The sequence below is a fragment of the Gracilinanus agilis genome, chromosome 4 (assembly GCF_016433145.1).
Source record: "Gracilinanus agilis isolate LMUSP501 chromosome 4, AgileGrace, whole genome shotgun sequence".
Lineage (NCBI taxonomy): Eukaryota > Metazoa > Chordata > Mammalia > Didelphimorphia > Didelphidae > Gracilinanus > Gracilinanus agilis.
In genome coordinates this window covers 34,845,891-34,911,629 of record NC_058133.1, presented here as the reverse complement: position 1 = coordinate 34,911,629, position 65,739 = coordinate 34,845,891, and the positions used below count along the sequence as shown (strand labels likewise).

Below are 65,739 nucleotides of genomic sequence, written 5' to 3'. Positions count from 1 at the left end.
TCTCTCTCCCTCTCTGTCTCTCCCTCTCCCTCTCTCTCCCTCTCTGTCTCTCTCTGTTTCTCTGTCTGTCTTTCCGTCTCTCCCTCTCCCTCTCTCTCCCTCTCTGTCTCTCTTTCTGTCTCTTTGTCTCTCTCCGCTTCCATCTCTCCCTGGCTTTTGCCTTATCAATTCTTAGATTCAGTGTTAACTAAAACGGAAAGAAAGCGGAAGTCGGGATTTCGGAGAAGTCTTACGGGGTAACAATGGCCTCCGGACCCCAGACGTGCCTTTTACCCTGAGCTGTAGACTCGGAGGGTAAAAATAAGCATCACGAAACCATGGAGAAGAGATGGCAAAGCTTCTGGGCAGTGGTCAGTGGCGAGTTCAAGCCGGGGAGCGCCACCTGGTGGACCGACGTGATCCTGCGGCTCCTCGGGAGGGTGATGGGGCTGAGCACGTGCCCCTTAAAGGTTGGCAAAGAGCTTTATTTGTGTTTTCTCACTTGACCTTCACCATAACCCTGGGACGCAGCTGGCATCAGTGGCTGCCCTCATTTTGTTGTTCAATTGTTTCAGTCACGTCTGATGCTTCGTGACCCCATTCGGGGTTTTCTTGGCAAAGATCCTGGAGTGGTTTTGCCATTTCTTTCTCCGGTTCATTTTATAGATGAAGAAGCTGAGGCCAGCATGGTGAAATGACTTGTCCAAGGTCACCCTGTTAGGACGTGTCTGAAGCTGGATTTGAACTCATGAAGATGAGTCTTCCTGACTCAGGCCCGGCACACTATCCACCGTGCCACGCGACTGCCCCCGCTCAGACAAGGAAACTGAAACAGGGGTCTTTAAGTGGCTTGTTCCAGGTCCCCCAGGGAGGCAGGGTCTGAGCCAGGATTCACACTCGGTTCTCCCTGCCTCCCAGCCCAGCACTCTATTTCCTGTGCCCCTTGTCAGCCTCCATTAGTGCAGTGACACCTTCTGCTGGCCAGTTTGGCCAGAGCATCCCGCGTGGCCCACAGGGATCTCCCGTGGGATGCCCCATCCCGGCCAATTGGATGATTTTCTTTGGCTGGCTGACCTCAGGGATCTCCTGGAGTCACGGAGGCGGGGACGGATGCCTGCCTCAGAATGGGGTTTTTGCTGAATATTGAGCTAAATCATATTTTGAAGGTTTCTGGTATTTTTTTGTTGGTGGGAGGAGAGGAAACTTGTTTTCTTACTGTTTCTCAACCCAATTCTGAAGGGATTTCTCCTTCCTTTGAAGAATTGCTCCTTTGCCTCCAGCCTCAGAGGCATTCTTTGAAATGACCTTTTCTCCGGGCTGGCCGAGGTTCTCGTCTCCGCTGGCTGACCGGCGCTGGGGCCCGCGATCCCAGAATGCCTTGTTCTTGTGGCTGCCAGCAGCTCGCCGGAGCGGCCTCGATGGAACATTGGAAGGGCCCCAGAGGCCAGCTGTTCCCATCCCCAAAGTGCTTCTTCAGATTTTTTTTTTTTTTTTTTTTGCTGCGAACTTGAGAAATGTCAACCAACAGGCCCGCTTCCATATATGAAGAAGAACAGGAAAAGGGAACTGCAGAGGGAACTCTGAATCTCTATCATGAACAGCTGTTGTTGTATAGAATACACATAAACGGGCCATTCCAACACGGCCCTGTTTGGCTCTCTTTCTAATACCTTCTGCTCTCTTCTATGTACCTTGTTTTGTCTTATTATCTTCAAATCCCTCCCTTTCCGTCTTAGAATCAATTCTGTGTATTGGTTCCAAGGCAGAAGAGCAGTAAGGGCTAGGCCATGGGGGTGAAGGGATTGCCCAGGAAGTGTCTGAGGTCAGATTTGAACCCAGGACCTCCCATCTCTAGGCCTGGCTCTCTATCCCTGGAGCCACCCAGCTGCCGCCATTAGTGGAACATTTTGCTTGAGATGTCCAACAGGCAGCTGGAGATTCGAGACTGGAAGTCAGCAGAGAGATTAGAACCAGAGGAGTTGATCTGTGAATCATCAGCCTAGAGATGACCATTAAATCCACAGGAGCTAATGAGAGCAGCAGGTGAGGTAGCAGAGAGGGAGAAGAGATGAGGGTCCGGCACAGGGCCCTGGGGGATGCCCAAAGTTATTGGCCAGGACCTGGATGGGGAGCCAACAAAGGAAGGTGAGAAAGAATAGAGAGAACCAGGAGAGAAGATCACGAAGAAGAGAAGAGGAGAGCAGGGAGAAGAGGGTGACCAACAGTGACAAAAGCTGCAGAGAGAGATCTGCAAAGACAAAGTAAGGGGCAGCTGGATGGCTCAGTGGTTAGAGAGCCAGACATGGAGAGGGGGCTCAAATCTGACCTCAGATACTTCCTAGCTGGGTGACCCTGGGCAAGTCACTTGACCCCCATTGTCTAGCCCTTACCACTCTTCTGCCTTGGAACCAAAACACAGTATTGATCCTAAGACAGAAGGTAAATATTTAAAAAAACACTATATAAATGTTACCTATTATTATGATCAACATATTAATGTGGTTTATTATATTTACAATCTTACTTAAGTTGAAGCAACTCTGTATTCCTGTTACAAACCCAACCTGGTCCTAGTGTATAATTTTTCTAATATGTTATTATAGCCCTCTTGCTAATATTTTATTTTACACATTTGCATATTCATTTGGGATATCAGTCTGTAGTTTTCTTCATTTTCCCTCCCTTTTCTTGCTTCTCCTTTGAGGCCATTTCCATTCTGGGGTTTCTTTTAGGTAGTGACACGCAGATGGCTTCTCTTTTCACTTTGCCCTCACATTCTAATAGCCCTGAGTGCTTTCTCACATACGCCTCTGGGGTCCGGAGCATCTTTACAAAGATGGACCATAGACTGGGGCATAAAGACGTCACTAAAGAGGAAGAAAGGAGAAATGCTAAACACATCATTTACTGATCATGCTGAAATAAAAATGATATTCTGTAAAAGAGCACTTAAAGAAAGAACTGAGAAGCAGTCGGAGGCTAATTAAAATGATTCTAAAGAACTGACATGTCAAAGAACTAATTATAGAAACAAAAGAAAATTTTAACAAAGAAAATTACTATAATGAGACAACATACCAAAACTTATAGGTTTCAGCCAAAGCAATGGTAAGGGGGAAATTTCTCTCTCTAAATGCTTTCATCTACAAAAGTTATTGATGAGACAACTAGCCCTAATTCCAAATGAGTAATATATCAAATGTGCAATTAAAAACACCTTGAATAACAAATCAAATATCCCCAATTAAGTCACAAAGAAGAAATGATGACAGTTAAAGAGATTAATAAAATTAAAAGCAAAAGACTACAGTAGAAGATTATAGTTTTGTTCCCAGTCACCTGGGATGACTAGTTGTCAACCTTTACTCCTCACCCTCCATATCTAATAATGTTTCCAAGGCCCATTGTCAGTTCCATCTTCCCACCTCTCTCATATATGTCCCCTTCTCTCCTCTGACACAGCCACCTCCTAGTACTGGTCTTTGACTCCTCCTGCCTGGACCATGGCAATAGCCTATTGGATGATTTCCCTTATTTAATTCTCTCCCCATTCGAGTCCATCCTCTGCTGAGCTGTCAAAGTGATCTTCCTAAAGGGAGCTCTTCCCATGCCACCCCACTATTCAGTAAACTCCATTAGTTCTTTGTAAACTTTGATAAATAGCATGAGAAATCCAGAGGAAAAAAAAGAAAAAACAGATAATTATAGAAACCATGAATCAGAGAATCAGTTTAAAGAAGTCAGAAAGAAAGGATGGAGAATGAGAGAAATCTTTTTGGAAAAAGGTGCAAGAAAAAGAAACTAACAACTAATGGATAGGACTGGTGAAGAGGGAAGAGAGGAAGGCAGAATTTACTTTGGTGAGAGGGAAAAGGGGGCCGGAGGAAGAATTCTATAACTAGATAAAAGCAGGAAAGAAAAAGGAATCAATTAGTAAAACTCCAAAGGTAAAGGAGTAACAAAAAAAAAAGTAAAAAAAAAAGAAGAGGACCAGGGGTGAGGGAAAAAGAACCAATGGGAAGAGAACCACCGTCAAAAAGATGATGTCAGGGGCAGGATAGGTAGCACAGTGAATAAAAAGCCAGGCCTAGAGTCAGAAGGACTTGTGTTCAAATTTGACTTCAAGTTTTTCCTCACTTTGTGACCCTCAGCAAGTCACTTGACCCCAATTGCCTAGCCCTAGCTAGTCTTCTGACTTAGACCTGATACTAAGACAAAAGATAAAGGTAAATAAAAGATGAAGGCAAAGTAACTGAAGGAACATTGTTCTGTGTTTACAATAAAAGGCAGAGGGTCAAATCCTGAAAAGAAAATTTAGAGACAAATGGAGTAAAATATAAACCTAACTCTCATAACATTAAATATAAATGGATTAAACAATCCAATAAAATGACAAAGAGTGACAGGTTGTATTAAAAAAAACAATCTTACAACCTTTTGATTACAACATATACACAAAAAAATTCACAAAATAAAATTAAAGGAATGGAAAAAATATACTTCATATCACGTGAATCCAAAAAGTAAAAGTTGCAATCATGCTGTCAGACAAAGCAAAAACATTCAAAAAATAAAAAGAAATAAAGAGGGAAACTACACTATGTTGAAAGAAACTACAGACAACAAAGCAATATCAGTAATAAACTTATACGTTCCAAATACCTTATCCAAATTCATAAAGAAACTCCTGAGCTACAAGATGAATAGTAAGATGATAATCACAGAAGAATTCAATATCTATCTTGGTTTTGGATAAGTCTAACAGAAAGATAAATAAAAGGGAAAATATGGAACAGAAAAAATTGCTGGAGAAACTAGAGTTATCTTTTAGCATCTTCTGAATGGGAGAGCAAATGAATGTTTCTTAGCACCACATAGAACTTTTACAAAAATTGGTCCTGCACTAGGGCACAGAGATATTGCAAAAAATGTAAAAAGGTAGAAACAGTTAATACATCCTTTATAGACTATAATGCAAAAAAATAGTAACTTTTTGATGGACCACAAACAAAAGATAGAGATCCAAATGGAATCTTAACAATTAAATCCCAAATAATTAGTGAGTTAGAGAATAACAAATCATAAAAATGATTAATAATTATATAAATCAAAATTATAATCATGAAAAACCTACCAAAATTTCTAGGATACAGCTAAAGCAGTCTTTAGGGGGAAAGTCATATCCTTACAAACATACATTAACAAAAGAGAAAAAGAGAGGATTCATGAACTAAATATGCATTTTAACAGAAAGCCAACAAGTAAACAAGCCTAAAATAAGCACAAAAAGGGATATAGTAAAAACTAGAGGAGAAATGGATAAATTGGGAACAAAAACACAAAAGTGATAAATAAAACTAAAATCTAATTCTTTGAAATGACTAATATAATTGATAATCTCTTATCTAATATGATTAAAAAGAACAGTAGAAAATCCAGTTGATAAAACAGCAGATGAATAGGTGAAAATTATAGGAAAACTAGAAGAAACAAAAAGAATAACAAAAAAATTTTTATAGTTATAGGCTAACAAAATTGAGAACACAAAAGAAATGTAAGAATACCTTTAAAAATGTTATATGTCCAATCTATCAAAAGACTCAGTCTCAGGAAAGGAAGATTTAGCTGAAAAGAAATTATCAAGGAAGTGGGAAAACTCCCAATAATGATGGATTCACAAGAAAATTCTTTCAAAATTTTAAAGAACAGTTAGTGCCCACACTTCATGAATTATTCTCAAAAATTGAGAAAGCACATTTAGAATCCTTTCATAAGACAAATATAGTTCTAATACCTAAACCAAGGAAAAATAAAGCACAGAAAAAAGAACTATAAGCTAATATCATTAATGATCATTAATTCAAAAATTTCAAGCAAAATCGTTTCAAACAAACTACAATTTATCCAGGAAATCATTATGACCAAGTAGGATTTACACCAGAGATGTAAGGATGGTTCAACATTAGGAAAGCAATTAACATAATTAATCACATTAAAAACCAAAACATCCCAAATCACATGATCATCTCAATAAATGCAGAAAAAGCCTTTGATAAAGTACCACAGTCTTTCATGCTAAAAACCCTACAAAGTTCAGGAATAGAGGGGCCTTTTTAATATCATAAAAAGTAGATAGCTAAACCAAAAGCAAGAATTATATACAATGGGAATGCACTAGAATGTTTTCAAATAAATATAGGAGTAAAGCAAAAATGCTTAATTTCCCTACTATTATTTGATATACTTCTTGAAATGCTACCCAGAACAATAAGACAAAAGAAAGAAATTAAAGACCTAAAGAAAGGTAAAGAGAAGATAAAGCTATCCCTAATGCTCAGATGATATGGTTTACTTGGAAAATCCTACAGAATCAGCAAAGATAATGATTACTAGCTTCAGTAAAGTTGCATTCAAAAATCAAGAGCATTTCTATATAATAATAATAATAATAACAAAACACAACAAACAGTAACAGAAAGGAAAATCTCATCCCAAGTTATTACAAAATACTTAAAATATCTAGGGATCAACCTACCAAAACAAACAAAAGACTTGTATAGATTCAATTCAAAATACTCATTAAAGAAAGAAAGAACAACTTAAAATAGATAGAGGAATATTTAGTGCTCATGACTAGATTGTGCCAATATAAAATTAATAAATACTTTTAATACTATACCAATCAAATTACCAAGGGGGTACTTTATAGAACTGGATAAAATAATAACAAAATTCATTTGGAAAAATGAAAAATCTAGGTTATTAAGGGAAATGATGGAAAGAAGTAGAGACAAAAGGGAAGTAGCATTTCCAGATGTCAAACTACTATTAAGCAGCAATCATCAAAATCATCTGATATTAGTTTTAAAAAATAGAAAGACCAATGAAACATACGAGAAAGGGAGAATCAGAAATAATAGAACTCAGTAATACAGCATTCAATAAAGTGGAAAACCTAAATTATGTAGGGAAAAACTCCTTATTGAAAAAAAAAACTGTTGGGAAAACTGGAAAGCAGTCCAGCTGAAATTAGGCTGAGAATAACACTTTACAACATATTTCACAATACATTCTAAATAGACATGGGGTCATCCTTGATATTAAATATCATACTATAAAAAATTAGAAGAGAAGCAGATCCTTTATTTCCTCACTGTTTTGGGTAGGAGATGCATTCTTTTTTTATATTTTTTAAGAATTGAGTTTATTTATTTAATTAATTAATTGAGAATATTTTTGCATGGCTACATGAATCATATTCTTTCTCTCATCTCCTCCCACCCCCCTCCTGTAGCCAACAAGCAATTCCACTGAGTTTTACATGTCATTGATCAAGACCTATTTCCATATTATTAATATTTGCACTAGAGTGATTGTTTAGAGTCTACATCCCCAATCATATCCCCATAAAACAGTTGTTTTTCTTTTGTGTTTCTACTCCCACAGTTCTTTCTCTGGATATGGATAATGTTCTTTCTCATAAATCCCTCAGAATTGTCCTGGATTATTGCATTGCTGCTAGTAGAGAAGTCCATTACATTCAATTGTACCACAGTATATCAGTCTCTGTGTACAACATCCTCCTGGTTCTGCTCCTTTCACTCTGCATCAATTCCTGGAGGTCTTTCCAGTTTACATGGAATTCCTCCAGTTCATTATTCCTTTCAGCACAATAGTATTCCATCACCATCAGATGCCACAATTTGTTCAGCCATTCCCCAATTGAAGGGTATCCCCTCATTTTCTAATTTTTTTGCCACCACAAAGAGCACAGCTATGAATATTTTTGTACAAATACAGCAGTGTATGGCTGGGTCAAAGGACAGACAGTCTTTCATAGCCCTATGAGCATAGTTCCAAATTGCCTTCCAGAATGCTTCGATCAATTCACAACTCCACCAGCAATGCACTAGTGCCCCAATTTTGTCACATCCCCTCCAACATTCATTATTTTCCTTTGCTGTCATGTTAGCCAATCTGCTAGGTGTGAGGTGATACCTCAGAGTTGTTTTGATTTGCATTTCTCTAATTATTAGAGATTTAGACCACTTTCTCATGTGCTTATTGATAGTTTTGACTTCTTTATCTGAAAACTGCCTATTCATGTCTCTTGCCCATTTATCAATTGGGGAATGGCTTGATGTTTTTTGTACAATTTGGAGATGCATTCTTAACCAAATAAGAAATAGAGACAATTACAAAGGATAAGAGATAGATTTGATTACTTGAAACTGAAGAGGGCAGTGATGGGCAAACTATGGCCTGCGGGCCAGATGCAGCCCCCTGAAATGTTCTATACAGCCTCAAGATATTATTCCTAATCTGATGAATACAATGAGTAGGATACAATACAATGAAACTTCAAAAGAGTTGCCTTAGATACAGACTGACAGATGAGCATTTCCTTTCCTTTGGCCCCCTCTTTAAAAAGTTTGCCCATCACTGGAGACAATTACATTAATACATTATTTGTATTATTTCAAATCTGTTGTAAGAAGAGAGGTGATCAGAAGGGAAAAATATTGGTATCAACTTTCTCTGATAAGGGTTTGGTACTCGATATACATCAATGTTGAAGAACAGTGAATTTTGAATACTCATGTTCCTTGTGTGTGCCTCCTCCCCCTTGAAGTTGTAGCAGCCTATGGGAAAATGAGAGAAATCATTCTTGAATATGGATATGACTGAAATCCTTCTTGTCACTTATTTTGCTCTGTTATTTCATTAAATACCTTTGCTATGAAAAAGGCATTTATATATATGGTTAATAAATTTATATAAGACTAATAACCATTCCCCAACTGATAAATGATCAAAGAATATGAACAGTCTCAAAAAAATTGAAAACCACAAGAAAAAAATACTCCAAATTACTAATAATGAGAGAAATGTAAATGAAAACAACCCTTAAATGTTACCTCATACTTTGAAAATGGGCAAAAATGACCCAAAATGGCATACATAACTGTTGTTGGGATTGTGAAAGGGTGAACACAATAATATGTTTTTGATGGAGCTGTAAAATACCAATGATATGACCAAGTGGAAAAGGAATTTGGAATCATGCAAATAAAATGACTAAAATACCTAGTGTAGACTTCCTGAGGAAGACCTGAGTTTAAATCCAGCCTCAGATGTATACTAGCTGGGTGGCCTCAGACAAATCTCTTCCCCTTATTTGCCTCGGTTTCCCCATCTGTAAAATGAGCTGGAGAAGGAAATGGCAAACCAGTCCAGTATCTTTGCCAAGAAAACCCCAAATGGGGTCACAGAAAGTTGGACACAACAAAACAACAACATGAGGATATAATATGTGTCTCCTCTGAAGCCTGTTATCAGGCGTCTGTGGAGTCTAATTAGACAGTAAGCCCAGGAGTGGTTCTGTTATATCCTGATGACATTAAAGCAAAAATAGAAAGCGAAGGGAAGGCAAGTTAGGAGAAATTATCTCCTATATTAGATAGAGTAAAGTCTCTGCAAACAAGAAGGAGAGGGTGAGAATGAGAGACTAGTTAAAGAAGGGAAGAATATACCCAGAGCTGGGTACAGAAATGCATTTTATTCGATAGAGAAATAGGAGGGAAAGGAAAGGAATTAAGAGGGAGAGTAGATTAAAGGATTAAAAGGGACGCTAGGTGGCGCCATGGTGCATAGAGTGCCAGACCTAGAGTTAGGAACCACTTTTTTTCCCCCAATAATCCTTACCTTCCATCTTAGAAGCAAGATCGTGTATAGATTCCAAGGCAGAAGAATGGTAAGGGCTAGGCAAATGGGGATTAGGTGACTTGCCCAGGGTCACACAGCTAGGAAGTATCTGAGACTGAACTTGAACCATCATTCTATCCCAGAAAAATACTTCTTAAGTCCACATCTGACCTTAGACACTAGTTGTCTATACAAGAGCATCTAGGTGGCACAGCAGATGGGCTCAGAGTTAGGAAAATCCAAGTTCTAATCCAGCTGCCAACACTAATTAGGTGACTCAGGAAGAGTCACTTAGCTGTTATTTGCCTTAAAACAACACTATTTATATATATAGTATATAATGGAGTACTGGTATGCTGTCAGAAATCATAAAGGGGTGATGGAATACTATTGTGCTGAAAGGGATGATGAATCAACAAATTTCTGTAAGAACTGGAGAGACATCCATGAACTGATGCAAGGTGAAATGAGCAGAACCAGGAGAACATTGTACGCAGAAGCTGAAACATTGTGGAACAATCAAATGTAATCGACTTTGCTACTAGTAGCAATGCAATGATCCAAGACAATCCTGAGAAAGAACTGTGGGAGTAGAAATCCAGAAGAAAACGTGATTTATCACTTGTTTATATGGGTTTATGATTTGGGGATTTGGTTTTAAAAGATTACTATATTATAAAAATGAATAATAAGAGGGGAGGGATAGAAAATGAATCATGTAAACAGGGAAAATATTTTAAAATAAAATTTTAAATGAATAATAAGGAAATAGGATTTGAGTAATACTATATGTATAACCCAGGGGAATTGCTTGTCAGCTCTGGGATGGGGGAGGGAAAAGGGGAGGGAGAGAACATGAATCATGTAACCATGGGAAAAAATTTAAAAAATAAAACCTAAAAAATGATATGAAAATAAAAGATTCAGGCTGAAAAAAAAATGACAAAGGAATGGTTTTAGAAAAATCTGGGAAAATTTTTAAGACCTGATACAGAGTCAAGGAAATAGAATCAGGAGAACATATATACAGTGATCACAATATGGTAAAGACAAGCTACTCTGAAAGACTTAGAAACTCTGACCAGTGTATTGACTAATCACGACTCTAGAGGACTCATGATGAAGCATGCCATGTAGGGCTTGATAAAGAAGTGAAGGATTCAGAGCCCAGAAGTTCCTATATTTATGTGTGTACATGTATGTACATGGGTGCGTGTTACATATGTGTGCGATCTTTATATACATATATGAAAACACATACATGTGGTCAATGCTAAATGTATTTTGTTTGACTATGTATGTGTGCGATGAGGGACTTTTTCCTCAATGGAGGGCAGTGGGAAAGAAGGTAGATTTTTAATGATTAAAAAAATAAAATTTAATTAAAAAAAAACTAATTCAAATGGATAAGACTAAGAGCCATTCCCCAGTTGGTAAATAGTCAAGGGCTATAAACAGGCAGTTTTGAAAGGAAGAAATCCGCACTATCAACAACCTGGTAACTGCACTGGTCGGTGGCCTCCTTCAGGACCCCTGTGCCTTGTCCAAAGCTGTGGCTCTGGTGAAGGCTCCTGGCTGCTCCCATTCTCCTGCCTCCCTTGGCTTTCCTTGTTATTCAGTCTTGTCTGACTTTTTGTGGCCCCCTTTGGGGTTCTCTTGGCAAAGACAGTGAAGTGGTTGGCCATTTCCTTCTCCAGGTTGCTGGGGGCAGAGCAGCGAGGGGCAGTAATGGGAACAAGATCCTCATACTCTGAAATCTTGCATTTCTCACCAGTTAGCACTGGTTAAACATCAACTGCAAAACCTGGAGTTTAGGCATTAGTCAAGCATGAATTGCAGATTGATCAGTTACCCATTCTGTGTGCTGGATCTGTCATATTCTATCCTGGGCATCTGCTTTGTGCCCTCTCTGTTTTATTAATTGCTCATGTTGTTCTAGATTTACTTTTGTTTAGAACTCTAAGACAGAATTAATTACCTATAGTGGTCCTCCAATGTACTGCGTCCTCGGCCTCCCCATATTCTCATTCCAAAGGGCAATGAGACCCCTTCCACACTGACAAATGATGACAAGGCGGACAATGGGGAACAGGGGACCAACCCATCGGGGGCTCCAGCATTCCAGAAGAAGCCCCCAAAACCTACACATGTTCCTTATTCTCTGTGATGTACGGGTCAAACCCAAATCCTGAATTCGGTCCATTTTCCAGGGTTTTGAGGAGAGGTGAAGATTTCTCTGGAACAGGAGATGACAAGCCCCCCCCCCACACACACACACACACAGCCCCTAATAAATATGCCAACCCTGATCCACAGAGCTTGGAAACTATCACTCTACAGCAGAAGCTGCTACTCTACAGCTGGGGCTGCTACTCCACACAGGAAGCTGCTACTCTATAACTAGAGCCCAGGACTATGAAGCAACTACTTCACACCTGGAGAACTGCTATTCTATTAGCTCCAGGGAGGTTGCTCTGCTATGCTCCCCCTCCCTCCCCATAATGCATCAGCCTTAGGGCTATCTGATTAGCCCCCAGACTATTCCACCAGCTTTTAGACTATTATACCACCTTAAACTTCTTCAAATAAAATTATTTTCTTACTTCTGGATTGAACAGAGTTTGAGTCTCCCATTCTTGAGTCAAGACCTTGCTACAAACTTGGGTGGTTTTTCCACAGCAAGTTCATTTTTCAGATGAGGAAACTGAGGCCAACGGAATTCAGTGACTTGCCCAGTTAGTAAGTGTCTAAGGCTGGATTTGAACTCAGATCTCCTTAACTTCAGGCCCTTAGCTTATCTCCCCTCAAAATGTTCAGAAGCCTTTGGGAGTGTTATTGGGCAGAGGGGCTTTCAGCTATTTCTCTTTGGTTCTCTTTATTCCTCTTTATCCTGGTATATTTTTAGAGCTCTATGGTAGTGTTTGTGAGCAATCCAGGTTTGTCTACATCCTATCATGTGGTGATCTTAACCAGAAGTCTTTGGTAGCCTTTTCTAGGTTCCTTCTGGAAGTGCTATTTGTGGCTAGGGAGAATCACTCCCAAGGGACTAATTACCATCCACTTTGATAAGTAAGTTCCTGTTATCTATTTGATAAGTCTCTTCAGCTGATCTCTGTTTATCACCTCTTGTCCGGGATTCCTGGCCCAGGGGGAAACAAAGGATTTCCCTAAATGTTGTTATCAGCTCAGCAACTAGTGCCCCTGGGGAAGGAGTCACCGAGGCCGAGGACTCTTCTTTTCCCTTCCTTCTCCCCTTGACCCTTCCTAGCAGGACTGAGTCTCCTGGCCCAGTTCTTCCAGGAAGGCCCATCCTCTGCTCCCTCCAAGCTCTTTCTCTCTTCCCAAAGATCCTCTTATTGGCTAGCTGGCCAGCCTTTTTCTGCCCTTTCTCCTCTGTCTAAGGTTCTTCCTGACCAGGGTCTGTAGCTCCCCTCTTCCAACTTAGATCTCTCTCTCTTTCTTCTTCATGGAAACTTCCTAGCTCCCCAGCCCCCCACCTGGAGCACACATGGACAAGTTTCTCAGAGTCCCTTTGCCTCTTCCTCTGGGAGGAAGATCAGCTTTTATGGTGGAATAAAGAAGGAAGGCATCCATCCACTCATTGGTGGCAGAAATACAAATGACTAGGAAGCATGCAAGTCATTTCCCTTTGTCTCCATAGTAACTGAGATTAAAAAAAACCCCAACAGTTGGCATTTACACCTCAACCCTCAGCACCCAACACTTAGACTTTCTGCTCTGGCCTCTTTGCCTTGTTTGCTCCTAGGAAACCTCAGTGACTCCTTTGCTCATGGCATCCGGTGAAGGGAGAAGAGTCTGGCCTTGCCACATCAAGCTCCAGGGAGCCAGGCTGAGTTTTAGAGCCAGCCCTGAGGAGGAGCCAGGAGCTATCTTCAGGAGGAAACTTGGGGATGCCAGGCCAGCAGGATTCATTCAGCCACATCTGGCCATGAACCAGTTGGAAGCAGTGTTACTTACATAGGAGCTGAATTAAGTTGGGAGCCTCCTTTCTCAGAGGAAAATATGGTAGAGGGGGAAAGTACACCCTGAAGCAATGGGGGGGGGGGGGGAATGTTTGGTTTGTCCTTGCTTGGAAGTAAATACCTGAACATTGCCCAAACAATTCAGACAAAATCCTGTCAAACTAGCATTCCTCCAGGAAATTATTCCTTTATGCCTTATGGGATTTAGACCAGAGTTGTAAGAATGGCTCCACATTAGGAGAACAATCAATGTAAGTAATCATATTAAATCCCAAACCAAATCTCAAGTAGGGTCCTAGTCACCAGCCCCCTGAACCCATGGGATGGAGCTCAACTGGTGATGGCAACAGTAGTCTGTCCATTGTTTTCCAAGAGCCTCATGGGGTGGTGTCATGACTTAAATATAATTGTATTAAAGGGAGGCAGAGTCATCAGGCTCATCATGTCTTCCAGAGCCCTCCAAAGTCCAGTGGCAAGACAAAAGTCAGAACAACTGGTGATGGCCTGGGATGCAGTGGATGGCCTTGGCATCTTCAAGTCTGAGCAAGCTCTAAGTGTTCATAGCACCTATTTCTGCCACCTTTGTAGCCCATTGGAACACATTGGTGGGGAAGTTTCACCTGCTTGTGGTAGCCACCAAAAAGTTTGTGGTCCATCGGTTCCCCTCAATCTGGTTTGGTCCCAATGCCCAGTTTTCCAGGGTGGAGTTGCTGGGCATCCTGTAGCTTCTTGGAGCACAGATGAGAGTTGAGAATAGGTGAACCCCAAAAACGGGTGAACAGCCCTGAAAAGGGCTCAGCAAGCCCTCACCCCAGAGGGGCTAGGCCTTTCCAAACACCTCACACACCCCAATAGTAAAGAGGTACCAGCTAAGCCCTTCAGATGCCAGGGGTCAGAGCACTCTAGTCCTTTTCTTTTTTTAAACCCTTCCCTTCTGTCCTAGACTCAAGTATCAGTTCCAAGGCAGGAGAGCAGGAAGGGCTAGGAAATTGGAGTTAAGGCTTGCCCTGGGTCACACAGCTAGAATGTGTCTGAGGCCAGATTGGAACCTAGAAGGAACCTAGAAAAGACTACCAAAGACTTCTGGTTAAGATCACCACATGATAGGATGTAGACAAACAGATTGCTCACAAACACTCTCTAAAGAGTTCTAAAAATAGACCGGATAAGCAGGGACGGAAAAACAAAGAGAACTAGCCTGAAGCCCTCCATCCAGTCTCTAGGCCTGGCTCTCTATCCACTGAGCCACCTAGCTGCCTGGACCTCCATTCCTTTTACAGTGAGAAGTCACACTTTCCTTCATCTTTATTCCTTTAACTCCTCAGGGTACAGAAGATTCCTTCCAGGCCTGCAGAGGAGTCTCCCAAGACCTGCATGCAGTCACGTGTCGGTGCAGAACTTCTGGGTTTGGGCCTGGCTCAACATGGAAAGGAGCGAGTCTTCCCCATGACCTCAGAGATCCCTTCCAACTCTATCTATGCTCCTAAGATATCCATTTCAACCATTAAAACCATTAATATTTCAGTTTTTTAAGCAATGAATGCATGGATTCTCCCATCAGTGGCTCCAAGGAAAACCCAGAAAGGCAGCAAACATCTGACCTCCGGATCAGCTCAGATAATAACCTCGAACACTATGTAAATGCTAGATATTATTATTAGGATTTGCCAGTAGAAGAAGCGGTGATTGCCAAAGGCAACATCAGGTTAGAAATTTCTTTGCAAAATCTTAGAGAAAAAGCTGATGGGTGCTGCGCAGCCCCTAGACTACTTTCTCTACTACTCAGTAGATTCTAGTGGCTCCCTATTACCTTTAGGATTATAAATAACATCCTCTTTTTTTTTCTATCTTAATATCAATTCTTTTTATTCTTATTTTAAAATATTTTTCCATGGTTACAGGATTCATTTTCTCTCCATCCTCTCTCCCCTCCTCCCTACCAGAGCTGACAAGCAGTTCCACTGGGTTGTACAACATCCTCTTTGGGTCATTTAAAGTGTTTCACCACTTGGCCCTTTCCTGCCTTTCCACTGTTCTTACACTTTTTATTGTCATTCAGTCTGTTTGGTCTTGATTCTTCGTGACCCCATGGACCATCACACACCATTATTGTCCATACGATTTTCTTGGCAAAATTACTAGAGTGGTTTATCATTGTCTTCTCCAGCTCACTTTACAGATGAGGAAACCGAGGCAAACAGCGTGAAGTGACTTGTCCAGAGTCACCCAGCTATAAGTGTGTGAGGCTGGATTTAAACTCCATGCCTAGGGTTCTATCCACGGAGCCACTGATTATTCTAATAATAGAATATTATTACACCTTATTTCCTTGCTATACAATCTGCCATTATTGATCAAGTAATGCAGCCTCCTTGATATCCCTCAAACAAGATGCTTCATCTCTAATCTCCATGCCTTTCCGCTGACTGCCCTCATGTCTGGAACATTCTGCTCCTCACCTCCATCTCTTAGCTTCCCTGGCTTCCTTCAAGACTCAGTTCAAATTCTGCTTTTCAGGATTGATAGACCCCCCACTCCCACCAGTGTTAATGCATTTCCTCTGAGATTACTTTCCATCTACTCTGTGTCAGTATATATATGTATATATATACACACACATTAAATTATATATCAAGTTATATTATATATTATATATAAGTTTAATAAACTTAATTGATATATATAATTTAATTGCTACATTTAATTAATTAATTCAATACCATTTAATCATTCATCATTTATTTATTATTAATTTATTTAATTTCATTAAATTTAAATGTATTAATTTATTCAAATTATTTCATTTATTTCATTTCTATATTTATATATAAATTTTAATTTAATCGCTATATGGAAAATTCAATTTAATAGATATATTCTACACAATTAAGTTTAATTGCTATAGATTTATGCATCTATTAAATTAAAGTATTATTAAATTATTAAATTTATTTTATTGCTATATTTATATATAAATTTTAATTTAATCATATATGGAAAATTCAATTTAATAGATATATTCTATAAAATTAAATGTAATTGCTATAGATTTATGTATCTATTAAATTCAGTTGAATTGCTGTTTCTATGCTGATTATTCCCCAATCTGCCTCTTCTGGCCCAATCTCTCTGCTGACCTCCTGTCTCACGTCTCCAATTGCCTTTCAGTCCTCTCAAACTAGATGTTCAGGAGCCATCTTAAACCTACCAAGGCCTCCCAGCCTCCTACCTTCCTTGTAATTATGGAGGGCACCACAGTCGTCCCAGGTCCTTAGACTGGCAAGCAAGGAGTCATCCTTCTCCCCCAACCCCCATATTAAAGCTCCTGCCAAGACCTGTGGATTCCGTCTCTGCAACATCTCTTTAACTGGCCCCTTCTCTCCTCTGCCCCTGCCACCACCCTGGTGCAGGCCCTCATCCCTTAGATTACTGCAAAAGCCTTGGGCGGGTGGCCTGCCTCAGGTCTCTCCCTTCTCCAGTCCATCCTCCATTCCACCACTAAAGTGATTTTCCTAAAACAAACAAACAAACAAAGTAGGCCATTTCCCTATTCCATAGGGAATTTGACATCTCCCCATCCAAGCCTCTCCTAGCCTGGCCTCCTCCTGCTTTTCCAGGCTTCTTACACCTTCCTCTCCAGCCGGTCCTGTTTGGTCTGGTGGCTTCTCTCATGTCTCCTCTGCTCTGCCCACTGACATCCCTGGCTTCCTTTAAATCCCAAATAAAATCCCAGCTTCTTTTTTTATGTTTAATTTTTATTTGAATAACACATTTTCACTTAAGTTTTCCAAAGATATAAGATTGATATTGTCTCCCTCCCCCCTCCCAGAGTGGACAAGCAATTCAATCTCAAAATCCCACCTTCTAAGGAAGCCTTCCCCAACCCTTTTCAGTTCCTGTGTCTTCCCTCTCTAGTGGTTGGCCATTTCCTTCTCCAGCCTGTTTTTTACAGATGAGGAAACTGAGGCAAACAGTTTAAATGGCTTGCTCAGGGACCCACAGCTAATAAGCGCGTAAGGCCAGATTTGAACTGGGGAAGGCACATCTTCCTCTTGAGGCACTCCTAGCCCCCATTTATCCTGGAGAAAGCTGCTTCAGATCCATTCCAGGGGCTGTCTTCTGCCTTTTTGTCTCTCTATCCAGAGTACTTGTCCCTTAACCCTTAATAAAGGGTTGTTTGCTTGTTGTCACCGCATTGGAATGGAAGCTCCTTAAGGGCAGGGACCTCAGTACCTGTGCCTGCCCAGAACAGACACTGCCTGGCTCCACTCCTCCCAGGTTTAGGAAGGTCTGGAATTCCTCTAACTAAAACTCCTTCTCTTAATCCTGCTTTTAATAGTCAAGCAGTAGGGACAGTCATAGGTGGTTAAGTGGGTAGAGCCAGGCCTGGAGGCTGGGAGGTCCTGGGTTCAGATTTGGCCTCAGATGCTTTTCAGCAGTGTGGCCCTGGACAAGTCACTTAACTCTAGTAGCCTAGCCCTTCTTGCTCCTCTTCAATACTTAGTATCTTCTAAGACAGAAGGTTTTAAAAAAAGTTGTCAAGGGGGCAAGCTCAGTGGTTGGATTTGAACTCAGTCAGATGGGGTTTCCTCACTCCAGGGTCTTCACTCTCTCTACTCTTCCTAATAAGTTCAACAGGTGACTTTCACTTTTGTCTTTTTAACCCTTACCTTCTGTCTTAGAATCAATACTGTGTAATGATTCTAAGGCAGAAGACTGGTCAGGGCTAGTAAGTGACTTGTCCAGGGTCACCCAGCCAGAAGTGACTGAGGTCAGATATGAACTCAGGACCTTCTGTCTCTAGTCCTGGCTCTCTATCCACTGAGCCACCCAGCTGCCCCAATGGGTAGCTTTCAAAGCTGCCCTGCTTGGCTGTGTCTCCTCCTCAATAGCCTTCATTCCTCTACTGTGCTTTTCAAAGAACGCTTCAATAACACACTCCTGATTCTTTTCTGGGCCATCTCCATCTCTTCTCCCTCAAGGAGAAACGAGGATGACCACCGTCTAAGACAGAGTCATCCCCATCACAGTGTCTGAGAACAGAGAGCTCAGCGCAGACATCTCATTTCTCAGTCAGCTGCCCTCCCTCTGACGGACCCCTTTTATCCTCTGGTCTGCAGCCCTCCATCTGCCTCGCTGATTGCAGGGTCAAGAACTCCCAACCTCTACTTAAGAGAGAGCCGGCTCAGACATCTCCCCTCTCCTCTGGCCACCCTCCTTTGTGATTTTTCTAACATCCACCATGCCATTTGGAGTTTTCCTGGCAAAGATACTGGAATGGTTTGTCATTTCCTTCTCCAGATCATTTTACAGATAAGGAAACTGAGGCTAACAGGGTTAAGTGACTTCCCTAGGGTCGACTGTTGGCCAGATTTGAATTCAAGTCTTCCTGAATCCAGGAACTCTATCCTCTATCCACTGTGCCACCTAGCTGCCTCTTTTGTGTGTTATCTTCTCCAGTTAGACTATAAACTAATTTAGAGCAGACCACTTTTTTTTTTTATCTGTATTTCCGCAGTTAGCTCAATGTTACATCTTTTACTTTTTTATTTTTTCTGTTACATGTAGAAATACTTTTTGGCGATTGTTTCTGACATTTTTAAATTCAGATTTTTCAAGGGGCAGCTAGGTGGCTCAGGGGATGGAGAGGCAGGCCCAGAGATGGGAGGTCCTGGGTTCAAATCTGATCTCAGACACTTCCTGGGTAAGTCACTTAACCCCCACTGCCTAGCCCTTATCACTCTTCTGCCTTAGAACCAAACACACACAGTATTGATTCTAAGACAGAAGGTAAATGTTTAAATAAATAAATAAAAATAAAAAATAAAATTCAGATTTTCTCCTTCCCTACCTCCCCCCACCTCAGAGATGAATAGTCTGATATAGGTTATAACTGTACATTCATGTAATACATTTAATTTTTCAAAATATAGTTTTATTTTTAGAATATTTTCCATGGTTATATGATTCATGTTCTCTCTCTCCCCTCTTTCCTCCCCTCTCCTGGAGCTGACAAGCAATTCCACTGGGTTATACATACATGTAATACATTTAATAAGTGTTTCTTGACTATCTCCAGGGGTCTGGCGAAGTGATAACTAGTTATTGTATTAATCAGAGTTCAATATTTTAAATTGTTTTTCTCATAGTATTGTATTTATTGTAGACATTTTCCTTTTGGTTCTGTTCATTTCACTCTGTATCATTCTATATGGGTCTTCCCAGATTTCTCTGAACCCATCCCTTTCATAATCTATTATGGCATAATGATATATCATTACATTTAAACAGTCAGTCAACAAGCATTACTAAGACTTAACAGTTTTCGTCTCCATCTCGTCCAGCGGTGTTCTCCATTGTTGCGGCTGCCTAGGCCTTTGCCGACAGATCTCTTATCCACCCCCGACCCTCCCCTAGTCGCAAGCCGCCGCCATGGTGAAGCTCGAAAAGGCTGCTAAAAATCAAGGTGAGCTGAAGAAGATGGCCCGTCCTCCCAAGGAGGTAGAAGACAGTGAGGATAAAGACATGTCAGAAGAGGAAGAAGAAAGCAGTGGAGAAGAGGTCATGGTCCCTCAGAAGAAGGGCAAGAAGGCTGCAGCTACACCAGCCAAAAAAGCTGTTGTTGCTACCACACCTGCCAAGAAAGCAGTTGTGACTCCTGGTAAGAAGGCCGCTGTGACCCCAGCCAAGAAAGTGGCCACCCCAGCCAAAGCTGTCCCCACACCAGGCAAGAAGCAGCCACCACAGCCAAAGGGGCAAAAAATGGAAAGAATGCCAAGAAAGAGGACAGTGAGTCTGAAAAAGAAGATAGTGAAGATGAGGACGATGAAGAATTTGAGCCCCCCAAAGCCCCCAAGATGGGAGCAGCTCTGCCCAAACAGGATTCTGAGGAGGAGGAGGAAGAGGAGGAGGAGGAAAAGGAGGATGACTCTGAAGAAGAAGCAATGGATACTACCCCTGCCAAAGGGAAGGCTGCTTCTGTGAAGGCTGCCAAAGGCGGGAAAGCCAAGGAATCTGAGAAGGAAGATGATGACGACGATGATGAGGAGGAGGATGAAGAGGAGGAGAAGGAGGAAGAAGAAGAGGAGGATGTGCCCGTCAAAGAAGCCCCAGGAAAACAGAAAAAGGAAATGAGCAAGCAGAAAGCCCCTGAAGCCAAGAAACAGAACTTAGAAGCTGAAACGTCTACAAATTTCAGTCTCTTCGCTGGTAACCTGAACTTCAACAAAACAGCAGCTGAGCTAAAAACTGCCATCACAGACTTCTTTTCTAAAAAGGACCTTACGGTTGTGGATGTCCACATTGGTGCCACCAGGAGGTTTGGCTATGTAGAATTTGAATCTGCTGAAGATATGGAAAAGGCTCTGGAACTCAGTGGCTCCAAAGTGCTTGGCTCTGAAATGAAGCTAGAAAAAGCAAAAGAGAACAAGAAAGATGGAGATGCCAGGACACTCTTTGTCAAGAACTTACCCTATAAAGTAACTCAGGAGGAGCTCGAGGAAGTGTTTGAAGACGCTATTGAGATCAGACTGGTCTGCACCAAGGACGGAACACCCAAAGGAATTGCCTACGTTGAATTCAAGACAGAAGCAGATGTGGACAAGGCCTTAGAGGAGAAGCAGGGGACTGAGATCCACGGCCAGGTCCTCATTCTGGACTATACAGGGGAGAAAAAGTCAAGGACAAGAGAACTCTCAAGGGAAGAACATCTCGTGGAGTGGGAACAATAGCAAGCCCTCAGACTCGAAGACGCTGGTGCTAGGAATACAAACAAACAAACTAAAAGACAGCCCTAGCCTTCAAGAAGCATTCATTCTAATGAAGGAAGCAACATAGAAATAATCTAGCATATATAAGACATTCAGAGCTGAGAGAAGGCAATCTGAGTAGAGGAAGCATTAGTAGCTGGATTGTATACTATCATTTGTGAGGTCATTCATCAACTAATGGGCACCACCTCTTTTCCAATTTTTTGCTACAACAAAAACTATTGTTATCAATATTTTTATATGTCTGGGTCCTCTCTTTCTTTGATCTTTTGGGGATATAGACCATATAGCCATTATTACTGGCTCAGAGTATACAGAATTTGGTGGATATATTCTCTCTTGAATCCATGGTTAGCTCTCTTCTCTACTGCCAAAGATTTCATTCCTTGAAGCAGTTTCCTGCTGACAATGTCACTACTCTCTCTGTAATGCGAGTGTGTATTTCTGTTACCTGTTGGATGTGTTTTGACTTTATGTTGAACTGTTAAACTTTTAGGAGTGATAAGTCCTATAATCCCAATATTAACCAGTTGTATTATACCAATGGGGACAGGAATAGGGAGAGAGAACCAAATCTATACCCACAAACAGTCATACACCCGTTTATGGGTAATTATGAATAGTGGGTATCCTCTCATAATGAAGAGAGAAGCAGCAAAGGGTAAAACCAGTTTAAATAAAACTTGGAATAATATTCAACTAAGCAAAGTCATCCCAAGAACATTTAGGGGTGAAAATGGAAGCAGAACAATAAATGAAAAAAGATGGAAAAGATCTGAAAGATTATTTACAAAGTGTATTGAGCTGGAAGGGACCATTGAACATGGAATGTTAGAGCTAGAAGGGCCTATGGAACATAAGCAAAAGATTGTGAGAGTTGAGAGCTGTCTTAGAAAGACCAGGCAGTGGCATCTCTAGGAGCTTTGTTCTTTTTACCCCTTTAAAATCCTTACTTTCCGTCTTACTAACAATTCTAAGACAGAAGGGCAAAGCCTTGGCAAATGGAATTAAATGACTTGCCCAGCGTCATATAGCTAGGAAGTATCTGAGGCCATATTTGAACTCAGGACCTCCTGACCCCTGTTCTACCAGGCTGCCCTTCTAGGAGTTCTTTTTTTTTTTTTTCCCCCGAGATTAGACCTCTTCCTCTATATTCAATGACATTGCATCCCTGATCCTCCTTCCTAATGCTGGATACCTTAGCTCTTTTTTCAGACTCTCTAACTCTCTAGACCAGGGGTCAGCAAAGTATGGCTCTCGAGCCATATCTGACTCTTTTGAGGGCCAGATATGGCTCTTTCTGCAGGAGCCATAAAGTCAATTTTTTTTTTTCAGATGCTGTTACAGGAGCGGCACTGTGAGCACTGTACAGCTCTCACGAAATTACATTTTAAAAAATATGGCATTTATGGCTCTCATGGCCAAAAAGGTTGCTGACCCCCTGCTCTAGACCCAGGGTAAGGAGTCTGAATCAAGTGCCTCTTGTTAGCCATTTTTACTTCTAGACCTTCCCTCTGCTTACATAACTCACTGACCTTTCTTTCTTTGAGGTTTGCTTAAACATGATTTTTCACCCAATAGAGATCATGGTGATTGTTCTCTACCATCCCCCTAAACTAAACATTCATCCTCCTTTGTCAAGGAGTTCAATGCCTGGGTCAGTCTCCCAATCTACCCCTGCTTTCTACCAGCAGACTTCAATAGGCACATCTCAGTTCCTGCCATCGCCCTAACCACTGAGTTCTCTAATCCTCTACTCAACTCTCAGGACTCCTCGAGCAGCTATAATCCCTCTCAGGCACAGTCATACCCTTGATCTTGTCATCACCTCTAAAGGTCCCATTTCAAGCTCTCAGAAATTCCTTTAACCAATTACAATCTCCTATTATTCCAACTCTCCCCAAGCCTGTGCTTTATGCTGTGGGGACCATCAATCCCTGTACCTTTCAGTGCCTTGCCAGGCCATCCCTTTGTAAGGAATTGAGCTAATTCTATTTACACACCTTCCTAAACTATTCAAAAATCTTTTCTCGTGTTCATGAACTAACTCTAACCAAAGATGTTTGAAAATATTTATAGTAGCTCTTTTTGAGGTGGCAAAGAATGAGAATCTGAGAGGATGCCCATTCACTGGGGAAGGGTTAAACGAGTTATGGTATATAAATGTGGTAGAATGCTATTGTGCTATAAGGAATGATGGATAGTTACAGAGAAAGCTACGAAGGCTTTTTGAACTGATGCGAAATGAAGTGACCAGGTGACCAGAACCAGGAGAACATTTGATGTGATGACAATATATAAAGACAGAAAGCCTTAGGATCTGCATAATAACCAATCATGATTCCAGGAGACCCATGATGAAACATCCTTCCCATCCCTTCCAGTTAGAGACATGAAGGACTTCAAATGTAACACATGTTTTTTGCAGAGAATATGGCCAGAATATGGCAGGAATTTGTTTTCATTGACTTATACGTGCTTATAACAGTGGTTGGCTTTGTATTTCTTTAGTTCTCAATTGGGGAGGGGGTGTAGGGAGAGCAGTAAGAGAGGCGAATTTTTATTGATTCAATATATACATATCTCTAATTAAAAAAACAACAACAGAAATAGCTCCAAATTCTCCCACAGCTTGGCAAATTCTATGTTTTCCCTTTGCTTATCTTTCTTTTAGACTTTCTAATCTCTGAGAAACATTAGTGTCTCCTACTATTATTATATCGCTATTTTGTCTTTTTTGCAATCCAGTAAATTTTGTTTCAACACCCTCATTTTGATACCATGTGTAGGTTTGTTTTTCAGATGTGTATCTTATAACCCAGAGATTACGGGGTTTGTTTTCTTATCTAGATTTCACTCTTTCATTTTATTGCTTTGTTTAGTAGATTCACGTTTAAAGTTGTGACAGTTAAGTTCATGTTTTCCTACATTTATTCTTTAGCATTTAAAAGGCTTGAAACAAATTATTATAATTCCCTTCTTCTTTTAAGTCACTGCTTTGCCCGTTGCTATTAGTTTTGTTTATGGGCCTGTCCTGGTGGGCAAAGTGGGGGAGGGAGTGAACAAGCTGATGAAATTTTATACATGGAAGAGGTTAGGGAGTCTGATTCCAGAAAGACATGACATGCACTGGAATTCGGAGCATTTGAAGATGTCCTGTAAGGTTCTGGTCTGCTGGCCATGTGTGATGAAAGGAAGCCTTTTTTATTGCTTGCAAAGTGAGGGAGAATGAAAAGTTGAGTTGACTCTGACCTTGGAAACCTGTGTGACTGGAAGGACAGTGATTAAGAAGGACACTGACCAGCTGGAGAGCGTCCAGGGGCGAGCAACCAGGACAAGGAATGGCCTGGAGCCCATGTTGTCTGGGGACTGGGTGTACTTAGCCTGCAGAAGAGAAGCATTATGGGGACACGAAGGCTGTCTCCAAGTATCTGAAGGGCTGTCAAGTGAGAGAGGGATCACCTTGTTCTGCTTGACACCCCAAGGGAGGAGCCTGGAGTGATGGAGGAGCAATTTAGCAAGGAAGGTGTCTGGAAAAGTTTCTCAATGATTCTAGGCATGGTCTAACAGTGAGAGGGGTTGCCTGGAGCCCCCTTCCCACATGCTCCAGTATTTTCAGCAGAGGTTGGGCACCCACTTTTGCCAGATGTTGTAGATATGTGTGGCGGGGGGAAGGGGGCTTTGTGTCCTATTCTGGGGTTGCTGAAGCCCTTTTCCTTCTGTGCTGCCACCCCTTGTGGCTACCTCCCTGTGGCGTTCTGTGTCCCAGATGCGCTCTTGAGTTCTGTCTTCCTGGGTCTCTTCTTTCTCCCAGGGCTCTGGACTCAGCAGTCACAGCCACACTTGCTATTTGGCCTGGGTGACTCAGGAATTGAAGCAGCCATGGACTGTGGGTAGAGGTGTACCCCTGGGGGTCCCAGCCTGGGCTTGTCTGGATGGAGGATTGCCCATTCTTGTGAAGATCATAGGGTCAGGACCACTGGCACTGTGCGCTCTGAAGGGAGAAGGCTTAAGCAGCAGGATTGCTGACATGGTGAGGGTGGAGGTAGAGAAGGGGAATCTTCCATCCAGGCCCAGGGACCTCTCCTGGTAGCACACCTCTGGACTCTGAGCAAACACGGCCCCACGGTCCCAGCCACACTCTTCCTCTGACTCTGTCTTGTTAAGCTGTGGCCACATTGTTCTTGGTGCCCTGACGAGCCTTGAAGTCTCAACAAATAGGTCCAGAGAGACCAAGAGCAAGAGTATCCACTCCTGACCCTGACCCTGACTGATACTGAGTCTAGTGAAGCAGAAACTGTGCCTGCCCCAGAAGGAGGCTTCTAGAATCCTAGAGAAGACCAGAATATTTTCATGGGACCTGACAAATAATTGGGTAAGAATGTTAACAGAGAGCACTTACATTATAGCTTCAGGTTCACAAAATGCTCTACATTTATTCTTTTTTTTTTTTTTTAACCCTCACTTTCCATCTTAGAATTAATACTGTGTATTGGCTCCAAGGCAGAAGAGTGGTAAAAGCTAGGCAATGGGGGTCAACTGACTTGCCCAGGGTCACACAACAGCTAGGACTTGTAGGAAGCAGGACTGGAACTTGAGTCTTTCTGACTCCAGATCTAGTAGTCTATCTACTTCAATGCTTAACTGTGCAGGCAAACATGGAAATAGTCTTAAGACTTCATTTCTTAACCTTTATCCTGTCCTAAATGGCCTCTTTAGAGCCTGTATTTGGCCAAATGTGTGCAGGAGGTGGGTGGACAAAGGAGTGGAGTGGGGGAAAGGAAAGAGAGAGACAGAGACAGAAAGAGAGACAGGGAGATAGAAAGATAGAGAGAGAAAAAGAGTCAGAGAGAAAGAGATAGAAACAGAGAGAGAGAAGAGTGGGGGGAGAGGGGAGAGAAAGATGGGGGGAGAGGACAGAAAGAGAAGAGAGAGATGAGAGGGGGTGGGGAGACAGAGAGAGAGATCCCAAGCCATTCAGAGGGCTGTAATGTTCTCTTTCTGCTTGTCTCTCCCATTTTGAATTTTCCTTTGGCTAGCCAGGATATTGGCTTGTTCTCCATATTTGAAAAATTGAGACTATCCCACAAGTTTCTCAGTGGAGACCTCTGGGAGTCACAGTCTTGAGGCTGTCACTGAGCTGCTGTAGGTGGCAGCTCTAAACCATGCCCCCAACCCCCTGGGCCTTTTTCTCTTCCTTGCGGAACCTGAAATGGTGACCCTGGAAGCCTGGGCTCTGATGGCTGAACTTCCCCAGAAGCAGCCCATCATTCCAGCAGCCACTCATCTCCAAAGCAGGCAAGCGAGCCTCCCCCCCCCCCCCCCAAGTCTAGCTTCCCTGCCTGTATTGCTTTCTCACATTAGAACAGAAATTCCGTGATAGCCAGGGCTGTTTCTCCTTCTGCTTGTATTTATTCCCAGCATTTACCACACAGCATCCTTCATTCATTCAAAGTTCACCTCTGAAGCTGGCCGGTGACTGGCCAAGGCGCTGCCTCCTCTGCGCCAGGCCCCTCCCCTGGAAAAGGGCCATCCTCATGGCCACGATGCCCGGCTGACCGAGGCGGGGTGAGGCCCCAGGGACCCCATTCCATTTTAGTTTGCTTGTCGGGTGGCTGTTCTTTCCATTTACATTGTTGTCATCCTTGTGAACGTTGTTTCTCTCTGCGTTCTAGCCTGTCAAATCTCCCTCTTTATCAAGCTGATTGTTTCTTAGGGCACAGTAAGACTCCATTAGGCAACCGGCCTTTCCCAATGGATGGGCGCCTCTGGCTCTTGTACCCTCCAAACACCAGCCATTAGGGGCAGCTCAGTGGCTGAGAGGAGACAGAGCCAGGTCTGGAGAAAGGAGGTCCTGGGTTCAAATGTGACCTCAGACACTGCGCAGCTGTGTGTCCCAAGCTAGTCACCAAACCCCCACAGCCTAACCCGTATCACTCTTCTGCCTTGGAACCTTAGTTCGACACTTAGTATCGATTTTAAGGTAGAAGATAAAAACAAAACCAAAAGAAATGGCTGCTATGATTATTTTGGAGTATGCAGATGGGGTCCTTTTTTTATCAATGATCTCTCTGGGCTATCAGCCTGGTAGTAGGACCTCTGGGTCAAAGGGTATGGACATTTTAGCTACTTTATTTGCATGACTCCAAATTGCTTTCAAAAATGATTATAGAATTTGTGAAGAGAGAATTAGACTCTCTTAGTTCATCATTTATTTATTTATTTATTTTGAACCCTTTCCGCCTTAGAGTATTGATTTGTGAAGAGAGAATTAGACTCTTAGTTTATTTTTATTTATTTATTTGTTAGTTTTGAACCCTTTCCTTCCCCTTAGAATCAATATTGTTTTGGTTCCAAGGCAGAAGAGTGGTCAATAGGCAATAAGGGTTGAGTGACTTGCCCAGGGCCACCCAGCTAGGAAGTATCTGAGGTCATATTTGAACCCAGAACCTCCCATCTTTGGGCCTGACTCTCAATCCACTGAGCAACCTAGTTGCCCCCTCTCTTAGTTTATTTTTTGTTTTGTTTTGTTTTTTAAACCCTTATCTTCTGTGTATTGGCTCCTTGGTGGAAGAGTGGTAAGGGTGGGCAATGGGGGTCAAGTGACTTGTCCAGGTCACACAACTGGGAAGTGTCTGAGGTCAGATTTGAACCTAGGACCTCCCGTCTCTAGGCCTGACTTTCAATCTACTGAGCTACCCAGCTGCCCCTCTTAGTTTATTTTTAATGGAATCCACCAGAAACCTTTAATTTAATCAAATCAAGAACTTAAAGTATCCCTATTTAGCACCTAGCTAACCATTAAGTGAGTTCACAAGTCACTTACTAGCTCACACCTCCAAAGGCCAAAAGCACTGCCCCCACCCTTGAGCAGTGTTAGGCAAATTGGGAGGCTGTGATTGGTTCTCGTGAAGTGGGGGAGCGACAGGAAGTGGTCAAGAGTGAGTATAAAAGAAGCAAAAGTCAATCCTTGCCTTCAAGGAGCACCCCAAAATGATTGCCGCTACCCAATGCTCCAAGCAAGCCTCCCCCAATCTCTTCAGAGGGACACTGATCTCTCTCCCACTCTCTGCCCATTTCTGAGGGAAGGGGAAGAAGAAAGAAAAGCTCATCAGCTAAACCAATAGACACATCAATTGAGCATGTGTTCGGGTGATGTTCTGTGCTCATAGTCCTTGACCTTGGGGGTGGGGGGGGGAAGGGAGGTGTACCTTTTCCAGGGCAAAACTTGGTCCTTTTAGGTACTAAGTTTGGGGGTGGAGGGTTTGGGAGTGCCATACTTTTTCCATCTACATCATTGCAGCCATTGGTCATAGGTGGTTCTATTGGTTCTGCCTGTGCCACTGTATCCATTCATATGCTTAACTCTCTCTTCTTCCTATTCATCTTCATTTCTTACAGCACAATAGCATCCCTTTCTTCTCTCACAGTCCCAGGGCTCTTCCCCAAGGGATGGGCAACTACTTTGTGTCCAATTCCCTGGTACTTCCTAAAATCACCCATGGCCTTGGGGCTTTCCCACAAAGAGGTGCCAGCTCTAGACTTGGGCCATAATCGATCCTGAGAAAGACCTGACCCTCTACAACACAGGCTCAGACTTTTCTCTATCTCTCTGGCTTCTTACACTCCCAAACCTGAAGTTCTGGGGAAACTCTCTTAAATGAAAAAGTGAGTTTGGCTCATGTCTAGGGTCTCCTCAAAAGGGTATTATCCACAACCTGTCTAGAAATAGACATTTGATCTGTAAAAGTAGGTATTAGGTATAAAACATATAAATACTTAAAACATCACATTAATAAATACTTAAAACATAAAACAACAATCAGGTACTCTCCCAGTACATAAAGGCACTTTGAGGGATTGTTGAAGTGACATTTCACCTTTCATCTCCGACTTGCTTTGACTGAACCTCTTACAAGATCCAGAACTCCAAACCTCCCTCTCCCTCTCTTCTCCCTTCCCTCCTGTCTCTCCTTTTTTCTTTTCTTCTCTTCCCACTTCTCTTTCTCCACTCCTCTCTCCCTCCTTCTCTTTCTTTCTCCTTTCCTCTCCTTTCCTCTCCTCTCCTCTCTTCCTTCATCTTTCCTTCTTTTCCTCCCTTTATAAAATTTATTATTTAAAAACCAAACCCGTACTTTCCATCTTGGAATCAAAACTGTTTATTAGTTCCAAGGCAGAAGAGCAGTAAGGGCGTTGCAACTGGCTATAAGTGACTTGCCCAGGGTCACACATCTAGGAAGTGTGAGGTCACATTTGAACCCAGGACCTCCTGTCCCTATGTCTGGCACTGTGGTTCCTAGGTGCCTCCCAACTTCAAGTCCCAATTAAAATCCCACTTTCTGCAGGAAACCTTCCCCAACCCTTCTAAATTCCAGCTCCTTCCCTCAGTTAGGTATTTCCCATTTTCCCTGTAGATAGCTTGATTCAATGCATTTGTTTGCATGTTGTCTCAGTATTAGACTGGAAGGTCCTTGAGGGCAGGGACTGTCTTTTATCCCTTCCCGGATCCCCATAGATTCATGACAAGTTTAATAAATGTTTGTGGATAGGTTCAGGTCTAGACTCAAGATCCTATGAAAGCTGTCTCCGACCTTGGCTAGGGTGGTGACTAAGGTTCGGTCTCATGCTCTACTTCAGCCTCCGGAGCGCGCTCCCGTGGCGCCACGTGCACGCCTTCCCCCCCCCCCCCCCCGCAGCGCCGTCACTATTGTCAAGCTCCCCAGGACCCCGCCCTCGGGGACCATCCCATAATAAGTTTGACCAGCCCCTCCTCCTCGGCTTTCCCAGCCCTTCTATTTCATCTGACACCGCCCCTCTCTGGCGCTGATTGGCCCTCATAAGGCAGATTCCCACCGCTGATTGGCCATCTTCAGAGGTGGCCGAGTCATTCAGTGGCTCCTGGTCCTTCGGGGTTGGCGTTTCCTCCTGGCAACAGACACGGCCGGCGGAGATTGGCCAGCGGAGCAGTCCCTAGCTCCGGTCCAAGTCCTGGCTCGTGCTTATTGGCTGGTCTTAGAAAAGTTGCTGACCGTCGATTGGCTGCGAAACGAGGAGCAGTGCGGCTGCGCGAGCAGGCGGGAGGCGGAGCTGATCAAGTCCCTGGTCGGAGGTGGTCGCGGTGGAGGTGGTGAGTCGCGTTCCGCGGAGCCCGAGGCGGCGGCAGCGTCAGTCCCGAGGCCCGTGACGGGGCGGCGGCTGCGCGTGGGTGAGCGTTTGGGGGTCTGTGGGCCCGGGATGGAATCTGAGGCCTGCACTCGGAGCTAGCTATTCCCGGGTGGGGGAGGGGCGGTGCGGCCCCCCGCGTACAGACTGGCAGCTCCCCCGGCCAATAAGAGGCGTCGCTGCATCTCCGCGGCTCTTCATTGATCCGCACCCGCTGCACACAGCCAATGAGCGCCATGGGGCCGTGCCCAGGCTTCTTCCTGCTGCTGTTGCTTCTGCTGCGGCTGCAGCGGCTGCTTCGGGTCGGCCCTTCGGTGGCCACGGGGTCGGGGTGGGCTCTTAACCTCTGCCAGTTGGCGGCCCGGGCTCCCGAGACCCCGCTGCCTCCAAGCCTGGCCGCCGCAGCCTGGGGACGGTGCACCTGGCGGCACGCCCGGCCTCCGGGCCCTCCTACAACTACTGAGCACTTTTCATCCTGTCCATAGCTGTTTGTCATTTGTCTCCTCCTCCAGGCTGTGAACTCCCACCTGGGCAGGGACTGACTGCCTTTTGCTTTTCTGTGTACCCCTTTCTCCCTCCGCCCATAGCACCGGGCCGCCTTTATTAACTGAGTGCATCTGGGCCATTGAGGGCTCCTCAGTGTAGCTACTGACAGAATCCACCCAATGGCCCTGCCCTGGAGAACCAGATTCTTAGAGCAAGTGTACACTTATGAGGTACCTGTAGTGTGCCAAAGACCAAAGATGGTCAGGCCCTGGAGCTCAGTCTGAAGGTGGAGACAGCATGCAAATGAAGCAAGTCCAGCCAACCAACATTTACTGAGCATGTGCTCTGTGCCAAGCGCTGGGATACAAGGAAAGGCAAAGCCTTTATGTCCCTAGGCCATTGGGGAGATCAAGAGAACTCAGCTTTTTTTCCTTTCTTCAGATTCCTTGAATTAGTAGAACTCAGAAGAGAGGGCAGCATGGCTTCGGAGTCAGAGAGTTTGAACCCCAGCGCCCGCATCATGACCTTCTATCCCACCATGGAGGAATTCCGCACCTTCAGCCGCTACATTGCTTACATTGAATCCCAAGGAGCCCATCGAGCTGGGCTGGCCAAGGTCAATGAGCTGGGACCCTTTCCCCTCCCAAGCTGTGTGTCATTATGCTTTGGTGGGGAACCCCCTTCCCCTAACCTAGGGCAGGCTCCCTAGCCTGGCAGCTAGACATGACCCTAGAGTCCAAGAAAATCCAGGCCACATTCTTGTGAAATCTCAAGAAAGAGCAGCATTCAGTACTGAGAGACTTAGGGAAAGGATGGTTAGCTACCCAGAGGAGCTGGCTTCCTAGATCTCTTAATAATAATAGTAGCATTTATATAGCACCTGCTGTGTGCTAGGCACTGTGCTAAGTGAGGTACAACTATGATCTCATTTGATCCTGACACAATCCTGGGAGGTAGGTACTATGATTATTCTCATTTTACAGGTGAGGAAATTGGGGTGGACAGAGATTAAGTAACTTGCCCAGATTCACATAGCTAGTGAGTGTGTGAGGTAGGATTTGAACTGAAGTCTTTTTTTTTTCTTAAACCCTTATTTGATTTCTTAAAATCTATACTAAATATTGATACCCAGGCAGAAGAGCAGGAAGGGTCAGGCAATGGGGATTCATTTGCCCATGGTCACACACTGAAGTTTTCTTAATTCCAGGCCCAGTGTTCTATCCATTGTACCACCTAGCTGAGGAAACGGTCATGACACTCTCTTGGGCTTTGTTACCCAGCCTGTGGCCTCATTTCAGGTGGTGCCTAGGTATCCTTGACAAAAGCAGTCAGCTTTTTTGGTCTGAGGTGGGACAAGGTGCCCCTGTATTGATGGGTATAACTGCTTAGATGAGGCAGCAGCCTCAAAGGCTGAGCACTCATTCTTGGATCTGTCCTTGCAGGTGGTTCCTCCCAAGGAATGGAAGCCCCGATCGAGCTATGATGACATTGATGACCTGGTCATTCCAGCCCCCATCCAGCAGGTGGTGACTGGACAGTCTGGCCTTTTTACCCAGTACAACATCCAGAAGAAGGCCATGACTGTGCGGGAGTTTCGAAGGATAGCAAATAGCGACAAGTGAGTAAGGAGCACATGGAGTGTCCCATAGCCCTCCAGCACCATCCATTACTCCCCTTTCTTTTTCTTGCTGCCCTGGAAGGCACAGCCTCCTGTTCTAGTGCCCTGACAGTCTCTTTGGTCCTCCTTTTCCTCTCCTGCCTCATCCCCAGGCAGAGGTGCTCCCAAAGAGTAGTTAGTGTTTCTGTAGCTTGGGTGACCAAACCAGATCTGGGGGGAAGGGAGGGGTGGGGGAGGTGCTGTCTCATCTGAGCAACCCTGTCCTCTTAGTCTTAGCCCTAGGAGAGGGCTGAGATCAAAGGGAACCCTTTCTGTTCCTCTGATGTACATGCCCACTGTTCTGCTGCCTTCTGCCTATCACTGCTGCTGGTGCCCTTCATTCCCTTCTCTTCCTTGGTTGATCTGTGAGCTTCCTTGTTTTCCTTTTCTGGGCTCCAAGGACTGAGGCTTTGGAGATTCCCATTCACGATCCTAATTTCAAATGAAGAAACTGGACCAGGGTGGGCAGTTCATCCAGTCCAGTCTCTTCATCTTTGTAGATAAGGAAACTGAGGCCCAAAGAAATCAGGTGACTGGCCTAGGCTAACATGAATAGGAAGTGACAGAGCCAGGATTTGAACTCAGGTCCTTGGCTCCCAATTTCAAGGTTCTCTGCCTTTTGTTACAATTAAAAATGATAAAGAGTGGGATTATAAGAGAAATTAATATTTTAATTGCCATGGTCATGTTGGTAAAATATATATGACCCCGCCTGACTATCTTTAAAATTACTGCCCGTCTATATCTCCACCCATCTTCCTAGTCTCCCAAGCCAGAGAGCCCACTCAGGTAACAAAGAGGCCTTCTCCAGGCTGCCCTCCAAATTTAAGTTGCCCCTCGTCCAAAAACCGGAAACCCATTGGATCATGGGGAATGTAGTCTCAAAGTCCCCATGTGTCCACAGGAAGTTTGTAAGATACTTTTAAATGGCACTTCCCTGAATTCCAAACACACACTTTTCTTTGGTGATGTATGGAAGGTCATACTATTACCAAGTGTCAAGAGCAACCACTTAAATTGGAGGCCTCTGACACCAAACAACCTTTTTCTTCTGCCCTCCTCACCCCACTGGTGACTTGGTTATTCCCATGCCTGTTCCTTTTTAAATACTTTGTTCCTTAAGACTTAATTTACTGCAGAAAAGGCATGGATTTGGAGTTCTCTCTGTCTCTAGCTCAGATTCCTGACTTTTCTTATTTCTCTATGGAAACTTATGCTGTCATTCAGATAGGTGAGTCTACTTCAGCTTCTTTGGCTTCCCCCGGACCCCAGCCTTCATGCTTTGGACTTTGGGGCAGGACAGTCAAGGTTCTGGTATCATCACCTTCTCCAGTCCAGAACCTTGGTGTGGTTCCCAGAAAGGGCTGCTTCAGGCTGCACTGTGACAATGGCTCAGCCTTGAACTCCTCTGCCTCACCCCTTCCTGCCTCACTTCTCCTTGCCTTTGCTCTCAGGGGCAAAGGGGCTCCTCTTCCCATTTGGGAGGGGTCTGCTGCCAGACATGAGGATGGCCTGGCCCATGGATGGATGGATACAGTCACTCCCCAGTTTCAACTAGGCTTCCCTCCTGCCCTTCTCCCAGGACATGACCTCACTGACCTGACCTGGTCTCTCTTGAGTCTCTTCTTGTCTTCTCTTGGCCCAAGCTTCCCACACCGTCCATGCCATAGCCTTCAGGGTTCCGTCAAACAGTCCCTTTTTTCTTGTGGAGTGTCTAGTTCCTTCTTGGTCCCCTCCTTCCACTTCAGTTTTCCCCTTCCATATGTCCAGGATCAAGCTACTCCTTATGAAGCAGGCAGATCAGCATCCCTCTGTGTTGGGAACTTATTGTTACTGCCAGGCTTGGAGCTTAGCTGTAGAGGACCAAGCTGCTTAGGTTCTTTGTGCTCATATTGCTATAGACTTGGAGGTCCCAGGCCTCTGACCCTCTTGCCCTTGGCCATTCCCTCAGTGCCATGCTATCTGTTTCTTCTGGTGGCTGTCAGAGTTCTTGGAAAGAAGCTACATTTGGTCTGGTTCTAGGTGCTCACTCTTCAGAACTCTGCCTCTTTTGCTGCACTGAGGCAACTCTTTCTTGTCTGATTTCATCCTTGTTTCACCATCTAATGCCCCAGTGCTTCTGTGCAGCCGTTGTTCCCTTGCCTTCTGAACAAAGGTTCCTTTGGGCTTTTCTGATGGCTTTTCATCAGCTTCTATTCATTGGTTCCCTGAGGTCCTGCTTTGGACCTTCCCTTCCCTTTCAGCATTTGCTTAGTGGTCTCATTCCCTATCATGTCTTCAGCAATGATATTTCTCTACCTGCCTGATGGACAGCTCTGCCATTATGGCCCTGGGACCTCCAATCTGCCTTTCCTTTCTCCTATCTTGGATGTTTACCAAGTATAGACCTCCCAGGGGGCAAAAGCTGCCATCCCCCTGGCTGAATCCTTGGAGTCATCATCACCTGCCTACCCTTCCTTGCCTCACCTTGAGGTTTGCTTTGAGGGATCTCCTTCAGTCCTATAACTAATTGTCAAGGTGAAGACCTCATCTCTTTTTGTTTTTAACTCTCACTTTCCATTTTAGAGTCAACACTGTGTATTGGTTCCAAGGTAGAGAAGAGGGATAAGGGCTAGGCAGTGGGGGGTTAAGTGACTTGCCCAGGGTCACACAGTATTTGAGGCCAGATTTGAACCCAGGACCTCTTATCTTTTGGCCTCGCTCTTAACCCACTATGCGCCTGAAACCTCATCTTTTCTTACTCTTGAAATAGCCTTTGAATTAACGTATCCTATTACCTTTTGTTGTTTCTTCTCTAGTTTATCCTCTGCCCTGCCTGCTGCCTATTTTACTGACTGTCTCTTAAATAATATATTCTAGAATTGTGCATGTGCTCAGTGGCCAGCTCCCAAGGATCTGGTCTGGCCTGGGGCTTTCCAAGCAGCTTCTTTGAGGACCCTCTTAGTGACTTGGGCCCTGCATCTCCAGGTTCTTCTGCAGGATGTCCTTGCCCTGTGACTTCTCCCAGCAAGAAGCAGCTGTTGGGTCTTGGGTTAGAGGCAAAATTGAAGGCAGGAAGCATGCTTTTCTCTGCTGCCACTTTTCTGACTCCTTGACCCCAGGATGAGAGATTCTCCTGATACTGTGTTGTCCCTTTGAGATGGAATGATTAAGTATTTTGCATCCTCATTTGTATCCATTTGTTCTTTTGAAGATACTGTACCCCACGATATAATGCCTTTGAAGAACTTGAGCGAAAATACTGGAAAAATCTAACATTCAACCCTCCTATTTATGGTGCTGATGTGAATGGAACACTATATGAAAAGGTAAGGGGGGCTTCTGGGCAAGCAGGATGGTCTAGGGAATAGAGGAACAGCCTTGTAGGTGCTAAGACCTGGTTTTGGATCCTACCCTATAGAGAACTTGAAAACTCCTCTTTTAGCTCAGGAGGGCCAATGAAAGAATGGATGGGAATGGTTTGTAAGTGGCAGACATAGGCATTGCTCTTGGTGTCCCCTCCTGCAGAGATGTGTTGTGCCTAACCCTTGGGAAGACTTTTCTTGTCCTTGGAGATGCAGTTCTTGTCTTGAATATAACATTTTTGTTGCCTTTTTATCCCCAACTGTTGGAATGGAGCTTGGCCCACAGGACAGAGCTTTTCCCCTAGTCTTGTGGTTCTCCTGTTCCGTCATGGCTGAGTGAGACCCATTTGTATTTTAGCTCCCTTCTTTGGGTAGAATAGCCCTTGGGTTCTTTCTTGTGAGGCTGACCGAGAGAGTTTAAACTCTTTATCTTTTGTCTACTATGTGTTGGTTCTAAGGAAGAGGACTGGTAAGGGCCAGGCAATGGGGATTAAATAACTTGCCCAAGGTCACACAGCTTGGAAGTATCTAAGGCTAGATTTGAATATAGAACCTCCTTTCTCCAGGCTTGGCTCGCTATCTACTCAGCCACCTAGCTGTCTCATTGGTCCTGTCATCTTATAGTAGTGCTCAGAAGCGTAAGCAGAAATAACGCTAATGAATACTTAGTCATTCCTAGTCATTCTTCCTTGCTCTACCAGGCTGATATCCCTGTCACCAGGCCTGTGCAAATCTGGTAAGATCTGTTTCTGGTACAGATGGGATCCTTTTCTAGGTGCTCATGGACCATCCTTTTAATAAAATAGTCTTTAAATTTTGCCAGTAACTGAAGTCAGTCTCACCAGCCTACTGTTGGTGGATTCCACTTTTGAGAATGGAACCATTGACCCTTTTCCAAAGCTTCTGTCTCCCTCCTGACTCACCAGTTTTTCAGGACCTCCTGGCCCTACTTTCCTTCTCAGTCATATGTGCTAGCCCTTTGAGTACTCTGTCCATTCCCCAAGGTCTGTGAGTTGAGTTTAGGAAGGACTCAGAGTTGAGCTCCTACTCCTTCCCTTAAGACAAACAAGAGAGGAAGAGGAACTGGGGAGGAGTGGCTGGATTGGACCCAGTGTTTGCTGTGGTACTTTGTGCCATAGACAAGGTGGTGGAGAGTTTCACACAGGAAAGGAGAAGTCAGCAGCCATTGATTAAGTACCTATTGTGTGCTCCAGGCCCCGCACTAAGAATTAGGAATACCAAAAAAAAAAAAAAAAAAAAAACCAAAAGACAAGTCTGTCTTTATGGAATTCAAAACTGAACAGGGGAGACATCATGCAAACAAACATGTACAAACAAGCTATAGATAGGATCAATAACTACCAGAGGGAAGGCACTGGAATTAAGAGGTGTGAAGGCTTCCTGTGAAAGATGGAATTTTAGTTGGAACTTGAAAAAAGCCCTCAAAGTCTGGAGTCCGAGGAGTGAGAGCATCCTAGGCATGGGGGATGGCCAGAAAAAGTGCCCAGAGCCAAGAGATGGAGGGTCTTCTTCATGTTCACTGGATGGAGGTGGGGAAGCAATTACCTGGCAGCAGTGAGGGCCCTGTTGATGTACATACAATGGTGGGGACCCAGTCAGTGGGTTTGGTTTTCTCCACTCGGATTCAGCAGCACATTTCAGGGCGAAGGCAACAGACAATGGGAACAATTGTAGGCTGAGACTTGGCCAGACATCATCAGTGATATATAGGGTGCCAGGGGCTCAGGAGAAGAGGACAGTATTGAGTTGGAGTTATTTGACAGTCGGTCAAGATAAGGAGAAGAGAGGAGATGAACCAGGAGAGAACTGAGGGGTTGGGGATGAGAGGGTCACAGTGTGGAATGGGAGAAATGATCTGAATGGCAGCAACAGCCAGCATGTGTGTCATGTGTAATCTCTGGCCCACTGCCAAAGCTCTGAGCTCACTCCCAGGGGCAAGTTCAGAATCGGCTTCAATCAGATCAATGCTCTGTGACTAAAGCAGAATGAAAAAGAAAAGGCTCTCCACTTGCACACAAACTCTCCATCCTGGGATCGGAAATCCAGCCTCAGACACTTACTAGCTTAGCTGTGTGATCTGAGCAAGTCCTTTCAACATCTTGTCCCTCAGTTTCCTCATCTGTAAAATGGGGGTGATAATAATACCATCTAACTACCAGGGTTGTTTCAAGGATTAAATGAGATAATATTTGCAATAGGTTTATTACACATAGGCACTAAGTAAGTGCTTATTCTCTTCCTTTCCCCTAAGAAGATATCCATTCTATTTCAGGCTTTATTTAATCTCATTCTAAACTCTGGGACCTAAGACCTGTGCTCCAAAACACTACACCTTCTCTTTGTTGTAGTCTGTTGTTTAGCCCCAAAGTCAAGATGGTCATCCAGCCTTTTAGAACTCTACTGGGGAGGTCTACTTGCAGAGGGAAAATTCTCCAACTTGCTAGAGAGTCATTCTTCCCCCTCCCCCACTGTCATGTGGGTTCCCTGTCACTCTAGACAAATAGCCCTTGCATGTAGGCACTCCCAGCAGGGAAAGAACTAGAAGGGGAAAGGCCTCTCTCCTTTGCAAGTGTGTAGGCAGCAGCATAGCTCCAAAAACTGGGAAGGACAAGGCCTAGGCTTTTATTCTTCTTCTTCATGGCAATGACCCTGGCTAGAAGGGTCCAGGAACTCTGCCACTCCAGGAGTGCCCTGTAGAGGCACTGCCTGACCCTCCTGGGCCATTTAAAAGGGGGGAGGGGTGCAGGGTAGTCTCCTGACCCACTTTAGATTAGAAGCCTTCCTTCTCCCAAGGTCCCATGCTGTCTTCTCTGGCAAAGTGCCCCCTACCATCATCCCTGGCTTCCCTATTGTCCATAAAAGGTCCCCTGTGCCCCTCATCTTTTTAGGTTGTTCACTTGAGCCAACCTTTCCTGACAGCTGCTATCTGTTGTTTCTTTTTCTCTTCTTATTCATGTTCCTTGGAAAAGCCATTTATTAGGGGTAGCTAGGTGGTTCAGTGGATAGAGAACCAGACTTGGGAGTCAGGAGAACCAGGGTTCAAATGTGGCCTCAGATACTTCCTACCTGTGTCATCCTGGGCAAATCACTCAATCCCAACTGCCTAACCCTTTGAGTTCCTCTGTCTTGGACTCAATACTTGGTATGAATTCTAAGACAGAAGACATGAGTTTAAAAAAAGAAAGTCAGGAGAGGGGTGGGGATGGTTTCAGCAGAAAGAAAACAAATCCTGTTTTAGATATGTTGAGTCCGAGATGCCCCAGAGACACCTGGGATTGGATCTCAGGAGAGAGATCATGGCTATATATAAGAGGTCTAGAAATCAGTAGTATAGAAATGATCAATCCCCCCCACACACACACACTCCCCTCACACACAAAAGAAGTGCTTGAGATTCTCAAGAGGGAGATGACACAAAGAAAAGAGAAGAGGGTCCAGGACAGAACCCCGCAAGACATGACACAGATAAAGGACATTGAAGAGATAGGAGGAGCGCCAAGAACATCAGGAAAACCTAGAGGAGATAGTGTCCAGTCAAAACCAACTTTAAGTGCCAGGAAACATAGGGAATCAACAATGAAGGAGACCATTAGATTTGGCAAAAAAAAGAAATGATTGGTACTTTGAGAGCCAGATTGCAGTGAGTTTTGAGAGAAAAGAGAGAAATTTTGAATGGCTTTTTCTTTAAAAAAAAATTCTGACCTTCAGTTTTCATATCAATTCCAAGATAGAAGAGCACTATTCACTGGGCCACCTAACTGCCCCTTCTTCCTGACATTCTATTACTGTTCTAGGGTACCCTCTCTTCTCTCAGTCTCATCACTTCCTGTTCATAATTGTTCTTTCTAAGCCCCTATTAATCTGTGAGTCCCAGTTTGATCCTGGGCACAGGGCTCCTTGACAGCAGGTACTTTCTCTTTGTCGATGGCTGGTATGTTAGACTAAGGGGGGGGGGGACAGCTTTATAGGATGGGTCATAGGCAGGAAGTTACCTTCTACTTCCCCTTCACTTGGGTAGGCAGGTTAAGGGTGGGGTGGCCTGGGACCAGATCTCTGCTGCATGTATGTCTTCTTTGCAATTTACACACTGTATCTCAATTCCCCTGGCTTCATCCAGCCTGACCTAGGGACTTGGTGGTCTTCCCTGTGCCCTCTCTTCCCTCAGAGAGCAGTGTTTCTTCCCTAAACAGTCCTGCTGCCACCACTCACAACCTGCTGGGAATCCCATTCCTAGAGCTCGTGGGGTGGGGAGAAGGGGCCCTTGCTGGGTCTTCTCCCCTTCCTAACCTCTGGCTTATGGCCTGTAGCATGTAGATGAATGGAACATTGGACGCTTAAACACCATCCTGGATGTCGTGGAGAATGAGAGCGGCATCACCATTGAGGGTGTCAACACTCCCTACCTCTACTTTGGCATGTGGAAGACCTCTTTCGCCTGGCACACAGAAGACATGGACCTGTATAGCATCAACTACCTGCACTTTGGTGAGCCCAAGTCCTGGTGAGTCCAGCTGGCCAGCCTACCTGATGGTAGGGCCCCTGGGTGCCAAGGGGAATATAGGAGGATGAACATCGGTGGAAGTCCCAGGCTGGGGAGGGTGGGTTCTGAGAGTTCTGCTCCAAACTTAGTTTCTTTGGAACTGAAGACAGCTGAGGGGAGTGGGATAGGAAGAAGGACTAGGAGAGAGGGCAGCCTGCCAAGGGAGGCCTTTCAGGGACAACTGCTTCAGTTCAGCACCATTGGTATTTGTATTTGACTCTCTGGGCCCAGGGGAGTCACCAAAGGTTCTGGATTATTAGAGTGACATACTTAGACCTAGACTTGAATAAAATGGTTTTGGCAGCCATGTGGAGGGTGGGTTGGCAAGGGGAGAGTGAGAGACTGAAGACATGAGACTTGCCCCAGGATGGCAGCAGTGAGTGTGGAGAAGGGTGGGGGGGGGAGGGGGAATGTGAGAGAGCTAACTGAGGGTGAATGGACAGGGAACCTGGCTCTGGGGGGTTGGGTGGGGGGCATAGGGAAAGAGAAGATGCTCCTGATGAACATTTCTGAAAGGTGAATCCACATGTGCCCTGGGCACTGACAGGGGAGGGATAGCTGCTTTAGGAAGCTAGGGCAGGGCCTACAGGGAGAGTGGTTCATCATGAAATGGAAACAAAGGGTGCAGTAAATGAGAAAGACTTGGGCATGGTGGGCACAGAGGCATTGGTCACAGTCCAGGTCACCAGGAGCAAGTGGCTGTTAAGCCAAGAACAGAAGAAAGCAGGCTCCTGAAAGCTGAAGGGGTACAGCCTTGGGTCCAGGGAGGGGGCTGAAGTCTGAAGTATGCTCAGAGCTGATGGGTGACTATGGGTGGTTGCCTTGGACCTTCTTGAGGTTGAGAATAAATAATGGGGGTCAAGCCTCATGTAAACCTCTAAGTGCTTGATATCATTATAGTTGAAGGCTGCCTTAGCAGCTGCGGGTTTCTTGGAGATATTTGGAGATAGACTGACCCCTCTTGGCACAGGCTTCTCTTTGGCCCTGGGCTTGGGGCTGCTGCAGGCAGGAGATTAGTCAGCTGCCAGGAGCAAGAAAATTTTAGGGGCCAGGTAGCTCTTAGGTAGCTTTGCCTAAATCACCATTCTCCAAAGAAGTGAAGCCCCTGAGGTGGGCAGCTTTTCACTCCCTGCTCTGAGATTTCCTCCTTGTTGCACCTATCCTGGACTTTGGGGCTGCAGGCTGCAGGCTGCAGGGTTGAAGAGACAAGGTAAGAAAAGTCAAATGTGTCCCTGTCCCTGCCCCATCTGTAATACTTCTGTGTGCTTGTAGGTACTCCATTCCCCCAGAGCATGGCAAACGTCTGGAGCGGCTGGCCAAAGGTAATGAATTCTCTGTCTTGGCTTTTTTGTCAGCTATTTCTCTGTGGCAGAGTGGCCCAACCCCTCCCCTTCTCTGAGGGCATTCCCCTTTCACCGCCAACTCCCATTCCCTTCTGGAGCAATCGGGCTGTCCTGCTACCTGATGGCCACAAAGCCATTACTTTGTTTTGGAGGTGTTTGGTTCTTGGTTTTCTTTGCTTTGTTTTGCCAAGATAGGAAGCAGGGGCTTTCACATCTAAGGTATGTGCTAATGCCAGTGGTGGGGTTGGGGCGGGGGTATGAGACTGTAGCTCATGCTAACGGGCCTTAGTGTGGCTTCTCTAGGCAGGTGGCAGAGGCTAGAGCCTTCAGGAAGAAGTGTGCTCACTCATTCCAGAGGCTAAGATATGCTTGGGAAGAGCCTATTGGCAGTGTAGGGGGCTGGGCTCCCCATTGCTCAGGTCTCCTCTTGCTCTTCTTGGAAGCTTTATGCTGGGGAGCTGGTTGTAACCTCTCTTCCTCTTCTACACAGGTTTCTTCCCAGGAAGTGCCCAAAGCTGTGAGGCTTTTCTCCGCCATAAAATGACCTTGATTTCCCCTTCAATCCTGAAGAAGTATGGCATTCCCTTTGATAAGGTGGGTCCTTATTTTCTGGCCTAGCTTTGGCTTGAGGCCTTCTGGGAAGATGATGGGTCACTTTCTAAGCTTTGGATTTGGTCCTGGCACATTATCAGCTACAGGTGGTACATTTGATCAGTGGCCCTTTTTGTTTGTTTTTTAATCTTTTGAATTTTGTTTAGTATTTCCCAATTACATGTTAGAAATATTCATTATTTAAAGAATTTTTGCATTCCAAATTCTCTTCATTCCTTACTATTGTTCTCCCCCCATCTGCCTTGAGGAGGTAATTTTATATTGATTAGACGTGTGAGGTCATGCAGACCTTATTTCCATATTTGTCATGTTTCAAAAGAAAACCAAACAACCCAACAAAAAAGAGAATTTTTAAAAGTCTGCTTCAATCTGCATTCAGAGTTCATTGGTTCTCTCTCTCTGAGGCAATTGGCATTTTTCATTGTGGGTTCTTAGAATTGCCTTTAATTGTCGCATTGTGCAGAATAGTTCAGTCATTCACTATCCATCATTGTACATTGTTGCTGTTACTATGTAAGGTTCTACTTCCCTCTGCATCAGTTCATATAAGACTTAATGGTTTTTTGTGTTTTTTTTAATGTCCCCATGTTATTTCTTATTGCCTAATAGTATTCAGAATTACATCCCATAATTTGTTTAACCATTCCCCCAATTGATGAACATCCCCCTAACATCCAGTTCTTTGGAGTGTAGCTGTTTTTGCTCTCTTCTTCTTTCCAGATTTGGGGCCCCTGGGGAGGGAAGGACTCCAGGTGTCTGTGGGACAGAAGAGAGCATGGCTGGGGTCAGGAGAGCCTCAAGAGGTCTCCTGTGGCTGAACAAGCATTTCTCACCCTGATCTGGTGATAGAAATGGGGGATGGGGGAAGAGTTACCTTGGCACGTACTTGTGTGGGCTGGGAAATCTGGAAAGGAGCTCCCTGAGCTGGCATCCCCTCGATGCTCAGATGATGACTCAAGGCTGCCCATCCAGCAAACTTCCCTGAACTGGGCTCCACTTCTCCATCTGATCTTCTCCCTCTTGGCTTTAGGTGACTCAGGAGGCTGGACAGTTCATGATCACCTTTCCCTATGGCTACCATGCTGGCTTTAACCATGGGTTTAACTGTGCTGAATCTACCAACTTTGCCACCCTCCGTTGGATCGAGTATGGCAAGCAGTCTGTTCTGGTGCGGACAGAACCTAGAGGGCAGCCTAGAGGAACTGTACCTGTGGGCAGGGCAGGGGGTGGAGTCCACCTTTAGTCTGGGGGATGGAAGGCTCAGGGAATATTCTATTGGGGTAAAGGACTGTCTTGGGGAAGGGGGAAGGCTCAGGCTTGCTCCTCTGATCCCTGAGGGGCCAAACCCAATTCTCTAGGGAGACATTTCTGAGGGGGTTAGAGGGGAAGCTTAGCTCACTGGGTATGCCGGGGAGCTCCTTGGGTGGCTTAGGGGAGCTCTGGAGGAAGAGCCAAAGAGGCACTATGCATCATGGCATCATGGGTAGATGCATCATAGTATATAATACAGAGCCACATGTGAGTGAGAGTTGGGGTAAGGACCCCCAGAGTTTCTGTGAGCCTTCTGGGCAGTGGCAAGTTTAGGGCCAGCTATGGGGCCTTGGTGGCAGCTTTGTTTCTTATAACACAGTGCTCTTGCCGGAAGGATATGGTGAAGATATCCATGGATGTGTTTGTACGGAAGTTCCAACCTGAGCGGTACAAACTCTGGAAGGCAGGCAAAGACGCCCCTGTCATTGACCACACTCTGCCCACTCCTGAGGCAGCTGAGTTCCACAAGGAGGAGCAGCAAGAGTGCCCAGAGGAAACTCTGGATAGCAATGGGGACCCAGCTGGTGAGGAAGCCAAGAAAAGGTAAGTGAGATCTGCTTCTGACAGTCATAGAACTTGTGTGTCAAGGACATGGGCAATGTTGGGCTTCTCTTCCTTGTGAGTGCTCAGAACAGACTCTTGGTCCTTTGGGTCCCAGAGAATGCCTCTGGGGACAGAGAAGGGGCTCTTGAGTCAACATGTCTTCTTGTTATGGACCCAGATCTCTGCCAGGGTCACTGTCTCACTCTGGGGGCACTGGCAGAGGGTGAAAACACTCTTTAAGAGTGAGGCCAGCCCAGGAGTGGGTGAAGCTTGGCTGAAGGAGGTGGAGGTTAGGGTAGGAATGGCTCCTGGGAATGAGCAGATCAGGGAGGGGTGTCATGGAAGATCAGTGATCCAAAGATCCTAGGTGCCTAGTCTGACCCCTTTGTTTTATAGAAGGGGAAGTTGACACCAAGAGACGTGGTGTCATCTTGGCCTAAAGAAGAGTTATGAGAGGGAGTGAAACTTCCTCCTACTGTACCATTACATGAGAACAGGAGCTCCCTGAGGGCAGGGCCTGGACCTTTGTATTTTGCTCTGCTTGTCATAGTGCTTGGAAGATTGGACCCTGCAGAGAGCCATGCTTTCCAACTAGGAAGGTTTCTGTTTCTCTCACAGCCCCACCAGGCATCGGATTGGAGCCAAGAGGCACCGAGTGTGTCTGGAGGTGCCTCAGGAGGTGAGCCAGAGCGAGGCTTTTGCCCAGAGAGAACCTTATGAGATGGATGGGGAGCAGGTGGCCTTTCCTTCTGGGAAGCCCTGCCCAGGCTTGGTATCACCTCTGCGAGCTGAGAATGGTGCCCTCGCTTCGACAGGTTAGTCTCTTCTTTGTTCTCCAAGCCAGGCTTGACTCAGGACCACAGGCTTAGCCAGCCTCTGTACTCCACTCAGGCTTGGTGACTAGGCTGCTTTCAGTAGCTCACAGTCTTCCCTCTGAGATGGGAAGGAAAGAGAGAAATTGCTTGGCTGAGGATAGTAGGTTAGGTGAGGGAGGGGGCACTGGAAAGGGCCGGGGTGTGTTATAGCCCTCTGACTGGGCAGATCCCCCTTGCAAGGCATAACTATCTAACTAGCTGTTAGCTTGGTGGTGATTACTGCCCTCCAGCCTCACCAAGAATGGCCTACTGGCCCTCACTGTCCTTCCAGGCCTCACTGGGCTTTTGCTTTCAGATTATCCAGACTCCACTGAAGTCAAATTTGAAGAACTCAAGAATGTTAAATTGGAAGATGAAGAGGAGGAGGAGGAGGAAGCAGCAGCTTTGGACCTCTCTCTATCTGGCACTGCAAGCCAGGCCTCCAAAAAGAGCCGAACTCGTTCTGAGACTCGATCTCATCGAACTCGCCGGGCCCTGGCTGCCCATAGCTGTGCCCAGGATGATGATTCAGAACAAGAACTCTCCGAGGTGCTGGCCGTGGAGGGGTGGGTTAGGGTAGCCAGGCCTGAGCTCAGATGTACTTCTTTAGACTTGGGGGCTTGGGCGGGGGGGGGTCTTCGGGAGGGCCTGCTCTGAGTCAGAAGCCTTTGGTTCTGGCCCTTCCCCTGGTGGTTCAGTGGAGAGACCAAAGTTGTTTTTTTTTGTTTGTTTGTTTGTTTTTTTAAACCCTTCTGCCTTTGGAATCAATCCTATGTATTGCTTCCAGGGCAGAAGAGCAGTAAGGGTTAGACAATTGGGGTTAAGTGACTTTCCAAGGACCACAAAGCTAGTTTTTAAGGGCAGTGTCCACACTTAGATTCTTCTGCTAAATTAGAGTTTTAAAGATCAGTCAAAAGGAAAGATAGAGCTTTGCAAACATTGCCTAGGTATCTACTCTGATCACTGTGGATGGCATGTACATAGAGGGCCAACGGCCTGGGTCCTGCCCTTGAGGAGCCTATTGCCCAACCTGTGTGTGGAGTTCTCCTTGCCTCCCTTGGGTCTGGCTCAGCTCAAGGACTCTAGATCCAAGGCATGATGGGGGGACTCAAGTTTCTGCCATTGGCAGGCTGATCCCCTGTGGGTGAACTGTGTGCTCAGACTGGCAGCAGCCCCTTGTCTTTGTGAAGTACCCCAGGCCTGAGCAGAATTTCTCCTTAATACTTGGAGATTCCCCAGTCATCCATCTCTGCCCAAGGGTGAGGTGACAAAGGGACCATCGATGTCTCGGAGCCACTGTCAAAAACCTCTGCTCCTAATGAGTCAGTCAGGAAGCGTTGACTGAGTTCCTTTGTGTGCCTGGCACTGTGCCCCATGGGCCCTGGGCATCCTGCCTGATGCAAAACTGAGAGCACCCATCTTGGTTTGTGGTGTAGGAGGCCCAGAATACTAGAAACTCTGGGGCATCAAGAATGACTTGTAGGAGCTGAACTTTGAAGGGAAGGAGGGATAGAGAAAGGCTAACTTGGAGACGATCACCTGTAAGAGAAGACAAGCATATCAAGGGAGATTGGGAAAAGTTTCTTGTGGAAAGTGGGATTTGAGCTGGGCCTTGAAGGAAGCCAGGAGGTAGACATGAGGAGGGAGGCCAGCCCAGGCAGGGGTATTGCCAGTGGCAACTCCTGGAGTCTGGAGTTTCTTATTTGAGAAACAGTTAGACCTGTGTCACATGGAGGGCTAGGAAGAGGGAGAGTAAACTGGAAAGGTGGGAGAAGCCAAGTTACAAAGGCTTTGAACGCTAAGCAGGGGAATTTGTATTTGACCTTGGAGCCACCAGAGTTTGATGAGTAGGAGGGTGACACGATGAGATTTGTGCTTTAGGAAGATGAGCTTGGAAGGCTGAGTGCAGGATGGCCTGGAGGAGAGGAGGTGGGGATGGATGGCAGCTGGCAAGCTATTGAGGGCCTGTAGCACAGGAGTGGCAGTGTCAGGAGAGAGAGACCAGAGATACAGTGAAGATAAATTTGATAAGCCTCAGTGATAGACTAGATCCAGGTGATGAGAGTAGGGAGTGGAGGCTGACCTCTAAGTGCAAGCCTGGATTACTTGGAGGAATATGGAAGTTGGGGGAGTTTGGAGTATATTGCAAAGGGGGCTGCAAGGTGGCTCAGAGAGGCAGGCCTGGAAATGGGAGGTCCTGGGATCAAATCTAACCTCAGACACTTCTTACTTGCATGACTCTAGACTGATCACTTACCCCACGTTGCTTTGCCCTTACTGCTCTTCTTCCTTGGAACTAATACTTAATATTGATTCTAAGACAGAAGGTAAAGGTTTGCAAAAAGAAAAAAAGTTATCTGTGGAACATATCTAGGTGGATGTCAAAGGTAGGGCTGGATAGGTAGGTCTGAGAATTGTCAGAATGGAGTCATAACAGCATCTATGGGAGGAAGGCAGGGATTATAGAGATTCCAGAGAGGGAAACGAGACAAGGACCTAGGAAGGAGCCTTGGATAAAGACTCAGCTTGGGGAGGCTGAATGGAGCAGTGGGACAAGGCAGGAGAACTGTGAGAGAGCTTCCAGAAGAGAGTGGGCTAAGTGTCAGAGGTCCAGTGAAGTCAAGGATGAGGCTGAGGGAAGTCCAGTAGGTTTGGTGATTAAGGAGATCCTTGGTAACTTGAGACGTGCTTGAATGATGAGGTCAGAAACCAAACTGTAGAGAGGAGAAGAGGTGGAGGCCTATTGTAGATGGCCTTCTCAAGGAGTTTAGCCACAAATGGGAGGAAGAATGCAGGACAATAGCCAGTGAGGATAGGAAGGAGGGAGGGTGTATAGAATAGTGTTGAGGATGAGGGCAACAGTGGGCTTGTTGGGAAGTAGGCAGTAGACTGGGAGAGATTGAAGGGAAGAGCATGGCAGTGATGGAGAGGTAAGTCTGTTGGAAGAGGTAGTAGAGAAGCAGATCATTTGTGCAGGTAGAGAGGTTTACTTTGTCAAGGACACGGGACTCACTTCTTCATTACAGACAGGAGGAGGTGACAGATTTTTGAGTGCATTAGCCTTTGTTGGGTTAGGGATGGAGAATGCCCCAATTTGGATTGATTTCTTTGGCTCCACATTTCTACCTCCTGACTCCAGTGGGCAGGGCATTGTTGAGTGTCTATAGCCTCACGGACCTTTTAGGAGAGATGATGTGCTCTGTGTACAGTCTTTGGGGATTGTGAGTACATCTTTCCAGCTGGGGTTGGAAGCAACCATCTTTCTTGAGAACTTGCCTTTAAGAAGCTGAGCCTTTGGAGCAGCTAGGTGGTTCAGTGGGTAGAGTCAGGCCTAGAGATGGGAAGTTCTGGGTTCAAATCTGATGAAACTGCTACTTCAGATTCTTCCTAGCTGAGTGACCCTGGACAAGTCACTTAACCTCACTTGCCTAGCCCTTACCACTCTTTTGCCTTGGAGCCAATACTTGGTATCAATTCCAGTAGACTGACACTGAGCAGCAAACATTCCCCCCAGTGGAACCCACACCCCTAAGGACGAGATGGCAGAACATCTTTTTTGGTTGGGCGGGCTAGTTCTTATTGGGGTCCTCTCATGTTGACCTTGCTTGCATCTCTGTACTGACCACCCCGAGTGACTGCTGTCATTAACCTAGGCTGCAGAAGAGGAGAATCAGAAGGCCAAGGGTCGCCGGCAACCCTTGAGCAAACTTCCACGGCATCACCCACTTGTAGCCCAAGAGTGCGGCAGTGACGATGGTGAGTGCTACAAGAAGGAGCAGGCAGGCTTGTGCTCTATGCCTGGAGCCCAGCTTGAGGGTCCTGTGGGTGAGGGATCCAGATCATTGTATCTTGGAGCATTGTGGCAAGGGAGCCACCTGGGCCTACAGAGCCCAGGCCCTTCAAGCCTTCCCTTGCTCCTTTGGGCTCCAGATTGGCCATACTTCCCTGCTGCTTAAGCCTCTTCAGATGAGCCCATGCAGACATTTTCTAGGCTTCTCCTTCGATGGGGGCTTGGGCCTGTTAGATGATGCCCTTCACAGTTCCTTGTGACCAGTAGAGCTGGTTAGAACTTGGGTGGGGAGTGAAAGTTCTGAAGCATTTGGCAGGATGCACAAGCAAGGGAGCCCAGGTTCCTTGCAGTGAAACCATTGATTTAGCCCTTGTCAGCCCCTGCATAAACATTCTGAAAGAGTGCCCTGACAGCTTGCTTCAAATGCAGCTTGGGCTTGGGTGGGCTGAGGTCTTCCTCTTTCTCTGCTTATGTTCCTCATCCTGGTGAGTTTGGTTTTTCTGTTTCTGCTGACTTCACTTTGCAGCAAGCAGTTCATATAATTTCTTCCAAGCTTCTCTGTAGTCATCGTTTGCCATTTCTTAGTGCATGTTCGTGGACCCAGCTCAATCATTAGCTAAGCCTTAATTTATGGATGTCTCATTGATTCCCAGCTCTTGCTAGGCTGAAATTGCTGCCAGGATGTTTTTGTCAGTAGTCAAGAGTGATTATCAGTAAACATTAAGGAAGTGTCTGCCATTTGCAGGCACTGTGCCAAGTGCCAGGTTTACAGAGAGAGGCAAAAGTGAATCCTTGCCTTCAGGGAGCTTCAAGTCTAGGGGAGATAACATCCAAACAAGCAGCATACTGGACAAACTGAAAAGGATCAGCAGATGGGATTAAGTGGGGTGGGGAAGGGCTCCTGGTAAGAGGCAGCCAGGAAAGCCAGGAAGGGGAGTGTTCTAGGCCATGGGGCACAGCCAGAGAAAAGGCCAGGAGAATGAAGTCTTATTTGGAATATCTGGAATGTTGTATTTGAGAAAGAGTAAGAAGGCCAGTGTTGCTGGCTCACGGAGGCTGGGGGGTGCTGGTGGAGGGCTAGAGTAAGATCTGAGAAGATTGGAAAGTCAAAGGTGAGGATAAATGATGAAGGGTTTTGGAAGGCCAAACTGGGCTCTGTTTTGCAGAAGAGATAGGGAGCCACTGGAGTTTATGGAGTAAGGGGTAACAGACCTGTGTTTTGGGGAAATCACTTTAGTAGCTGAGTAGAGGATGGATCGTAGAGCAGAGACTCACCCCATAGGCTGGTGCAGTAGTCCAGATGGGAGGGCAATGTCAGAGGAGACAGGAGGGTGTTATAGAGAGACATTCTCAAAGTTTGAGAAAGCCAGCACTGCACCAGACTTTTTTTTATGAGACAGATAAAAGTCCTAACGACTAGATCAGGGAGGGATCAAGCCAAGAAGAATTCTAGACCAATGTTATTAATGAAAACCCCAAAGCTAGCATTATACATAATAGGAAAGCTTTTCTAGTAAATGCAAGAGTTAAGCAACGATGCCCTTCTCAGTTGTTTAACAGAATTTTAAAATTCTTAACAGTAAAAACTGAGGCTGAGTTCTCATTACCATTTCCTACTAAGCTAATGGAGGATAGAAAGGGAAGAGGTGGAGTCTGATGCTGCAAGAAGGGAGGAGATGTCTGTCCTCCTACCTGAGTTAGGACTTGGCCCCATTGAGACTGACTGCCCTTATCTGACCATCCAGGCCCCCCCACCCCTAATGCTGTTGGCCTCATTCCCCTTGGACCCCAAATGTGTCTAGCCATAGAGGCAGTGAGGGAGATTTGAAGAATTCCCTGCCTCTCCTTTTTGGATACTGATTTTTTTTCCCCCTTCCCTATGTACAAATGTGTGTTATGTCTTAACTTTCTGTTTTAAGTTTAAAACACAGATGTAAAAAATGACTAGAGAAAGAAAATAAAAAAGGCTTTTTAAAAGGCAGATCCAGTAGACAGAATATTGAGACTTGAGTTCAAATGCTACTGCAGATTCTTGAGTTTCCTCATCTGAAAAAAGGAGATAATAATGGAATCTACCCCACCAGCTTGTAAAGTGCTTTCCAAACTATATCCGCACACAATGTAGGGAGGGAAGTCTCACTTAGACTAAGTACCAAATTCATAAAACCCCTGGTGGGGTCCCACTCCTAGGACAAGCACATTCAGTACCTATGTAGATACACTTAGAAAATGTCTTCTGCTTCTTGTTTTCTCTTCTGGCAACGTCTCCATGAGCAGCCCACTCAGGGCACCAGTCCTTCCCCGAAGTGTGAAACAGCTTGGTGTTCCTTGTAGGGCATCACTTTAGAGCTTCGGGTGACTAGTGAGGATACTGTTTGTTTAGGGCTTTGGACTGCCTGGCAGGCCTGAGCTCCCTCACTTGGAACCTAATGTCGGTTGCAGAGACTGTTGAACCACTGACCCCAGAGGAAGAGGCTGAAGAGACAGAAGCATGGGCCAAACCCCTGAGTCAGCTCTGGCAGAATCGACCCCTGAACTTCGAGGCAGAAAGGGCATATAATGAGAGCATGGCTCAGCAGCCTCCACACTGCGCGGTCTGTTTGATTTTTCAAACCTACCATCAGGTGAGACCTGAGACAGGGACAGTTGTTCCTCAGACAGCACCTGTGCCGTCCAAAGGCTCTTGCTGGGGAAGAATCAGAGTAAATGAAGCTCCATTTGAGCCCTGCCTTCATGGCTCTCAGTTTTTTGGGTGGGATGTGGGGGGTGGTGAAAGGCTCCATGATATCCTCTCTTGCTGCAGGTCCTTAGGGTGAGGTAGGGTGTGACTGGCTAGGGTCACTAAGAAGCTCAAGATAAGGGACAAAAGTTTGGTTAAGAATGGACTGAATCCAGAAGCCACCACAGCTGCCTTAGCTGTGCTGCATCTTTGACCATCTTCAGATTTGTGAGCTGCTGTTGAGGGGGCCTCTGGAGGTCATCTAGCTGAGCCCCTATATTCCTTCCCACTCCACGTGCATTTGGAAGTACACTTGGCTGTTGCTGTTGGTCTGGCTGTGGGCAGCAAGCCCAGGGTGGAGAGACGGGGTTATACCTCAGACCTCATCTCCAGGATCCCCGTTTCTTGTATTTGATATTTCTGGCAGGAGCATTATTGTCTTCTATGCAGTGTGCAGCTGCATGTAGAGATGTTCTCTCATGCCCACTGGGGCTTACTGCCTGTCTCTTAGGCTGAGGGAGGAGGCCACAACCAGAGTTGGACAGGTGGATCTGACACAGAGCCAGGGAGACGCAGAACCAAGCCTCTGATTCCTGAGATGTGCTTCACTGCAACAGGTTGTAGCACCGACCTCAGCCTTTCTACCCCCTACCTGGAGGAAGATGGCACCAGCATCCTGATCACCTGCAGGAAATGCCGTGTCTGTGTCCACGCTAGTGAGTGTTAGGAGCCTGCATGTTGGGGAGGGGCTGGAGTTCAGGAGTCCCATCTGTCAAGCATAGATGGAGTACCTGCTGTGTGTGTAACTACAGAGACAAAAGGCCATCATTCTTCCAATGCCAGGGCACTGGCTGCCAGCATTGTCTGGGGTCGGGCAATGTCCTGTTCCTTTGGGGCTTAGCAAGACCCTATTGATGTCTTAGAGAGAAGACAGGCAAGACTGACTGTGTGAAAGGGCTTGAGGACTCTGAAGGCCAATAGTCTGGGGGATGTCTGGGATAGGGACGGGCAGAGGGGACTGGACTGAGTGTCACGTCCACTACGAGCCTCCAGCTAGTGGGGCTTTGGGCAAGGAAGGGCCTTGGAACTTAGCCTCAATTTCTTCATGTATCGTTTAGGACTAATTTCTACTAATTTAGGACTATATTAGTACCTCTCATAAAGGTTCAGATACCAATAGTAAGCACTCCTGGTATGTAAGAATAATAGGACAGCTGGAAGGGCGCTTAGGAGGGACAGGCATTCAGACCCGTGCCCACAGGCCCTCCTCCTGGGAGGCCCAAGGGAGTATGGGGCTCTCCCTGAGGGACTCTGCTTTGTCTTGGTTAGGCTGTTATGGAGTCTCCCCCGAGCAGGCCTCAGATGACTGGATGTGCTCTCGGTGCGCAGCCAACGCTTTAGAGGAGGTGAGGAGTGGTTGGGTGAGGGCAGAAACAGTGAGGCACAGAGCCCCTGCCCTGGCACAAATGGAGCAATGCCTCCGATGGGGAGGAGGGGAGCAGGCATCAGTAGCCCCTCAGGGCTTTGCTGCCTATGGGGAGTCTCCTCCAGGCAGCCACTGATGCCCCAATGCTCCTGCTCCCCTCCCAGGGTTGCTGTCTGTGCTCGTTGCGAGGAGGAGCCCTTCAGAGAGCCAATGACGATAGGTGAATACCATGGGAGGCTGCCCCCACTTCTAACATGGCGAGTGGGGCGGGAGGTGGAGAAATGGTCATCACTGGGGCTCTGAGGGGTGGGGAGGCAGGGGAATGAAACATGAAGTGGTGGGGAGCACTTTGGAAGTTGGGTGACTGAAAACCTTGTTTGGAGGGGCTGCTTTGGGGAGAGCAGAGTATGGCAGATGGGTTAGCTTTTGGCACTGCTGAGGCTGTGGGCATGTGGGTCAGTCTTTGATGGAGTGGGTAAAGATGCTCAGGAGCTGCCACCTAAGGGTCTCTGTGCTAGAGTGGCTGCCCATCCCCATGGGAGGGCCCAGGAGAGAGCCTCATTGGGCTTGTAGGAGTGGGCACTGTCTCAGAAGGAAGCTAGCTCTGGGTCTGCAGCTCTAGCCACCCACGGCAAGCCCAGTATTCTGCCCTGGATCATGCCTGTGATTGGGGGGGGGTCTCTGCCACTTAGCCACAGCAGGCTTCATCTGAGCAGGGCTGGCTGTGGGTTAGGGCAGGCCGTGACGAACCCCCTCTGCTTGTTGTCCTGGTGGTAGGTGGGTCCACGTGATGTGCGCCATCGCAGTCCTGGAAGCCAAGTTTGTCAACATTGCTGAGCGCAGCCCAGTAGACCTGAGCAAAATCCCTCTTCTCCGCTTCAGGCTGGTAAGGGCGAGGGGCCTCGGCCTGGTGGGCAGCTGGGTCTGACGGTTGTCTGCAGGCCTCAGGTTGGAGCCTGGGCCCTCTGCTCCTGTAACGGGGCCCCCTTCTGTCTGCTGCAGAAATGCGTCTTTTGTAAGAAGCGGAGGAAGAGGGTGGCCGGCTGCTGTGTCCAGTGCTCCCATGGCCGCTGCCCAACCTCCTTCCATGTGAGCTGTGCCCAGGCCGCGGGGGTCATGATGCAGCCGGACGACTGGCCCTTTGTGGTCTTCATCACCTGCTTTCGACACAAGGTTCCTTCTCAGGCAGAGGTGAGGGAGGGAGGGAGGTAGCCATTCGGAAGAGGCAGGCGAGACAGGGAATGGCCAGCAGTCCCCGGGCATGGGCGCTCATTCTCTCCAGAGGCTGTCTCAGAGCAAGAAGGCTGCTGGAAGGCCAGCATCTCAGCTGGAAGGGCCACAGTTTAGATCTGGGCTGCTTGTTCCAGTCTTAGGTGGCCTGGACTGGTTGGTAGTTGGTTTTTGACATATGAAAGATCTTGTCCTCAGCAGTGGCTGAGGGGGCCCTGTGGTCCCCATGAAAGCCCTTCCGAGCTGTGAGGAAGACCGCTAGCCTTCTCTCTTCCAGATCCTTAAAAACCTCTCCGCAAGCTGAGGGTTGCTGGTGTGCACTGGCACAGGGGCCAGGCTCCTTCCCGGCTTGGACACTCACCCGTGGAAACGCGTGTTGAGGCTCAGATGGTCTAGGACTTGGTCCTATTTACTGGGCCAACTTAGTCCTTCCGGGCAGGAGCTGCTCTTTGGCTCCCATTGGGGTTTGAGGAGGATTATGGAGGGAGGTGGCCAGAGGCAGTCATAGGGGGGAGCAAGCCAGGGCAGGCAGGCAGCAGCGGGACTCTGCAGCACGGGTGCTGTAGGGGCCATGCCACCGTGCCTGGTGTGGCCTGACCTGGGCTTCTGGTTTCCCTTCAGCGTGCCAAGGGTGCCCTCCAGGACCTTTCTGCAGGCCAGACAGTCATCAGCAAGCACAAGAACGGCCGCTTTTACCAGTGTGAGGTGGTCCAGCTTTCCACCGAGACCTTCTACGAAGTCAATTTTGATGATGGCTCCTTCAGTGACAATCTCTATCCTGAGGACATTGTGGTAACTCATACCTCTCATAGCAACTGAAGCTGCTGGGGTGGTGGGGTGGTGAGGAGGGCCTTCCTCTTCCTCTTGGGCTGCCCTCTTCAGCCTGCCCTTCTCTGTGTGGCTGCCTCTTCTTATAAGAAAGAGCCTTGGACACTGACCTACCTCTGAAAAGCAGAGTGGGTTGGTCTTAGGCCTTGAGCCTTCAGGGGGAGTCTCAGTGCATGATGTTGAGGAAGATGCTCTGGGCCTTGTACCCTGGGTTCAGAGGCAGCATGGGGCCTCCCTTCCTCCTTGGGTCTCCTGAGTATGAGCATGAAAGAGGAAGAGGTATGACCGTGACCCTTCACCCTAGCTCCCTTCTCTCTGTGGGCCCTTGGCCAGCCTCCCCCAGCTCTGTTTCTTTGAGCCACCCTGGTTCTCTTCCTTTGCACCTTTAGAGTCGTGACTGTCTGCAGTTGGGTCCTCCTGCTGGAGGGGAAGTGGTCCAAGTGCGATGGACAGATGGACAAGTCTATGGAGCCACGTTCGTAGCTTCCCATCCCATCCAGATGTACCAGGTACTGGGCAGCCCTTGAAGGAGGCCTCCTCCCTTTCTTTCTTGTCAGGACATTCTCCCTCAGCTGGCTTGGAGGTGGGGCTGGGGAGGACTTGTGGCCACGGGGTTGGGCAGGTCCTGGACAGATGGGCAGTGAGGAAGGACACGGGGCTGAACAGCCAGGCCCCCTGCAGGTAGAGTTTGAAGATGGCTCCCAGCTCATGGTGAAGAGGGATGACGTTTACACGCTGGATGAGGAGCTCCCCAAGAGAGTCAAGTCCCGGCTGGTGAGTGACTTGGAGGCTGGGGGGGCTGGGTTGGGGGCGACCCAGTCTAGTTCTGAGTTGGGTCATGACTGACAGTCCTTCTCCTTGCAGTCAGTGGCATCAGATATGCGCTTCACAGAAATTTTCACAGAGAAGGACGTCGGGCAGGAAAAGAAACGGCAACGAGTGATCAACTCCCGATACCGAGAAGACTATATTGAGCCCTCGCTCTACCGGGCCATCATGGAGTAAGGGAGCAGGAGCCACACGGACCCAGCCTGGGAAGCGGGAGCACTCCAGGGCCCTGAGCCCCAGACACCCATGGAACTCAGAGCAGTACTTGGAGAACTGAAATTGTAAAAACTGAACGAATGAGCTCTTCCTCCTCTGACCCATTCCCTTCCCTGGTCCTCCTGCCGCACATGGCCATGGAGAAAGGAGGCTGAGCCCTGAGCCGGGCCCTGCGGCTAGCAGGAGCCCCCCCTGGAAGGGGCCGGGCCCTGCTGCTGGGGACTGGAGCTGGTGCTGTCCGCGCCCCCTGCACCCACGGGCGAGTGCAGTAGCCTGCTGGCCCTTGGCCAGGTGGATGGACAGATGGACGGAGCGAGGAACAGGCAGTATTACTGGTGCTTGCCCCCCTCCCTCCTTTTTATATTTATACATGTGTATGTTTGGTCTCCACCAGCTTCCGTTGGCTTCTGGCCGCAGCCCCCTATGTTGGGGGGAGGCAGGCCAGAAAGATTTACCTGAAGAAACTAAATGTGAAGAGCTATGCCCCTGTTTTGCCAACCTGGGACTAAGCTGGGCACTGGGAGCTCCTCCTCTCCCCTGGGGTGGGCTCAGGTTCTAGAAGCCCCAAGCTGGGGTGAGATGGGGGCGAGCCCCCAAGGAGTCCCCTTACTCTCCTCTGGGTGGTGGAGTCTCCAGATCCCCCTTCCTGGCCCTGCCCTCAGGCAGGCAGGCAGGCTGGGGGCTTCTTGGTACCCTGGATGGCACAGTGAGGTGGCTGGTGGAGGTGGGGGGGTGGGGGGGAGGGGGCATTTTAATGATGGTCAGTCAGGACCCCCTGCAGCAAGGGCAGAGGGAGGCTGCTGCTGCTGGGGGATGCCTGGCAAGCATTAATTGTTGAAGCCGTCAATCATGCAGGGGCTTGGGGGAGGGCCAGGCAGCTTGGGATGCCATGAATTTGCTGGGCGGGCTTGGGCTTCTGCCAGCCCCTTTCCCTGTGTGCAGGAGAACCAGGGATTTGATCTTTTGCCTTTTTGTTACACTCAAACGCTATAAAACCAAATTATTTTGAAAACTGCGTATGGTGTGGTTGGGAGCGGCAGGATTGTCCTCCGTGCCGGCTGGGAAGCCCAGGTCTCCCTCAGAACTTAGCCTTAGGAGAAGCTCCTCCTACTAGGGATGGAAGAGGGGTTGGGGGCCCCAGGAAAGGGTGAATGTCCCTGCTGCCCTCACATCGTACGGGGCCCGCATCCCATAGACCCGGAGCCGTGGGTCAGGCCGTCTGAGCCACCAGGGAATGGGGAAAGGGCTATTGTTTGTCCTGGCACCGAAGAGAGGACGGGTGGGGCCTTGGAGGAAGGAAGGCCTTGGAGGTCGCCCTGTGCCGCTGGACAGGTGGGCCTGCTGAGCTTGCTCCCACTGCCGCTGCCCAGGGAGGCCCATGAGGCATACCTGACCCTCCCTCTGAGGTGAAAAGGAGCCATTGGCAGAAACACCAATAAGAGAGAATCTCCAAGCCAAAAGAAAGGTTTGAGAGAGGGCCTGAGTCGGGTCAAGACCAAAGAGCCCGAGCCTTAGGAGACGAGACGGCCTTTCTTTAGGCACAGAAATGTGCTGACCCAGTGTCGGACTGACACTAATACAGGATCCAGCCAGAGTGAGAGCGATAGGAACGTAGAGCCTCCAAAGGGCAGACTTGTTCTTAGCAGGAGCGCGGCGCCCAGCTCTGCCCACCTTTCCTGGCACCTGCTGTGAGTGCCCAGCCGGCGTGGCAGCAAGATTCCTCGCCCTCCACTTCCTCCCAAGCTGTATTAGCAAATGTTTCTCAATCCTAGAACTATTCACTCAAAGCGAATTATCAAAATATTATTTTATTATCAAAATAGTCATAAGAGCAAAGACTCCTATCATCCCAGAAAGGGGGTTTCCCACGCAGAGCTGCCGGTGCCCCCCCCCCCCCCAGGTCAGGATGTGACTCCCACCCTGCCCGATAGATAACGGGAAAGATGGAGACCAAACCCCTCGAGGACAGACAAAAGCACCAGAATGGCCGGGTTCTGGGGGCTCGAGTTCCAAAGCTGCCTCCACCTCTAGTTGCTGGGTAACCTTGGAGAGCGCAGAGCCCATTTGGAGGCAAAATTGAACATTGAGGACACAACGACAAGGGGAGGGGAAGGTGTTTGTCCAGGGTGCCGCTGGCCTGGCAGATGGGCATCCCTGACTCAGTTCCCCTCCGTGTCTGATCTACCTGCATAAACATCCTTACCTCCTCTCCACACACTCACTCCCCCCATCTCTCTCCTTTATTTCATTTTCGTGACCTTCCATCTTCTACCGCCAGGCTTTTGCCCAGGTGGTACCCTCGGAGAAGCACTCCCTAGCTTCCTTCCCTGATTCCTTCCCCTCCCCCAAGGCTCTCCTAATGGGCCTTGGTGTTTCCCTTGATGGATCCAAGGCCGATCTTTGGAAGACGGTGGAAGCTCCTCCACGGCATGCTTTGTGTTCTTCCTGTGGCTTTGTGTCCCTTGAGCCCAGCAGAGAACCTAGGGTGTCCCAGAGTCCTCTTAATAAGTGTAAGCTGAGTGGAGTGGCCCTTTGGGAGCCTCCTCCAGCCATTTCAGTCCTAAGGGACAAAGCCAGGAAGACCACAAAGGAGGACCTTCAGAGCAATGAGGGGGGACCGGCCAGCCTCGGGCACTTACTGGCTAGGTGACCCTGGGCAAGTCACATCACCCTGTTGGTCTCCATTTCCAACCTTTGTCAATGAGCTGGAGAAGGTGGTGGCCAGCTGCCCAGCGTCTCTGCCAAGAAAACCCAAGTCAGAAGCGGCTGGACTCACCCTGTCCAGGGCCATGGAGTCAAGGCAATGTGGAGTGGCCTGGCCCCGTGAGGGTGCAAAGCAGGTGCCCATCCTCCCCAACTACCTCCCTAGGACTGCCCTCTAGGCTTCTGGTCCTGCCCCTGGAGCCAAACCAAAGGGTCACTTCTGCGCCACCGGTGCTGCGGATATTTGGGGACGACTCCTGTCTTCAGCCTCCTGAACCTCATCTTCAGTGACCCGAGGGGCCGACCCCTCCCTCTTCTTTAGCAGTTGAGAACTTCTGGTTGTGGCTCATCTCCAAAAGGGGAAGAAAGGGGCAGGGTCCAGGGTGCTGGAGTAGAAATGATGAGAACTTCCCAGGGAAGGGACGAATTAAGTTCTGAGGTAAAAGCTGAGAAAGCCAGGCTTTAGACTTTTAAAAAAGAGGCTTATAGGGGGGCAGCTAGGTGGCCGGAGAGGGGGCTAGGCATGGAGACAGGAGGTCCTGGGTTCAAATTTGGCATCAGACACTTCCTAGTTGGGTGACCCTGGGAGAGTCACTTAACCCCCATTGTCTAACCCTTATTACTCTTCTGCCTAAGAACCAGTATTGATTACAAGACAGAAGCTCAGAGTTAAAAATAAATAAATGGAGACTTTCAGAAGATGGAAAGAGGCTTAGCCTAAGAACAGGACTCTGATCTGTGAGAAGAGGGTCAGCAGTACTTGGCACACAATGAGTACTTTAAAGATGGCGCTTGGTGGAATGGAATGCAGAGAAACTAAGGACCAGAGTTTTATTTCAAAGGGTCTAGAGAGCGAAGAAATGTCTCAGGACGAGGGCTTGGCCCCTGTTTGGGGTCAAGGAGCTGCCAATTGACTTCAACGGGAAGGCAGAGCTTTGAGCAAATTCTTACTTGGCCTCCGTTTTCTTTTGCCAAGGAGGGCATTCTTTGAATTGCAAAGGAAAGAGCAGGAAATGTTCCATGGGGAAGAGTTGAAACTCAGCATTAGCAGGAGGGAGCAGGAAAGCCCTTACAGTCGCCATCAGGAATGAGTTCAGATCACCCATCCAGCTCATGGACAATTGCGGGGAATTGAACGATCCCCGTGGATGTTATTGAGGCGCTGCCCGAGATCCTGGATAGAGTCCGGAGGGAACATGCCACAGGTTTCTGAAAAGAGCAAGAGAATGAAGTAGCCATTCCACAGGCCAATGAGCTTGATGTGATGGCCAGAGAAATTCTAGGTTGCCTTGTCAAAGGGCAGGTTAGTGAACATTTAGAAAAGGAAGCAGCAGTCGCTAAGCCTGTGTGCTTTCAACAACAGTCCAAGCCAGACTCCAGCATTTTGCCAAGGACCTTCTTTGTTTGATGCCCTGTTTAGGCACTGGAGATACAAAGACAAAAGTGAGACAGTTCTTCCCCTCCTCTTGTGGAAAGAGGCAGTTATGGATTTTATTGTGGTCTGGTCAGATTGAATCAAGAATTGATTAAAAATACTGGGGTGGGGGGGCAGCTGGGTAGCTCAGTGGATTGAGAGCCAGGCCTAGAGACAGGAGGTCCTAGGTTCAAATCTGACCTCAGATACTTCCTAGCCGTGTGACCTTGGGCAAGTCACTTGACCCCCATTGCCTACCCTTACCACTCTTCTGCCTGGGAGCCAATACCATGTATTGGCTCCAAGACAGAAGGTAAGGGTTAAAAAAAAAAAGATATATTAAAAATACTGGGGTGGGGAGTGTGGCACAGCTAGATGGAGGGGAGGTCCTGGGTTCAAATCTCACCTTATGCTTCTTCCTAGCTGTGTGGCCCTGGGCAAGTCACTATTTCCTAAGCCTGACCCCTCTTCTATCTTTCGACCTCAATTCCAAGAAGGAAAAGGTTATAAAATACAAAGGCCGGGCCCCCAGATGGCTTTGACATCAACATTGTCTAAGGATTGCCTTTGCTTGGAGGGAAGTGGCTGCGGGATGCCACCCAAAGGCAGAGATGGCAGGCTCATCTCAATTGCAGATGAAAGAATGGATGGATGATGGGATAACAGGCTCCAGGTTGAGCAGAATCTAAGATCTGTGCTCAGCAGTGACAAATGTCAAGCTTTACATTCGTGTTCCTAAAATCCGCTTCATGACTACAAAATGGGAGCGTGGTACTAGGCAGCTGCTTTCCTGACCGAGATGGAGGGGTGGGAGGACAACAGAAACTGAGGAGGCTTCTGGGATTCATTCTCCTCACCCTGGACCCCTCCCAGGCAGAGGGGCGCCCCCATCCTCTCATGGCATCCCTTCCCTAGGCTAAGAAAGGAGCCTTTGGGAAATGACGTGGCCAGGGAGATCCAGCTAGGAAATGTCAGGGCTCATGATTGTTCCTCAGTCTGGGCTGCCAGGTGAGAAGAGTAGCTCCAAAGGCTCATTTCAAAGAAAAGTGGAGAGTTCAGCATCAGGGAGATGATCATCCTGGGGTGTTCGGGGCCCCTGTCGGGCTTTCATATCTGCACAATAAGGTTCTGGTCTCTGCACAATGGGTCAGGAGTTGAGGGGCTGGAGGAGGGGGCCTGGCATGGTTGTACAGGATTGATGGACAGCAGTGGGCATGGTCAGTCTGGGGAAAGGAAGGGTGTGGAGGGAGGATAGCTAAGGAGCTACTTCCCAGTAGTGGAGGCGGGTGGATACCGCCTCCTGGAGGTCTTTGGTAGAAGGGAAATGACTCCTCCATGACGATACTGGCTCACTATTCTGGGTCTGGCTTAGGTTGGACCTGGTGGCCCTGAGGGGAGGGAGCCCAGGGCCTGGAGTCAGCAAGTTGTGACCCTGTTGGGTTTTTTTTTTTTTTTTTTGGCAAAGATACTGGAGTGGTTGGCTATTTCTTCTCCCACTCATTTTATAAATGAGAAAACTGAGGCCAACAGAGTTAAGTGATTTTTGCAGGATCACACAGCTACTAGGTATCTGAGGCTGGGCTTGAGGGAGTCTTCTTGACTCCAGGAGGGGTTGGGGACTCTATCCACTGTCCTAGCTAGCCCTTAGGAGCCAGCAAGTCACGAGTTCAAATCCTGATACTGACACTACCTCTGTGACCTTGGGCAAGTCACCTCCACCTGCCTCAGTTTCCTCAATATAAAATGGGGATAATAATAGCACCTACCTCTCAGGGAGGGGTGTGAGGACTCAAGGAGCAGCACCCAGTAAGTGTTTAATAAATGCTTTTTCTCTTCCCCTTTCCAGCTTGGAGATTCAGGAATTCCCCAGAGAACACCAGTTCCTTAACAGCTAAACTGTTCATTTTGTCTTTGCTTGCCTCCCCCCCCCCCCCACCCCAGCCCCAACCCCATCTAGTAAAAGCCTAATTCAATGTTTATTCAGTCAGCCTAGCTTGTTCTCCAGGTCAGGGGCAATGGAGGAGCATCTGAGCCAGGTTTGTGAAAGAGAGGAAGCAGCCCACAGGAGGGGCAGCAAGGGGGAATCCAGAGGGGAAGGCAGGAGCAGCTCAGAGGGACCTGAATATGTCTACAGTTTGGACGGGATCTGGGTTCAAATCCTAGCTCGACCGCTCTCCAGACTAGATGGGTCTAGCTCTGGCTCTCTCCTCTTTTGGTTGTCAGTAGCAGAGGGTGGGTCAGGATTTGGAGGCTGGACAGGGAGTAGCATTGCCCTGGGAGGCCAAAGTCTGCTAGACCAGTTCTCTGAACCCTCTGGAGGGACATTTCCCAGAACCCCGGGGGGGGGGGGGGCAGCTGGCCCCAGGTCAGACTTAGGGAGTGGGGGAAGGGAGGAAGGTGCCAGGGAGCCGGGGTGCCTGGCCCAGACCCAGAGGTACTCCTCCTTACCACCTGTCGGCCGCCTCCTGGCTCTCGTGCCCTCCCCTTGCCTCCCACCTGGATGGAGAGGCCAGACAGAGCTGGTGTGGTCCCAGCCCGGATTTTGCAGAGGGAGGAGAAAGTGTGACCCTGGACCCCTGGGAAGGCAGGAAGTGGTGTGAGGTGGCAGGGGGAGGGGTGCAGGGCAGCGCTGGGGACTCTGCCTCAATGCCCCTCTTTGTGTGGGGGCTGGGAGGGGCTGCGGTTACCTGACCCGCCCAGCCCAGGGCTGGGCCTCAATGCAACCTTTCAGGGCCCACCTCCCCCTGCTAGAGGGGAGGGGCCGGCCACACCATTTGGGGCCTCTTCCCTCCCCCTGCCAGCTAGCCAGTCCGTTGGGCACCTGGCACAGGACGGGGGAGGATCCTCACTGAGGGAGAGGTGAGTAGGACTCCTGCTGCCCCTGCTCCCTCAGCCCAGGCCACCCCCAAACTCCAGTAGCTTCAGGCCAGACCAAGCCGCCTGGGGGCCTCCTGGGTCCGGCCCTGCTTCCCCAGCTGAAGACTATCTTCCCCTCCTCTCCCAGGAAGGGGCTGTGGTCAGCCTGCACGGGAGGGCTGAGCAGGAGCCAGGCCTGCCGCTGGCCCAATAACCCTGGGCAAGTCCTTGAGCCTGTTTTCTCCTCTAAAATAAGAGTTGTCATTCCTGGGCTGGTTAGTAGAAAATAAACATAATTATTTGATGTAATCTATAGTAATAATTCCTGGGCTGTGAAATGGGTAGAAGGAGGAAGTATTTGTCCTCTCCTCTTGTTCTAGGAAGGAGCTGAGCCAGGACTGAAAGTTCTGGTCCTTGGGGGGAAATGGGATTGAGGTGGGGCTTGTGACAGGACGATCAGCTAGGACTGGACTGGATGGGTGAGAAGGGTTCAGACTGGCAGCCAGGGTGCATGTGCGGATGGGGCAAGGGGCCTGGGATGGAGACTGACCAGACTTAAGAGGGGAGTTAGGCAGCAGGGTGGGACCTAGGCAACAAGGAGGCAAAAACTGGAAAGGAGACCAGAAAGGGGCAGATGTGGTGGCCTCTTGGAGCTTCCTCTGCCAAAGGAGGCCCTTCCCGGACTCTGCCTTCCCTACTTCTGTGCTGAGAGCAAGGAAGGCCAGGAGGCTGAGCCAGGATGGGAACCCCACTTTATCCCTCCTGCTTCCCAACCTCCAGATATTGTGTCCTAGAAGGTAAAAAAAGAGGCGGGTGGCAGCAGGGGAGATGCCCTGTTTAGGCATCAGGGGCCAGGCTGACTTGGAGCTCCAGAGATCAATGCCTAGCAGGTAGAACCCTGAGCTCCCAGAGGCTGACTTGACCTCAGCTAGTTAGGAAGAAAAACTTGTTCAGCTCAGAACTGTTCTAGCATGGCCTGGGCTGCCCCACATCCCTGGAGGTTTTCCAGTGGAGGTAGGGTGGAGTCACTGGTCTGTTGATGCTGTGGGGGGTCAGGGTTGCTTGATGCCTGGGCGGAAGGTGTTGTCCATGTCTACACAGTGTCTCAACCCCAGAACAGGATCACATGACCCCCAGTGCACTGTGAAATCCCTGGGATGGCTTATGCTAGGGTGGGGGTGGTGGGTGGCAGGACAAGGAGAGCTGCTGCTTCTGCCCCTTTTGAAGGGCAATCATGTCCTGTTCTTAATTCCATTTTACAGAGATGGAGACAGAGGCTCAAAGAGCCAATTTTCATTAAGCCTATGACCACACAGGATCTGAAAGGAGAAGGGTAGGTGGGGCGGGCACCCACCTCAGCTCAACCCTTGGGCACCAGTTTGGCAGGTACGGAGCACTGCTGAAACCTGGCCCAGTTCTGGGGAAGAGGAAATAGGGAGAGAGGATTCCAGCAGGGACCAAAGGGAAAAACAAGCAGTTTCAGGGCTAAATGGGAAGACTGAGGCAGGGTGGGCGTGAGGACAGGATGGGGAAACCGAGGCTAGGCAAGCAGGGGGGCAACTAAGGAAACCGAGCCAAGGCGAATGGGAAAATATCTGATGGGTGGGACTGTGAACAGGGAACTGACACCAGGCAGATGTGACTGGAGACACCTAAGCCGGACTGGGGTGGGAATGTAAATGGAGAAACCGAGGCAGGGAGAACAAGGGGCTCAATTTGGGAAACTGAGGCAGGATGAATGGGGTCAGGGGCGACTCTGGGGCCACGCTCTCTCCACAGCCCCGCCTAGGCGCTCCCTCCCTCAACCTCTTCTCTTCCCCCTCCCCCCTGCAGCTCCCACGACCTCACTTTGTCATTGGCTATCCACCCGGCTCGACCCGCCCCGCCCACGAGTGTTGATTGGCCGTGGCTCCATCTAGGCCCGCCCCCTTGCCCGCGGGCTGGGGTCGCGGCTCCCCATTGGCCTGGCCGGCCCCGCCTCCACCCCTGGCCCCGCCCCCGGCGCTGCGAGGCCGAGGCTGCGTCCCCGCCATGGCGGCGCCCGAGGAGCCCCCTGCGCCGGAGCCCGAGGCCGGGCCAGACCCCGCGCCCGCCGGTCCTGCGCCCACCCAGCCGCCTGCCGCAGAGCCCGCCCCGCGGTAAGAGTGCGTCCCCGCCACGCCGTTTGCGGCGCGCGCTCGCAGCTAACGGTCCCAGCGCGCGCCCCCGGGCGTGACCGTGACCCCCCTGTGACCGTGACTGCGCGGGACCGCCCTAGGGCGCCCCTCCCCCGCAGGGACAGGGACAGAGACCAGGGCAAAAGAGGGGGACCTGGACGCGTCGGGGCCACGCCCGTGGCTGTGGCCGTGGCGTGGTCGTGACCGCGGCACCCAGGCCCAGCCCCTAGAGGAGCAGAGGTCTTCAGTGGGGGGCCCCAGGGC

General features: G+C 47.5%; 3 protein-coding genes across 3 annotated transcripts in view; all 3 read left to right on the top strand.

Annotated features, from left to right (window-relative positions):
* The window catches only part of PTPRF (protein tyrosine phosphatase receptor type F), a 79,412-nt gene extending 67,561 nt beyond the window's left edge, over window positions 1–11,851 (top strand). Inside the window, exon 36 of the mRNA XM_044674830.1 lies at window positions 11,720–11,851. Coding sequence (XP_044530765.1) covers window positions 11,720–11,851 — 132 coding nt within the window. The remainder of the gene's footprint in view (window positions 1–11,719) is intronic.
* An 8,248-nt stretch (window positions 11,852–20,099) lies between these two features.
* LOC123245833 (nucleolin-like) lies at window positions 20,100–21,503 on the top strand. The gene is given in 3 exon segments (XM_044674829.1): window positions 20,100–20,400; window positions 20,403–21,337; window positions 21,339–21,503. Coding segments are annotated over 3 exon segments (1,401 nt in total).
* A 9,057-nt stretch (window positions 21,504–30,560) lies between these two features.
* Window positions 30,561–57,358, top strand: KDM4A (lysine demethylase 4A). The gene is made up of 23 exons (XM_044671631.1): window positions 30,561–30,641; window positions 31,526–31,700; window positions 32,527–32,702; window positions 35,935–36,049; window positions 40,414–40,607; window positions 41,919–41,968; window positions 42,480–42,583; window positions 43,632–43,769; window positions 44,232–44,455; window positions 45,074–45,270; window positions 45,602–45,858; window positions 48,963–49,065; window positions 51,542–51,723; window positions 52,330–52,534; window positions 53,148–53,224; window positions 53,409–53,464; window positions 54,022–54,130; window positions 54,247–54,435; window positions 55,096–55,266; window positions 55,692–55,811; window positions 55,984–56,076; window positions 56,167–57,057; window positions 57,090–57,358. Exons 2-22 carry the CDS (start codon window positions 31,563–31,565, stop codon window positions 56,305–56,307), a joined length of 3,039 nt encoding a protein of 1,012 aa, XP_044527566.1. The 5' UTR covers window positions 30,561–30,641; window positions 31,526–31,562; the 3' UTR covers window positions 56,308–57,057; window positions 57,090–57,358.
* The last annotated feature ends 8,381 nt before the right edge of the window (window positions 57,359–65,739 follow it).

Excerpts from the sequence above, each read along its gene's own strand:
- KDM4A (XM_044671631.1), top strand. The coding sequence starts at position 31,563 with ATGGCTTCGGAGTCAGAGAGTTTGAACCCCAGCGCCCGCATCATGACC. Across the intron at positions 44,456-45,073 it reads GGTGAGGAAGCCAAGAAAAG|CCCCACCAGGCATCGGATTG; the intron begins GTAAGTGAGATC and ends TTTCTCTCACAG. Across the intron at positions 53,465-54,021 it reads CAGAGAGCCAATGACGATAG|GTGGGTCCACGTGATGTGCG; the intron begins GTGAATACCATG and ends TCCTGGTGGTAG.